Source organism: Harpia harpyja, chromosome 21 (assembly GCF_026419915.1).
Source record: "Harpia harpyja isolate bHarHar1 chromosome 21, bHarHar1 primary haplotype, whole genome shotgun sequence".
Classification (NCBI taxonomy): Eukaryota; Metazoa; Chordata; class Aves; order Accipitriformes; family Accipitridae; genus Harpia; species Harpia harpyja.
In genome coordinates this window covers 13081366-13153454 of record NC_068960.1, presented here as the reverse complement: position 1 = coordinate 13153454, position 72089 = coordinate 13081366, and the positions used below count along the sequence as shown (strand labels likewise).

Here is a 72089-nt window from a genome sequence, read left to right as displayed (position 1 = left end):
ACTTAACATTTAAAGTTTACTTTCTTTCTCCATCTTCCTCCCTCCAAGAGGTAAGAAGGAAAAATCAAATACATTTTCTTATCAAAGATTCACAGTACACTGAACTGGACTTTTGCAGTTAGTGCAATTTGTTACAGTTAAGGAGAACAGCTTTTTATTAATACTTCAAATGTCTCCTAATTTTAGAACAAGACTATATTCCCAAATAAATCTTCATATATTTGTCTTATATCTGCCAGCTCTTTATCTGGAAAGTATATTTTTGCAGTTTGGGCAGATTCACAATTATTAGTCATATTTAAGCATCCACTTTTGCTCTGACATATAGATGCTGGCAGACATATAGACTCTTCCTATAGACACTACATAGTAAAGTGCTAAAAAATACAAGCCATAAGTGGATGTGGTCAATCTGATTTGTGTCTCATCCACACTTATGCAGCTCATATGGTAGCACTCAGAATCAATGGCTGATCACCCTCTCTACTACTATACCAAAGTCATGACAGTTAAAAACAGAAGTGCATGTCATACCCTCCCTTAGAGATGTGGAGTTGAGAGAAAGAAGGGTTCTCAGATTTTCTGCATGAAAAGCTTTTATTTTCCCTTGGTTGCTTATTGCCCTATGCTGTAGGGAAACAAGTTTTTCTCTAGCTCTTAGGAATATTTTACTTAGCTCCGTGGGTTATTTAAATCTTTTGGACAACGACAAACTTTAGAACCTCTTAAGGAATTTTGAAAAAAGTCTCACATGATACTAGGCTATTTCATATATCCTTTTGCATGTCTTTTTTAAATAAAAGCTACACAAAATTATAACTTCTATAAAAAACTATTCCATTATCATTTTATCCCTTTCCTCCCACACAAGAAAATACCTCAGTACTTTTAATTTCAGCACAAGAATTGGGAAAAGTAAGATGTAAAGGTTCATCTGAGTGATTCTATTTCTTTCAGGATGCTGAATGCTGTCTTCAGTCCTGATATAGAGAGTACTTACTAGTACCTTCAATCTTTGAGCAATTCTGCTAGTTCATTCTTGACTGTTAAGATCATCTTTTGTTGTAAGTATTGTTTCAGAAATAGCACTCCTTATATGAGAGATTAAATTTATTTTATTTGTTGCAGGGTGGCATTTCTTTTGAGCTGTTTTTAAACAAAATAAGAGGATGACTCCATTTACTCCCTGCTCCCAGTCTTTGAAGAAAAATCCTGTATCCAGCCCATGCAGCAATTGCACCACCTGATGGAGCTATTAGTGGAATCCCAATTATCCTGCAGATTTTTCCCAACAGCAGGTCAGAACTTACCTCCAGTTATTAGCCTGGCTAAACATGGCTTCAGAAAATTTTGGAGCTGAACTCAATTTAAGAATAGAAGTATATATACAGAATAGCATGTAGTAGATATTGCTTATATTCTTGATGTCCTGCTTGTCATTACAGTTAGTAGTCAATAAACATGAATTTGAAGCACAGCACATATGTTCTGCCACATGAAAGATGCAGTGTGTGTTTATTAAGAAGCTCTGTGTGTTAAGGCATTCACAATACAATACAAGACAAGACAATACCACGACCTGCTTTTAAAAAGTAAAAGTCAAGAACACACATTCTATATCCTGATTCATGAATATAAAGTTCATGTGATTTAAAGCCAATTTTTCCAGATCTGTGTGTAAACCCCACATCACAGCACTACTCCATATATCTATACAGTGTTCATCTGCTCTTCCCTGGTGCAAACCAAGTCTGTTTCTGCTATCAAAGACAAAGAATGAAGAGCCGTAGAACTGAAGCCACAGTGGACAACCGCTCCTGGCTAGCTGTTTTGCTCTGTCCAAAAAGCATTAATATTTTGAAGTGCTATAGACCCAAGCGTATCAGACATATCTTGCTTGTCTATTTCCACAGTAAATTAAGCAAAATTAAATGAGGTCCTTGGACCATAAACTCACCACAAACTAAGATTTAAATCACCTATCCAATGTCAGCAGTAGTATTGCAAGCAACCTCCTGAATCTGAAGCAACTTAACTCAAAATCCAAGAGTGAGGAGGGGGGAGGATAAAAATTCCCGTTTTCTGACAAGAGCAAAGAACTTAATCCAAAAGTGGCAGTACCACAGCCAGAGTTAGTCAGCACATGACAGGACAGCCAAATTTGCAAGATCACAAGAAAAATTATTTACATCAGAAACTTTAGTTATTTTGCCTAAGTCATTTAGGAGCCTTCCATAACACTGTTATCAGTGGCCATTCAGATTCACCCACTGTCAGACACCACAGCTGTCAAAGATTGGGAGCAAGAATCTGATTCTTTCCTTCTACCTAAATCTGTTTGTTCTACAGGCAACCTGCAAGTGCCTTTCTGGATGAAAAGTAATTGAATATGACCTTGAGTACAACTTCATTTTTTTAATACTGATTTGGAAAATGTTAAGAACTACCTGTGACTACTGTTGTAAAATTAATTTTCTTTGCTTCAGGATTTTTTTTTTCAGCACAGGTCACTTACAGTAGCATTCAGGAACTGCATTCAATTTTATTTAAAATGTTCTTTTCATCAAATTCATATACTAAGAATTGACCTTGTTATTGTTTCTATTTTTCCCTATAGAGCAAGGCAGACCATTATAAATGTGTCAGAATTCTGGAATGAACTGCTGGTGTTGAGGCCTCTGAAGATAAGCTTAACTTCATAAATATGACTTTAAATCCTAATTTCAGGCATCGTGGTTTAACCCCAGCTGGCAACTAAGCACCATGCAGCTGCTCACTCACCTCCCTCACAGTAGGATGGGGGAGAGAACCAGAAAAGTGAGAAAACTCATGGGTTGAGATAAAGACAGTTTAATAGGTAAAGCAAAAGCCATGCATGCAAGGAAAGCAAAACAAGGAATTCATTCACCACTTCCCATGGGCAGGCAGGTGTTCAGCCATCTCCAGGAAAGCCGGGCTCCATCACGCCTAACGGTTACTTGGGAAGACAAACGCCATCACTCTGAACGTCACCCCAGCCTCCTTCTTCTTCCCCAGCTTTATATGCTGAGTATGACATCATATGGCCTGGAATATCCCTTGGGTCAGTTGGGGTCAGCTGTCCCGGCTGTGTCCCCTCCCAACTCCTTGTGCCCCCCCAGCCTCCTCACTGGTGGGTTGGGGTGAGAAGCAGAAAAGGCCTTGGCTCTGTGTGAGCACTGCTCAGGAACAGCTAAAACATCCCTGTGTTATCAACACTGTTTTCAGCACAAATCCAAAACATAGCCCTGTACTAGCTATTATGAAGAAAATTAACTCTATCCCAGCCAAAAGCAGCACAAGGAACTAGGTTTGAAATGTCATTAGAGCTGAAATTTTCACTACAAAAATGGTAAAAACTTTGGGATTTGGTCCCTGAAGCTGGAGAGAGCGGTAACACTGACCCATTAATTGACAGCCTACGCCCATGTTTTTAGGTATGCTTATTTTGTCTTTATATCATTCTTCCTATTTCACATTTTGTGACTGGTTGAACTTACTGGAAACTGACAAACATCTGCTTTCTTACTAATGCAAATTCAAAACTCCCTGGCACTTTTTTAAAACCTTGCAGTCACTAAACCACTTGGCTAGAAAGATGATGTAAAGGAAAAAAATTCCATTGCTATTTTTAAAGACATGTCTAAAAAAACAAACAAACAAACAAACAAAATTGTTTGGCTAATGAGGATCAAAAAAACATGTATAGTAGGAAAGGAGGCAAGACAATGTGGATTACTGGTAAACCAATTTCTCAATAGAAACCCTCTAAGAACATGTTCAATAGGACTCATAATTTTGGATAAATAGAGAGGAGAAGCCAATGAGACATTCTAAGCCTGTTAAATGTCACCTCTTCTCCAGAAGATGGAGCATCATGCTAAATATTACAACCCAAAAAGTAAGTGAACTTCAGAAAGTATAATGTTATCCCACAGATCTTTGCCTGTTTCACTTCTGCTGAAGTGAACATGGCCTACAGGGCAAACACAACACCTCAATGCGCTGGGAGAAGAGGGCCTGGCAGTGCTTGGGCTGGTCCCAGCCTGCTGTCACACCTTGTCCTTCCAGCCAACTTCTGGCACTGTGGAGTGGGCAGAGTGCTGGGCCAAACTTCCTTCTTTTCCGATTCCTTCTACAGCTGCTTTTACCTCCCTCCAGAGGACAAAGAAGAGGAAATGACTGCGTAACAGATTAAGATGAGAAGCCAACCCAACTTCAACTGATACGTGCTTATAAAACTTCTATCTGATTTTTCAAAAATCTTTAAAACAGCCACTCAAATAACATATTCAATGTAATACAGTGAATTACACAAGTTTATCATGCATTGGGCACAACACAAATGTAATAAAGCATATGAGGCTGCTAGTATATAAGCTTGTACACTTAAAAAGAAACAAGTTCTGAAAGCACCAACTTGAATATTCTTCCCTGTTCTATTAATTTGTAAATCAAAATAGCAAGTAAAAGGGTACTGTAGTTCAATCCAGGAGGAAAAAAAAAACAGCACAGACTGTGCCTTGCAAAACAAATTTTAGCAAGACAAAGTTTATTTTGCAAGGCTAGTAGTAATATCGAAAACTGGCAAGTGTTCAAAGCCTAGCCTGTTTCTTAGAGACTTTGATTCCCTAGGCAGTCTATCATATACCTAAACTGGACAAGTCCAAACACTGGCTCGTCAGCTTAGCAAGCAGTGTTACACTTCTGCTGCTTAAAAATTCCTTTCTAAAGACATTTTCTTCTTAGGCAGAGTTAAAACAGCTCTCTCTGGTCTATTCCAGTGTTCATTCTCTGTTTGCTAAAAATGCCAACCTCCCAGCTTCGCTTCCTAGAGAAAAGCTGTAAATCACATTAAGAATTATTAGGCCGAATTGGTTTAGGTTTCACTGATACAACTTTTTTCTTTTTATTTTTAAGTTCCAGCAATGTAAATCACATAGCAATATAGCTTTTGAGCAACTTTTCTATAAACAAATTTCCTTCTAACAGAAGTTATACGCTGAAAAAAATCAAATAGACCTAGATGGCCTTGGTCCACAGAAACACACTTTGGTATGTGAGCCTGGTAAGGCTCAAGACCATATGTAACAATGCTGATGCTAACTGTTTGCTATATAATCCTAGTAAGAAACAGGCATTGAGTGAAAAGAACAAGCCTATTTAATTATTTTATTTATTTTACACTTAGCATGAAAGTAAAAACTAGTGTTTAAATTCAAACAACTTGATGAAGAAGGAAGAGATTACAGGAATAGAAAGAAACTGTGGGATGAATACTAAATATATTTTAAGCTAAAATCCAGACAGCCTGAAAATAATTTCTTTTATTGCCTGGAGATATCAGGCCACCCCAGATACATGTAGTTCTCTAATCATTTGCTCATCCAGCCTACCGATAACCGATTTGTCTAAGGAATTTCTAGACCTCTACTATACCTATCAGATCAGAAACAATGCACTTTTTTGTAGTTATTTTTATTTTGTAGTTATTTTTCACACAGGAATAGCCAAGCTCAAGTCACATGGGTTTCTCTGTATGTGGGGGGGTTTGTTGAAGTCACTGAGGAAAAATACATGACATTTTACGCTCTAAATACACTTCCCTGGGAAATGAGAATTGCTGTGTAAGACTAGTCTGAGCAATGATGGAGCAACTAGAGAAACTGGAAACATAATAAATCATTTTGATTAATGAAAATCATGCATGTTATAGACCTTTCAGAGAAAAATAAAAATAAACCCCAACCTCCTCTGTATTTTAAACTGCCAGTTTGTAACCAAACCCATCAAGGCAAAAGATTGTAACTTAACAAAGGTCATCCATCATTCCTCTGTGCTGCTACTTTTCACCTAAGGATAAAATAACAAAAAAACTCTGAATGCAAAATATTACATTTTTAAGTGTCCAAACAGTTTCACCCCAGCTGTATTCATCAATGCTACTCACAGCAGACTGCATGAGAATCTCAAATCACTTTCCTTCCAAAAAAGCTTCACAAGCTGCTTGTGAGCTAATAAAATACTATGCATAGTTATGAATGGAAGACAAATATGTCCTCAGACTTACATAGTCTCTAAATTACCATTCTAATGTTCATTAGTAGCTTTATATATATGTATGTGTGTGTGAAAAGATGTATAAAATTAATGCTGCTATTGAAAATGAATGGCATTTTAGAAAATGAAACATTCTTAAAATTTTAAAACAGCAACAAACTCTTAACTCTTGACATTCAAAAGGCAGCATCAAGTGACATCATGTTCTTCTGAAACTCAACCCCTGTCCCTCCTCCTCCCTGCAAAAAAAGCACAACAGCAAAGCTTGGCCTGTAAGAGTAAGTTTCTCAAAGTCCTGCTTCTCATGGAGTTCTAAGGAAAATGAGCCAGACCTCCTGATCTTGGTTCTCCCAATTCTTCTACAATGCCATCAACACAAAAACATTCAAATTAAAAGTTTAATTCAAATTAAAAGTGACAATACACTAACATCAAAAGAGCTTAATGCTAGCAGAAACTCCTCTAAATTTAGTCATGTTTTTCCTCATCTTTGGAACCAGAACGATCAGGATGAACAACTTTAACAAACCAATGCTTAGGTTCACAATGTGAATTCCAGTGCGTTCAGTTCTTGTTTGTCTGCACTGCTAAACATTATCATGATCAAAAAGAAATCTGTTGTCAGCCAGAAAAAGATTAACTATCAATTAGAGTTAAAATGCTGTTCTTCTAGATCTTTTCTATTACTGGGTGGGCCTCTTGTCTTTAAGCAGCATTTTAGAGAGGTTAGTGCTAGTGCTCTTATTTACTCTCAGCTCCTCACGCACAGATATGCAAAGGGGCATCCTCTGAAGCCTGAACAAAATCAGGGCAGAATCTTTTCTCATACATAGATAAAAACAATAGTCCTCTTTCTTGATGCAGATTTGAAACAGCCATCATCCTCGTTTATTATGAAGACTCAGACTGCACACAGAGGACCATCTGAAAAATTGCCATAGAGATAACAAATGCACTCAAAATATTCTTGTTTCCAAATCAATTATTGGTCTAACACATTAGTGCATTACAAGTTTTAATGAACTACTACACCATTAATAAAATACGTCAGAGTTCACAGTTTTAGACTACTCTGTTATGCAAACAAATCTACTAAAACTAGCCATCTCAGGAGACTGTTTTCTTACTGCAATATCAAATTGCTTCAACATAAGCAATAAATCATAAAATGTTCACTGGGTTTAACAGAGCAACAAAATTTTTATAATAAGTACTAGATATCCTTTAGCTATTAGTCACCATTATTACCCTAATTTATAAAATTAAATACCTACTATATTGCAGTGATCAGTGACACAGTAACATTTAACCAGTATTTCATGTATTGATAATGCTAAAATCTAACTTTAAGAGTGGAAAAGCTAAAATGATTGTTACAGAAAAAAGTGGCAGAGGATGATACATGATAGCCTAATCAGATTTGAAACACACGAGAGAGCCCAAAGCAAAGGCTGAAGAAGAAGCCCTTGGTCAATCATCTCAAACATTTGTTGACCTTGACACAGAAAAACTGTTCTAAAATTGAACTTCACTCCTATAAGAAAAACAAACTGATGGGTTTTATATGGTATGGGCAAGGACTAACATAGGAAAGAGACCCCTGCTTCTCTATTTTTTCAGATCTAGCCTACAATATTAATCATTCTTCTTTCAGTCACTAAATTTCATCTCAGAAAAAAAGTAAGAAAAAACCCATGAGTTCTAGATTCCTTTCACCAATGGTCTTTCTGTCCTGTACCAGGAGGTCTCTGATTTTTCCTGTATTCTAAATGGTAAAAGCTTGAGGCTATACTCTGAGGAACACCTAACCTGCATACACTGGCACTGCTGCTGAAAGAAACAGTTCTGTATGTCCTGTCATCCATGGAAACAAACAAATACCAGCAATACTAGGAGTAAACAAATGGGGTTTTATTTGTAAACATTGACAAAGCAACAGATTTTAAAATTCAGGTTTTATGAAAAAATGATTGTTTGTCTTTTCATATTTTTAACTATATTTCATAGTATTTTCTGCTTGTTGAATACACCTTCATGTAATGAAGGTAGCAGTACATTACAGACATGGGCTGTCTTAACTTGTAATTTCACACAGAGGAATTTTCCATGCCTGGAACGAACCAGCTTAGGACAGCTGGAGCTTTGCCACTGATATTCATCTTCTCCTGAGAGAGGCACTCTGGGTCTGAGATCCCAAGGCTTGCACTCACTCAAGCAGACAGCAAGGAGCTACAAGTCTGTTAAAACTTACAGGACTTTCTCTTCCCTGAGCCAACCAGCAAATCCTTTCACCCTGTACCCATGGGGACTTTATCTTCCAAGTCCTGAACAAGCCCTCCCCAAAGTTTCCTCTTCTGCACCCCTTCTAACATGGTCTGGCTCGCAACTTGTCAAGACATGGAAGCACAGAATCAGAGGCATGAAATTACTTGGGTTGGGAAGAACCCCTGTTTGAGTGGGAACCCCCACTCAAAGTGGGTCCAGCTAAGTCAGCTTGCTCAGGGCTGTGTCAAACCAACCCATTTTCCTCAGCCTCTCCTCGTACATCGTGTGCTCCAGCCCTGTAATCATCTCAGTAGCCGTTTGTAGGACTCCGTTATGTCAATGTGGCAGTACACTCCCCCCCATCCCGCCAGCAGGAAACAAAACTTCTCCAGGCAGGGAGAAGGGGAAGGAAACCCTGGAGGCCGCAGGTTGAAATTTGAACTGGGCAGTCGGGACGTGCCAGGTACACCGAGGTGACCCTCCTGGCCAATAGAATTAAACGACCACCGGTCAGATTCGACAGGGGGATAAATGGGGTCCCGCCGGAGGACACGTGGGAATCAGTCCTCCTGGGAGCAGCGGGTCTGCAGTCGGGGACTCCCCCTCGGGCCGGGGCACCGCCCGAGGTAACTCCTCGAGGGAGAGAGCTCTCAGCTTTTAGGCGAGTGATACGCGCATTTTGGAGCCATCGCTTTAAATCTTGGGGATTCTTAAGTCGGCCGTGTAGTATTAATTCTCTTTACATCATTGAGCCTGTGGTTTTAGAAGATGTTACCAGACTTCTAACTAACTTTTGCTGAAGAATAAATCTGAGTTTTAACACCTATTGGATTTGGTTAGTTGTGCACCCGTGACGGTTAATCTCTTTCTTGCACTGGCAAGCCCCAACTGGACATGGTACTCCAGATGCAGTACAGAAGTGTCTAACAGAAGACAAGAATCACTTCCCTCAGTCTGCTGGCTACTTTCTTGCTAACACAGCCCAACATTTGATAAACCTTCTTTGCTGCAAGGGCACACTGCTGACTTCTGTTCAGCTTGTCCACCACAACCCCAAGGTCCTTTTCCGCAAAGTTTCTAAGCCTTGGAAGTTATTGCATCTTTGTATGACTCTGGACTCTTCCTCACTGTGAAAAACATATGAAATACTACTTGAAGTCCAAACCTTGAAAGCTAATGCATGCTGCCTCTTAAAAGAACAGCAGATAAATCAAAACTAACATGAAATGACTCTGAATATCAAGGGCAAGGCTGAAGCAATGAGAAGATTGGGCAGCCTTAATTTTTCAGGTGGGGAGGTGAGTGTCTTAAAAACGAGACTCTCCTGCATGCAAGGGAAGAGCTATACTTACTATACTGAGCTGCACAGGACAAACCGTTACACCTGTGTTTGTTATAGGAGTTTGTTTATGGGATAGGATTTGCCAATTTGCTGCACTAGAATAAATAAATGCCCAACTTGAACTGAAAAACAGTATATAACAACTGCATATATTTATTTCCAAGGAGCAATAAACATTATTTTAAAAAGAAAACATAGGAAGTATATGAAAAAACGTATTCTGACTTGTCACATGCAGCAAGAAAAACTATCTTTCTTATCCACTTGAGCCTTTTAGTAACACTCATTTCTAGTAGGACAACTACTGAGGAAAGAAATCGTTCCCACCACTGGGATTTGTCATAAGTAAGTTATATTCCCCTAATTCCTCCTCTAGTGCGCAAGTATTTTGGAAAACTTCCTTCCAAGTGCTCGGTGCCTGTTCCCAGCTCACACAGCTGGGGCAGAAACCATGACATTGGGCTGAGCTTGGCCCCGCACACAGGTGAACGGCCATCCCACGCCCCCCACTCCCCCCCACAGGCGAGCACAGCGAGGGCTGGCCTGGCTCGGGGTGAGCCTCCACCATACACGCGTCGCTGACCACAAGTGACAGAAAGCAGGTGCAAGGAGACTCCGTTTTGCTTCCAGTCTGTGACACGGCGGAGCAGGCGTTCACCTTTCAGCGATTAAGCCAGCTCACAATCAGTCATCACCGTGGAAGCGCCGCTATTTTAATGATTAATTTTTGCAGGTAAGAAGTAACGTCTGTGGCGACAGTAGAGCTCGAATGCGCAACCAACCGCTCATGAGGCTGCCTGGGGAAATCGGGGCAGTCGCGACATGGCCTGGGCGCCGGTGGCCATGAGGTGCCCGGCCGCAGCCGCGCCGCGGGGCCGGGGGTTGCGGCGGGAAGCGCCAGGCCGAGCGGGCGGGGGCGGCACCGGGCCGAGCGCGGCTCCTCACGCCGCAACGGTCGCTCGGGGCCGGGCTGGCGCCTCACCGCTTCGCGCGGGACCCGGCGGGATCCCTTCCCGCAAGCGAAGGGGAAGGCCCGGGGCAGAGCCCTCCGGCTGGCAGGTGCGTTCCTCGCCGACTTTCCCCTCCTCCTGCCCTGCGGAAGGCGCCGGTGAGCGCGGCGGGGGGGAGCGGCCGCCCGGCAGCGCCGGTTCTCCCGCGGGGCGGCTGCCGGGGCGGCGCGGGCCTGAGGCAGCAGCTCGGGGCAGCAGCTCGGGGCAGCAGCTCGGGGCAGCAGCTCGGGGCAGCAGCTCGGGGCAGCAGCTCGGGGCAGCAGCTCGGGGCAGCTTTGCTTCTGCCCGCTGGTGAGTGGTCGGGGCGGCCCGGCCCGGCCCCAGCGGGCTTCCTCGGGCGGTCGAGGGCGGGGGGAGCGGAGAGTGAGCCCGCGGTTTCGTGTCACACACCCGGAGGCTGGCGCTGTCCCCAGCGCCATGGGGCGAGGCTTGCAGCCGGCTCCGGGCTCGGCCCTTCCTCCCCCGCCCGCCGCCCCGCCGGGGCTGGGCCGGTTCTCCTGCCCCAGCCCTGCCTCCCGTTTGCCGCCCGGGCAAAGGGGAAGAGGAGAAGCATCTCCGGGGCTGGCCGCCTCGCCTGGGCCAAGGAGGGATTTTGGCAGCTGTAGGGTCCTGCCGAGACACTGGGGCAGGGGGCTCTGAGGGCAGTGAGATGGGGAGCACTGGCAGGGAGCAGAAGCATGGTTTGCTGCTTTATGGTGAGCTACGACCCATGCTGTCAAAAAAGGTTATGGCACGGGATCTAATTTATACCAGTAAGCTTTTGTGAATACCCAGAAGTTCTGTTGTAACTGACTTGTAACAAACTCCCAAAGTGGATGTGGTCGCATCAGCATGAGGACGCATAGCTATTTCTGTATGGAAAGTGAATAATGTACTAGTATGTAAGTGTTATGTGTGATTTTCATAAAAAATAAAACACCCGTGACTGAAATAGGTATCTTTAAATGTGAATTTCAGATGCAGGTTGAGATGACAAGAGTCTCTGACCACTGGAAAACTGGTGAGATGGTGACAGCAGGGTGGGGAAAAAGTTGTCAAATGGAAAAGCATGCAGTCCGCTTATTTTGCTTTTCTTTGTCAGAAGCTATGGTACTTGCATCAGAGACTGAACAAGCACTGTTCAGATGATTTTAGTAAAATCTTGCTGGCTACATAGCAGAAAGGAAATGAATGAAGGAGTGCAGGGACAGCAAGGCTAGGGAGGGTGCTTGGCTGAAATGCTGTGATATTAGTTGCAGTTGTAGAAAAATTGTGTTAACATGATTAGTTCGGCTTGTCTGTCTTCATTCCCATTCCCAAACCCTGATTTACTTTGCATTGTTCACTTTGAACACGTAATGGTTTCTTCACAGGCCTGGTCTAAACAGTATGGATACAGACTGTATAGAATAGGACTTAAGCATACAGAATAGAATCATAGAATAATTCAGACAGGAGTGGCCTCAGGAGGTCACCTAGTCCAACATCCTCCTTGTATCCCCTCAGCATGGGACATGCAAACCTTCTGACACATTGACTCCACCTTGCCATTTCTGTAAGGCCCCAAGTGGACTGATCTTCCCCCAAAATGCACTGCAGGGGGTCTAGAAAAGAGCTCAATCAACTTGTTTTGCAGTGTAGGTGTGGTCTGCTTCAGAAACTGCTAGCCCTGAGGCCAAAAGACAATCCATTTTTGTTGTCTGAGGAGGCTGGGATCTCTACTTCTGTGCAATTTGCAAAGACAGTGTCGGTATAGCATGCGATGGAAAATCTGATGACTGTAGAAGTAATAGAGGAAAATCTTCAATTTTTTCAGTTGCTAAGATGTTACCTTGCACAGTGTGTTCACTGCATTTCAAGAGGATGTGCTACAAGTGACACACATGCAGAAGAGAAAAGGAGAATATTTAGAAGTGTCTGGAAAATATGATCTACAAGTAAATACTGAATACATTGGAAAATGGAAGACTGGATGAAACATTAATCCTCAGTTATATAAGGGGGCTTCTGTGCAGATGGAGGGAATAACTTGATGGTCCTGGAGGATAGGGTGAGAAGTAATAGCCTTAAATTGCCAGTTACTGGTGAAGCGTAAACTTGTGAAGACTGAAACTGTTGGTGTGGTTATGGAATTTCAGCCGGTGTTGAGATTTTTGACAAATGCTTGCCAGGGATCATACAGGTATCACTTATCATACCGTGGGCTGGGGAATGAGTAAGTGACCTAGCGAACACCAAGCAGCTCTGAATGCTTATCTTTGTCTTCCTAACTTCTCAGTCATCTTGTGTTGAATCACGTGGAAAATAGAATTGAATCTAGCTGGACCGCAGAGGTAGGGGCTTCAGAAGATGAGAAACAGGTGCCTATTTACCTTTGAAAGTGAGATGGTAGATAAACCCTGTTAAGAGTATTTTTAACTGGCTGAAGTTAAATGGAAGGAATGGAACCAATACAGCCTTAAGTTTCTATCAATCACGTATTTATCTTTGCTATGAACAACGGTTTTCCAGCACAACTAATGAGTGTTCTATGCTGACCTGACTATGACTGAGAAGTCTGAAAAAACAGCATTGGGTGCTGTTAGTGCTAGCTCTTTCATTTTGTTTAGTGTTCTATCCATTGTCATTTCTAAATCTAATGTGGGAAACACTCTTACTTTCTTAGGGATGACAATTTGATGACGGTGTTTTCCTGCTCTGAAACAAGAAGAGATATTTAAAATGGGATTTAATAAACTGCCATAATAAATGCTTTATAAAATATTGTGCATTTGCAAACCCATAAAAAATAAAGACTTCTGATAAGAGTTACTCCGTGTATTTGGTTTTAAAATCCAGTTATTTGTTGTAGGGCACGAAAGATGGAGTATTCGCGTAAATGTTTGAGAGCAAAAAAATCCACGGCTCTAAGTAATCAAAAGCAAGTAGAAAAGTGGAATGAAGTAAAGAATACTTCAACGGAGGAGGAGATTTTATATGGCTTGCAAACTAAAGATCATTCTCTTCAGCCAAGTACCTTAGGTATAATCTGCAAAAGTAAGGATTATGTCAAAAGAAAAGTGTTTTCTGAATCAAATGTGCCTTCAGTGCTAACTGAAAGACACCACCAGTGTCCTGACCAACAGTTGGAACAGTGGCTAACGCAGAATGTTGTTTTGGTGTAAGTGCTGCTCAAAATATTACTCAAGAAGAATGTCAGAATCCTATGCCTGAGATAATTTGCAACAAAAATGCAAATACAAACCAACTTTTAAATGCTGGATGTTTAAAATATATACTTCATAAAAGATGTAATGATGTAAAGGGCATTTTTGCTTGAGTCTGAGGTGACTGCCCACTGATCACATGAGAGAGAGTGCTTCTGTGGAGGCTGCAATTGACAGGGATAGTAAGGGTAAGAAAACTAACAATGCCATTACCATCCTACAAAAGGTGAGCATAAAACGTGGAACAAAATCTGGAATGAAAAATTTGTTCCAGTGTTAAAAAAAAAAATACATTAGATAGATACCTGAAAAAAGGAAAAAGAAGATTTTGCTGGCTTAGTTGCTACCATAAAGACTACAAGAGACAGAAAGATGGGGTGGGGGGTGGGGGGGTGGGGAGAGGGGGGGTAAGGTGTTGGGTGGAAATGACTGTAAACATATTTTGAAAAATGATGAAATGCTGCTGGATACATTGTGTGAGTCTACTAAGTCAAGAAAAATACAGTTATAAACTAGTTCCAGAATGATTATTTTTCACTTTTTTTTTTCCCCTAGAGAAATACAAGATTAGAAAGTCCACTCTTCCAAAAATATGCCTTTTAAGTGAACGCTTTCTCTGCTGAAGAAATTATTGTAGTTTATTATTTGAAAGTCTCTGCCCTTTAACCAACCTATGCTATGGAAATATTTGTAGCATTTTGTTAATAATAATTTTACCTAACATCGTGAAATATCTTGACCTATTCTGAATGCATAGGGCAGGATAAATTGTGTTCAAGCATCAGCAGCTAACTTACCAAGTCAGGTTTAGGGTTTCCTAGGCAGAAGGAGTTGCAGTTAACTTGCAGTTAAAAGAACTATATTGAATTGATACCTTTATTCACATCTGTGATAGAACGTTAACCCTAACAGGGCTTAACAGATATTTCACATTGTCAGTTGTTAACAACTTTGCATAAAATAAATCAAAGCAAATCTGAAACAACAGAGTGAATAAAATGGTTACAGATTCGTTTGGAGGTTTGAGGCAAAACCAAAGCAGTTTTCTCAACTTTGCTTTTATTTTGTATTGTAATCGGCTGTAAGCTTTGTTTCTAATTCATGTTTCAGTAATACCGCATTTATGCGTAAGGGAATAGATCTAAACAAACCACCTCTTTTCAAAGATGCCAGCGATGACTTTGGTCTCTTAATTATTAAGCTTAAAAGCTTAATAGTTAATTTTAAAAAAGCTTTAATAGTAACTTTAAATTTGGAATGATTACTAGTTCATTATTTTTGTCCACATACAACTAATCTTGACTCTTCTTAAGAGCCTCTGAAAACATTGTTGTGAACCATGGCATTAAAATGCATATTATTAGGAAATGATCAGTGGAGAGTTATTTCATTCACCATTAGGATAAAAGCCAGATATTGGGGGGTGAGGGGGACACAAGGCAGGTGGTAAAGACCAAAATGCTCCTCCATTCATTTCTCTCCCCCTGGAAAAAATTTTTGTTAAAACTGACTCCTTCAGATGTTCTGGCTTATGCAAATCTCTATTTCCTAACTAGGGTAAATGTTTAAAAAGTAACCATGATTTATGCTTAGCTGTGCACCAAGTAGCATAGTGGGGGAATTGTTGCTCCAGTATGGAGACATTAATTAGCTGAAATAATGGTGTACTTGTAGAATGTGTGGAAACATCCTTAATTGTCCAGTTCCTGGATGTTTACAATTAGGAGAAAGTGTTCCTTTTTCTTGTTCAGGTTTACAAGTAGAGAGGCTCTCTCCTGTCTCATATAGACAAGAGAGTTTTCTTTCTGCAAACTGCCTGAAATAAGTGACAATGAAGAACGAAGTATTACTGTAAAAGACAATCGTACAAGCCTAGCTGTTAGAGGTGGAACAGGCAAGGTTTTGTTGGTCTTTTTGGAGTGGGGAAGAGGAAAGCGGTTTCAAACCACTGACGGCCTAGAGAATGAAGATATTCTTAATCATTGCTTTGTTTAACTTCTCGTTGTCTTAAGAAAATCACACTTCATAACTTTAAAAGTGCAGTTCAATAAGAACTGCAATAAACATGCTTCCTGCAAACTCACATGGATTTTGAGTTGAAATAAATAAATGCCATTTTGTCATACATTTTAGTTAACTGTTTTATAAATTCAGAATAGTTTTTTTCTCTTGAATCTTTGAAATGCTTATGAAGTATCTTTTAGCACTTTGTACTGTGTTGAGTAGTTTGTATTTCATGGATACGAAAAACTGTATGCTTGCTTTAAGGGGAAACTTGCTAGGATGGAGTAGACACTGAATTTCATATTTACCCTGTTCTGAGTGCTTTGAAAGTTACTGTTCAAAGAAAATTAAAGTATAGGTAACTAAGTCAATTGTTTTCTCAATCATTTGAAAGGTATTTGTTATATGCAGCCCTAATTACCTTGTTTTGATTGTGTTTGACGGCTTAATAGTACTCTTTATCTTAATATTCTATTTAGAAAAAGATAAGTGAGTTTTTCACCTTTTGCATTGTAATGGTAGCTCAGTTACATTTCTAAATGAGTAGAAATTCAAACTTTCTTGGAGGCCGGTGTCCTTACTAGCCTATTCATATTCAGCTCATTGGCTTTTACATTGTTCAGGGGTGGGAAGTTAGTTCCAGCCCTATCGGTTACTTCAATAACTGCATCTACTGCTGGTGCTACTGCTTGAGTGATGATCAGTGGAGTAAAACAGAAATACCCTGTTCTCCTCGGTTGTGGTGCAAAACACCTGTTGTACAGTCATAAAATACTTGATAAATTTATATAGCATCATGGTGAAGTGATGAGCCAGGAATACTGTTCTTTTTGGCAAAGTAAGTACAAACTTTAAGTTGCAGGTGCAAGATTATTCCTTGACTACAAAGTATTACCTCATTAGATCCCCTAGAGAATAATTTCTTCTATGTCATTTTTCATTTTAATAAAAAGAGGAGTAGGAGGAGAGCCATTTCATTTGCTGGTAGTAAGAAAGAGTGTTTCTAAAATGATGATGGTTCTGACATGCCTCTGAGACTGGCTTCTCAGCTGATAACACTTAAAAAATCCCTAATCCCAGGAAGGGGCTTTCTATGATATGTCAAAAAGCTCTTAGGTAAAAGAGAGATGAGAGGCACCGGCCCAGAATAGGGTAGGAAAAGCCTTCAGGCATATCTCAGTGTTATTTCAGCAGAAGCGGCGTTGTCTTCTTTTATTTGCTTGTCTAAAGGTAGAGATCATGTTGTCACTGGAAAAAAAAAGGAAGAGGGTAAAATAGCTCTCAGTAAGTACCTCTAATAAAGTTTAGTAGCAAGAAAATTAATAGCAGCAAACTGATCTTGTTTCTGTCCCCCCCTTCCCTCTCTCCATGCTTTTGCCTGAGGTTTTGGTTTCTGTTTCTTTTTGCACAAAATACTATGTCCCCACTCTATTTCAAGATCAAACGGCTGCAGCATAAGCAGGAACATCAGTGACTTGAATGATACAACTCCTCCCTCTACTGCCCTCAGCTGCAATTATTTATATTGTAATGTAGAAAGAAGTTTGAAAGGTTGATGGTGGTTTTTTTTTTTCCTCAGGGAGCACTCAAAGGAAGAGGGTAAGCTCAGTAAGCAAAGAAAATACCCAGCATAAACATATTAAGATTTCTGATGAAATAAAGGAAAAGAGTATTTCTACAATGTCAGAAAAGGAAGAAAGTCTTTTGGGAAAGGTAACCTGCAGTCATTTGAATGTTTGAATTGTTGTATATGTGTTTTAAAACACATAGGATTACTCTGTTTATCACTTAAGGTATATTTGTGGGGAGGACTGATGATTTAGATTAGCAATGTTGGTAACTGTCAATAGGGAGATTACAAATGGGTGTTTGGAGGGGAGAAGATACTGGAGTTGTTTTGAATGTGTTCTCTGCTTATCCAAAATTTAAAATATTTTGATTGCTATATAAGACAAAATTTACATATGAATGCATCCAATTCTGGTATGTTTTAGGTGAAGTAATGTTTGCTTTGTGAGTGGATCTGATTATAACTTTTTGAAAGTGTGTCAGACTGCAACTGTGCTCCTGCATTTGATAATTTGCTTTAGACAATATGGATTTACGGTCCTTCCAGAAGATAGAAACAGGAGGAATTACTCAGAGGGATAATGATTTCCTTTTCCATTTGTGGAGAATATCTGAAAATTCTCCTTTAGTTCCTTTCCACTTTAAGGGAATATTTCTTTATCAGCTGCTACTGTTTGAGACCTAGAATAAGGAGCACAGTGTCTAAGATGGATTGGAGAACTCTGAACCCTTTATGCAGCTTCAGTTAAGGGAAAAACTGCCACTTATATTCAGTTGGTCCTGAAAAAATTTCTAAGTCAAAGAACTAGCAATTAAATACTGATCAACTGTCTTGAAATTGCTGTAATACTCCCACTGTGTTCATTGGGAAACATGATTTTATTATTTTCTGGGGATTTTCGTGAAACATATTGTCACATGGAAAAAAATTACAATGTATGACTTTAACTCCAGTAGTTCAACTATGTTATATTGCTTAGAGCATTGTTATGACTGCTGCATGTCACTGAAGCATTTGAATTCCAGCACATTTTTCCACGAAAATGAAATTGAACTTTCAGTCTGGTGAATCCCAAATTGTGTTACCCCTGTGATTCCAGTAGTCCCCAATGACGCAGAGGTACTTCTGGGTAAAAAGGTGGGAGGAAAGTCCTGAGGGGCTGTGGACAGAGAACTTAGGTAATGCTTGGTGCTAGTATGAAGGGATGAGGAGCCAGACTTGGGTGAAAAATGAGAAGTTCTGGCAATCAGCAGGATTGGAAAGAAGTGTTTGTACACACACGAGAGAATGCAGGTGCTACTGAATTCATTGATTAGATGCCAGAAGTCCTTGGGAGAAGGGGAATTTAAGACATACTTAGTCCTTCACTTGACAGCAATTTCTACTAGTACAAAGCTTTCTCCTGTCTGCATTGGAACTGAAGAGGAAAGACTGACAAATGTAGGAGGATATCTGAAGGAGGGAAAAGAGGGACAAAGAAGGCTGCGTAGGAAAACTATAGTTAGTTCTCAACTTATGGCTGCAGTGAATGACCATCAAGAGTGAAAAATCTGGTCTTACCAGTGTCATCAACATAAGTATCTTTCATATTTAGCAGTATTGTAGCACGTCAGTATCTATTGTTCATTAGTATCTGTCTTGGAGACAGAGATTTCTCTTTCAAGCTAGGACCCAAGACAATGCTTTGTTCAAGGCATGAAGATTGAGAGTGTTTTAAAACCCTCAACATTTTAGCAATTATCAGGTATAATAGGAAATAAATATTTTAATTAAAAGAAATAAAGACACTAAACAATTTCTTTGCTCTTTTGCTTTTTGTAAAGAAGAGAGAACTATTGTTGCAAGAAAGCAGAAGCAATTCAGTAAAATCCTTGAATGAAAGGAATAAGTTTAGCAATTTCTTTTTATCACAGAGGCTGAAAACAAGTACTCCATGTAGCGAATAATCATGGGGAATTTCTATGGTTTTTAATGGAAACTTTTTTTTTTTCCCTAGGAAATCCATTACTTGATTACAAAATCTTTGTTTTCCTGACGTTAAGCTATACTCTCAGTCCTGCTTATATAGACCTTTTTTCCTGGTAGTTGGTATCAAGGAGACCTGTCCTGATGTGTAAAATCAACAAATAATTTTAATAGGAATAATTAAAATTATTTATAATTTATTTAAAATTTAAATATTCATGTTTATTGTCATTAAGAATAGTTTTATTTCTCAGGATAACAAGCTTCACTTGCACATGAGTACTCTCTGCTTGAAAGCAGAGATCTTGCCTCTCAGCAATTTTTCATCATCAGTCCTGTTGAAAGTAAAATCTTAAATTTTGTACTTAGAGAAATAATAAACATTTTAAAAAAATGTTTAAAGCTGTACTAGTGTGCTGATAGTGATTAATATAAACATACTAATTTCACCTCTTTAAATTTTAGAAGGTAGGTATGTTTTGACACCTCCTTTATGCAAAGTGAGTTAAATCCAATGGAGAGTGCCAAGGTACAAAATTCTATGTTTTGTACCTGCCAGAAATTCCATATAAAGAATAGAAAGAAAATAACCCTACTTTCCTGAAAGTTAGCTAAATTTTAAGTTTAGCACTGTGTTTGTATAATCATTTAAATGTTTTTAGATTTAAAACACAGCTTTTCTTTATTATAGATCAGACTTGTGATTGGTGAGCAGATGGATATTTTAAATAATGACTTTAATCAAAAACTAGAAAGTTTAAATAGAAGAGTTGAACAAGCACAATGCAAAAAAACACACGAAGAAATAGCTAGAACGTTCCTAGTAAGTTTCTTTGCATAACTGTGAATATTTTGGATGTGTATCACATATGACTATTATGGTCCCTTAGACAAAGACTCCAAAAGTATGCAATCTTTCCATCTTGTGTGATGTAAAGATAAGTTAAAAATAGTTCCATTTTTAGCCTTTGTTCACTGCAATTTTTTTCACTGTCTGCTCTTCATATGATAATAATGTATAGCTTCCTTATTTCAAGTAAACTCTTAAGTGTTTCTTAACCCATGCTGTGTTTCTTTTCTGTTGCAGAAGAAAGTATCAAAACTTGAGAGACGTATTAATGCTGTGGTAGCATCTCAGGAGGAAGTGTTCTCAAAAGTGGCTGTTCATCAGGTATGATGCATAAGCTAATATAGGCATTAATGCCTATTTGTAAACTAATAGATGACTGTGGATGTTTACACTGAAACCTGGTGACTTTGACAGCTGTGTTGCTGTTGCTTGCATTAAGAACAGAAAAAAATCTATGTAGAGCTCTGAAATCGGTTGATCTTTTGAGAATTTGTTTTCAGTTTTGGACTACAACATAGTTCTTTTCAGTCATCATGATTAAACAAACTGAAAACAGGGCATAAACACGACATGTGTTGACAATTTTTGGTTTGATGCTGTCCTATTGGAGAGCCATTGGAATTTTTTGTAGTGAAGGGTCAGAGCTCTTCATTACAAAGTTACAGCTTCTTACAGCATCCTTGCGTCTTTGAGTTACCTTTCATTAGCCATTTAGTCCACCAGGTGCACAGGGGCCGTGAACTGCAAGTCAAAAGCCACTTCCTTAAGCAATGAAATTGAAAATATGATAGAGTAAATGAAAATGTTAGTAACATAGCTATTAATACATGAGCATTTTTCATGGGAGGTATTGATGCATTAGTACTAAAATGATAAGATTACAACTGGGGGGCGACGGGGACGACAACATTTGATTCTTATGAAGAACAGGAATTTCTCATGTCCTTAGCATGATTGTATTTCGTTGTGCTGAAATTCTTTTAGTTACTCTTATGGGAGAAGGAGTTCTGTGAACTGTCAGCCTCCTGTTTCATGATGACTGTATATTTCATGAAGAAATCTCACTTACTTTTACAGAAATGTGTTTATTTAAAAGAACTCTTTGGAGTCTAAGTCTTTTTGTTCTTTCACATCTAAAAGTATAAAAGAATTGCACGTGACAAATATGCAATCTTGTCTTTTTGTTAAAGGCTTTCACATGTTTTACAAAATTAGTTTCATATCTTCTTGGCCTTTTCCCAAAAACTTTAAACAAAGCATAAACCAGGATAAGGACAAGTAAGATGCTTACAAGCCTCAAAATTTAAATAAATGTTTGGGGTTTTCAAAAACAAGTTAAGCTTCAAGAAAAAAAAAAAGTGTTTTGTTATTACTGTGTATTTAATGTGATTTTCTTTTGTTGTTGGGTTTAAGTACACCTTGATTATTTTAGCACTTTTTGCAAATATGACCAGGTTTATATTGTAGGTCTTATGACAATGCAGTATTCTTTTCATCCTTTGCCAGACAATGCTTCCAAGTGCAGACTATCAAAATACAGTATTAAGCCAGCTTGGATCCTCTGCTTTCTGTCCCGATATAAATATACCAACAAGGTCCTCAAATACACTTTTGCTATCACCTTGCACTGGTTTCACTGCAGCACATGTTTCAGAATATGTAAGGTATGTGTCTAGAGTTGAGTAGTAAAATGTAGTTAATGTCCTTATATTGCTTTAAAGCATTTATGAGAAAATTTACTCCTTCTCTCAACTTTTTTATTGGCAGTTAAATTCTAATAGTTGGATTTAAACTCAATTGTTGTTAGGTGTCCAGTGTTATTGCTGGTATCTTCAGCTTATCCATTGCAGCTGAAACTAGATGATCAATTCTTAAAGTGCTTCAAGGTCTCTTAGGGCACTGATTTCTTACTGAATGACAGGCAAAAAAAAAAAATACCTCTGTAAAGGTATTTGAGTGGTTGTGGAAGAAAAAACCTTCCAGGTAACTTCTTAATAAAAAATGTAAAAAGAAGAACATCACAAATGCTATTTCCATTATTAGGACACTTCTAGAATGAGAGAAATCCAGATTCCAGAGAAATAATTTTATTTATTACAAAATTTTAAGTCAGTATATAGTAAATAACATTAAATGGAATTCTAAACAATGTTTTCTTTAATAAATAATTCCCTAAAGTATTTTAATTTGATGTTCCTGTCAGCGTTTCACCAGTTACAATACTTTTCACATGTACATGTGTTGTGTGCAACCTGCAAAAGCTCACCCCAAGTCCTCAGGCTGAAGCCATGAACATATGCAGGCAAAAAAAGAAGAAAGATTCAGATGCTCCCTCACAGAGCTGGCAAAGAGTTTGCGTTTATTTCTGTCCTGAGACTGAGGTTTGCACCCATCTTCTGGCACTGGTTGCATATTTCAGTGTCACCTCTGGAGCAATACTTCTCATCCACCACTTGCCGGGTCTTCCTCCTGTATGGAGGAAGCAGTGGAAAGGTTGGAGACCAAATGTCCACCATGGTCCACCAGGACCACGCATGGCTGACATTTGCATGGCTGACACCAGGTTTCTTTCTTCAGCCTTTGGGTTTTGTTGTGAAGTCAAATTTACATTGCTGAAAGCATGCACAAGATTTCTTAGCTTGCTCTGGAAGGTAGTAATCAGCATTATTTTCCAGTATGTTTACTTCAAGTTGTGGGTTTGTTTTCTTTTATTTTACAGAAAAATGTATTAATTTGTTTTTTGCTTTCTGAATATCCAAATTAATCTTTGCTTATGGCAGAAATGAAATCAGCAAAGAAAATTTGTTGGCTTATAATGGAATACAAATAAGATCCAAAACGTTAATTTGACACAGCTCAAGTAGTTTGGTTATATGTTTCTTAATCATAACCCTTAATCAACAACAGGATATCCAGAGGAAAGAAGATAAGGGCTGGCATTTGTATGGTTGCAACTATCACAAAATGTGGCTAGGATTCCCTTGTTTCTTTTTGGGAAATCTTCTACAGTGAGTCTACTGTGTTAAATTGCTGTTCTTTTGATCAAAACAGATGCAGTAGATCTGATGCATCCTGGGTCCTTAAAATTTCCTCTACTTACACAATATCCTGATGGCAGGCATCAGGAAAACCTAGACAAGTGTACCACAAATACAGTGGAAATTTGCAGTGCAAATGTCAAACAAATGTCCCCTTAGTTGATCTTATCTTTTTCTCTGAGTACAATTATGCTTCATGTTTCTAGTCCCTGTAATCTTAGACAGATGTTTTATACCTCAGATCAACTGGATTAGCTTAGCCATTAATAAATATATAAATTCTGCAGGAATTAATTTACCATCCACAGTATAAAAATCGCCCTATTAGCATGTATACATTTCAGTATACCTAATGGCATCTATTGATATTTTTGACTATTAAGTGACCCTGGTTCTGAGGTAAAAAAATCTACCTCAGTAGATCTCAAAATGTACCTCAATAGTGCCATTTGATTTGCAGTCTGAGATCATGAAATTGCTGGGGTTTGGGTAATGTGAATAATTGATGGTTTAGAGATCATGGAAATGTAGTACAATTAACGTGTGCCCGTGTTTTCATGAAGCAAACAGAGTAACTTTGTTGTTTTACTAAGATGGAAGCAAATAGGCTTTATTTCTGTAAAAGATACCTAGAATATGAATGTTCCTGATGGATAGCATATTCTACTGTTAAACAGTAAAATGTAGCAATGCACAAGTTAGTAAGTTGAATGGATTTAAAATTTTTTCTCAGTGCTGTAATTTATTAAGTGGTTTATTAAAGTTTGTTTACTGTGCCATTATTTTGTTGTTTTAATTATGTGTTAATCAACGAATGCAACTTGGAATGGTTGATGTATTTTCGTAGCTATTTTTAATGCTTTTTTTTGGAAAATAATTCATTCTTCTATATCTCCAAACAAGATTTATCTAATTTTTGTTTTATCAGTTCTGATGAAGTCATACTGGTCTCCGTGGAAGACCAAAATTCAGCAACTTCAAATACTTCAGGTATTGAAATTTAATGTTGAATCAATGCATGCTAATGAATTTACTACAGAGTATACAAAGTACATCTAGAATATTGCCAACTACTCATGTCTCTTCCTTTTCAAAATGTCATTAAAATCCAGTTGTGATTCTGAAATGCTTACAGATGTGCCAGATTTTTGTGTGGTTTTTTTTAATTGAAACATGAGCATGCTTCCACTTTATCAAGATGTCTATCGGTAGGCTTGCATTATTTTTAAAATGTTTAAATTAAAACAATTAAAAGTCTAGTATGAGGTACACTAATGAAAACTTTTATACATCCAACCCACTGTTTTATTATTACAACATTCTTTTCAGGGAATAACATAGAAAGAGGAGAGGATGAATTTAATTTTTTTTTAAATCAAATTATTGTAACTTAACAGGCATTTTAAAATGGTAGAAACACTACATTTTTTTACCAAGCTTGACTCTGTCATACAAATAATGTAGTGACAAAGGGAGCATTCTGAGCAGCTCTCTCCTCATTCCAATAGCAGTTGCTGCTTAAAGGAAATAAGTATCGCCCTTTAATCAAGAGTAATACACAGTAGCCTGGCTGTCCTCTCTATCCACATATTTTCTTCATTGCAATTGGACTAATTTACTGGGGAAGAAACTTCTAGAGAAACGCTAGCCCACAAAATCTTGAATAGCATCTCAGAATGCACACTTTCTCACACTGCTTCCTTACAGAGGTGTCTTTGATATTTAGAGCCCCTCTAAGACACTTCTGGGCAGGTTGAGTTGACTTGCTAGATAGTTGCTTCTTAGAGGCAATACTGAGCATTCTTGGTGAGTCTGTCATTTCCATAAGACTATTGTCCCATGTGTTTTGGGAGGGGAGATTGGTAATACTCTGCTGCTCTGACAAGGATTAAAAAGTATTCTTGTCACAGTATAAATGAAGACTTTTAGATAAAACACATTTACATATTTTAAACTTATGTGCAAATTATGTTACAGCTATTCCAAATAACCAAATGTCTACACAAGCAGAAACGTCAGCAACAGTTCAGGTAAAAAATAAACTATGGCTATTTTTCATGTTTTCTTCAAATAAAACCAATTGTTGTTGATGGTACATACACTGCTTCAATACCCTGGATTTTGAGTTACTATTATAGGTGCTTCAATTTGGGGCAAACATAAGAACACAGAATGTAGGTATGCAGGCTGTCATACCTCTTGCTTTTATTACTGTTCTATCACCTTCTTAAAGGTGAATTTACAGGGAAAAGACTGATGTGAAAAGTGATGATGAAATGTCATGCTGCTTTTCCTCTTGGAAATGGAGACCTTGTCTCCTGGATGATTGTACTGCATGGAAAGCTACAGAAACAATTAGGTTGCAGGGCACAAAAAGTTGAGCAAATGAGAGGGGAAGAGATGATAGTGAATCTTGAACTGTGTTAGTTTTGTAAGCACTTATTCAGCTTGCTTTATTCTTCATTTTGGATAGAAGGTGAATGTTTAAAGAAAAAAAATAGGTCTGTCTCTCCCAGCATTGACAGCTTAGTCAAGCTTGCTTTTTGATCCCTTAAACAAAACTAAGCTGAGCTAATGCTTTCCCATTTGAAAGGACACGTTTGTGTTAGTATGTGTTCAGAATGCTTTTTGAGCAGTTTTGTTTCTGAGTAGTCCGTCTCTGAAATTTTTTGATTGCTTGGGGAAAATAATCATAGGTAAGTGCAAAAATCCAAGTCCTGAGGAGCATGTCTTTTATCATGGTAATTTATGCATCCTCAGAGAAATCTAGAGATCACGATGGGACTGAAGTGTTTTTCATAAAATCTTTCTTCCCAGTGTATTAATTGAGTGCAATTACATTAGTGACAGCAGCTCAGTCAATGGGAAAAAGTTAACTGTGGGGTTTTGTCGACGGGAGGGGGGAGTAGTCAAAGCTTTGTTGGTCTAAATTTGTGTAACTGCTACAAAAACATGGTGTTTAATGGTTTAAGTTGATCAATTAAGTAGCTATTTTCCATAAGAATATCAAAGAAAAAAATTATTTTTGGTGTATCTGGTACTAGGTCTGATTGTACTAGAAAGTGTCCTCAAACAGTTAGATGACGTTCTAAATGGTTTTGTATTGCTTTTACTTGCTTGAATTTCTGTATATATACTGTGCCTGGCTCTATAACTTTGCCTTTTTACAAGAATTTTCTTTTGTTGTAAGAAATCTAAGCTAACAGATAGTGTTCCATTCTGCTAATTCTTAAGTAGTCTTGGAGATACTTGATAAAGAGAAGCCTTCCAGTGAAATTCTGTATTGTTTTATCAGAGTGAAATGAAGGAAAGAAAACTCAAAGTGATCGATCTAACAGAAGAACCCCGCAATTGTAGCCAAGGTAGAAGAGAAAAATATTTTAATTTACTTTTCAGCATCTCCCTAAACTTAATGCCTGAGGTGTGACTATGTGACTTAATGTAGGTAACTTTAAGGAGAAGATAATTCTGTGGAATCGTAAAACTGTATTCATTGCTGTATTGGGTTTACTGGCCAAGATTTTGGTAGCGGGGGGCTGCAGGGGTGGTTTCTGTGAGAAGGGATCAGGAGTTGGATCAGATGGATCAGTTGGATCATGTTGGACAGAGCCATTTCTAGCCACCTTCAAAATGGACCTTCCTCTGGCCAAAGCTGAGTCAATCAGTAACGCTGGTGGCACCTCTGTGATAAACTATTTAAGAAAGGGTAAAAAATGCTGCACATCAGCTGTGAGAGGGAGGAGTGAGAGAAATGTGAGAGAAACAACCCTGCAGACACCAAGGTCAGTGAAGAAGGAGAGGGAGGAGGTGCTCCAGGAGCCAGAGCAGAGATTCCCCTGCAGCCTGTGAAGACGACCATGGTGAAGCAGGTTGTCCCCCTGCAGCCCATGGAGGTCCACGGTGGAGCAGATATCCACCTGCAGCCTGAGGAGGACCCCACCCTGGAGCTGGTAGATATGCCCTGAAGGAAGCTGCACCCCATGGAGAACCGACACTTGAAGCAGGCTCCTTGGCAGGAGCTGTGGCCCATGGAGAGCAGCCCATGCAGGAGCAGGTTTCCTGGCGAGACCTGTGGCCTGTGGGGGACCCACACTGGAGCAATCTGCTCCTCATGGACTGTATGTGGAGAAGACCCATGCTGGAGTAGTCTGTGAAGGAATGTATCCCGTGGGAGAGACCCCATGCTGGATCAGGGGAGCAGCGTGAGGAGGAAGGACCAGCAAGGATGAAGTGTTACGGACTGACCACAGCCCCCAGTCACCATATCCCCGTGCTGCTTGGCAGGGGAGAGGAGGTAGAAGAGTCAGGAGTGAAGTTGAGCCTGGGGAAAAAGGGAGGGTAGGGGGAAGGTGGTTTTACTTTTGTTTTTATTTCTCACTATCCTACTCTATTTTTAGTTGGCAATAAGTTAAATTAATCTTCCCCAAGTCAAGTCTGTTTTGCCCATGATGGTAATTGCTGAGTGATCTCGCTGTCCTTATCTTGACCCACAAGCTTTTTCATCTTTTCTTCCCCTGTCTTGCTCATGAGGGGGAGTGAGAGAGCATCTTGGTAGGCACCTGAAAGCCAGCCAAGGTTAACCCACCACAGTTTCTCAAAAGAAAAACACTCCTGTAAACCCACCACAAGTTCCCAAAAGAAAAACACCCTTGTCAATAGCAGCTGCTTACGCATATCTCCATGATAACAGCAAATTGGTTTTGGCAATCAAAAGCAGTATTTAAAGAATTTGTCTTCTCATAAGGGACGTGTGTTTATTGACTACAAATTCTGTCGATTGCTGTCACAACCCCTACTCCTACAAGGAAAAGTTATCAGTTTATAATTTGTCACTAAAACAAGCTGTTACACTGAACAGTCTTGTTAACTGCCTGGTAATAAAGCTAGTCACACTATGTGCTTGCAAAGGGTAGTGTTGAATACAAACAAAAGGGACTCCTTCATCTAATGAAGTGGAGACTTGTTCTCAGGATGGTAGGAGCTGTCCAGATGTGTCTTACTCATACTAAAAAGAGGCATTGCCTTCTCAGTTCCTCAGAGGTTCATGCTGAGGTAAGAGACAGGATTCTAGAGGTTTGGGAGAATCAGATTACAGAATTTTGCAATAGAAGTATTAAGATTGGCATGAAAGAAACATGAATGGCAATTCATGCATGCAGAAGTACCAGAAGAAAGAGCAAGAGAAAGAAAGAAACAGAAAAGTTCAAAAGATAGCATGTGTTCTTAGCAGAGCTTAGCATTTCATGGACCACTACCTCTGTGTATGCATTTATGTGTGCAATTTCATTCAGTGACCAGATAGCAACAAGACAAAGAACAAACTGAAGCCATAAGATAAGATGGCAGGAAGACAAAGAACAAGGAGAGCCATAGGTAACCTAGAAAAGGAAAAGGGGGAACAGTATCTGACTCTGCAGGGTTTTTTTGAAGACTCACAAAGGGTGAAATAAGGTACAGAAGCAAAAGATGACATTAACTGTCCATTTTTAAAGGGCTATAAAAGACCAGTTCACTGTTACCAGCAAAAGGATCCCAGGAGCTACACTGAGGACGTGATCGCTGCTGTTCCCTCATCCTCTGTTGTGCACAAGTAATACTGACTGGACTATTTGGATTCCTATCTCAGTGGTTGTGTTTACATGAGTGCGAGTGGGCAGAGTCAGCTTTTGTAGGAAGATAAATAAAGTATCACCTCTGCCTTCTGTATGGTCCGGCACTGAGTTTTCTTACACTGAGTGCTACAAAAGGATAAAGTTAAATTATACTTTATGAAAAAGAAGATGCTGTTAAAAGGTTACAAAAGCATGTATTAGGTGGACCTTTTGGGATTAATGTAAAACCACAGTCTTTGTCAGGTATGTCAGAGAAGTTCTAAATTTGATTTTTGCTTAATGAATTTCACATAAATAATCACTGTGTCCCTATTTTGATTTGCCTTTGTTTTGTTTGTTTTACCTTTGGAGATGGCGTAATTTAGAAGTTCTGTCTATGAGCTTTCCTCCTTGAAGATGATTATGCATTTTAATTTTTGTCAGGGACAATTTAAAGAAACAGATCAGTAATGATGAAATCGGATGATAATTATAAGAATTCCCTCTATTTCATGTGTTCTTTATAGCATTTACAGGGTGCTTTTACTGATTAAACTGAATTGGAAAACACTTGAAGGAAAAGTGCAAACCAGGGTGGGAGGATCCTAAGCCATTTTAGGAATAGCGGATGTATGGGTTGTGATGTCTAGACCCCTAATAATTACACAGATTAAGAATGGCTTTAGGATTAAGAGGAAATACTTGCAATCTCTATAACTACCCTTCTTTGCAAGCATGTTGGAAGAACTTCTGTTGTACACTAGTAGTCTGACAAAAAAAATTGTTTAAAGACTCCTTGGCTGCAGTAATCTACATTGTACCTAAATGCAAAGGGAAAAAGAGAAAATTTGGCATCTTCCTCTACACTGTTTGCAGGTACTTAGCTAGGTTCTCATTCTCGCTCTGAACGTGTATCAAATAAGTACTTCTGGTGAAGCTAGGCCTAGGTTTTGTGTTTTATGCTAATCTTAAAATTGAGTCCTTATTCTTTGTAATCATTACTGGTTGCAAATCTTATTAGAATATTTTTTAAATCCAGTAATGTGAAAAATCTGATTTGAACAAATGTGTTACTAAATCCATTTGATAATTACTGTACTACTTGAAATTTATTATAATTTTTGTAAACTGCCCCATTGGTATTGTGCCATTCAGTTGGTTTCACGGTTTTGGTAACAGGTATATAGCATTGAGAGAAATTTGAAAGCTCTTTTGTCAGTGGAAGAAACTTGCTCCTAATTCTGTGTGGGATGAATTAATATACTTTTAGTGTCTATATGACTGAAAGATGAAAATCAGTGGTTACAAAGATTCAAGATGGACTCATTCTGTTCAAGTTTCACTTAATGATAATCTAACTGGACTCAACTGAAGCAATCTTCCAGTTTCAAGAAATTCTCACTTGGTGGATTGTTCTGTAAAGGTAAGAGTCTTAGCCTGAAATTAATACATCTCACAATAGGGAAAAACCCACAGCATGTAGAAAAAAATCATTTATATATGAAGTAAGGATTTTAACAAAGCTGTCTTTTGATAGGTAGAAAAATAATATTTAAAGCTTGCATCTTGTTTGCAGGCAGAACAGAAAAAGATCAGAAGTATTTAACGAACAAACAATTCGAAGCCAGTGTGCCTCAATTAAGGCTTCCTAAAGCTGAGAGAAGAAACATCAAATGAGGTACTCCTTTTATTCAACTTTTGTACGGTAATAATTTTTAAATTGTGGATTTGTATATTGCAGGATGGTTTAGAACTTGATGGAAAGTTAGACTTTTTAAAGACCTTTTCAAATGGGAAAGGAACAGTGTGTAAACAGTTGGGCTTTGAAGGAGTAGACTTCTCTTTCGCCACGAGGAGGCTCTATTGTAACGATATTGGAAGAGTAAAAAATTTTCTATACAAGTAAGCAACTAAGTAATGCCAGGAGATACTTACTGTCTGTAGAAATAAACACACAAAAACCCCTAACCCCCAAACCTGTTACAGTTGTCCTTTCCCCTTTATCTTCTTTTTCCTCTACTTAGCCTTTTTCCTTCCTTTCCCTTCCTCCCCCTCCAAATTTGTCATGCCTATAAATGTGTGAGAACATTGTTTGCCAACAGATTTAAACTTTTACCCTATGAACTTTTAGGTTCCAAAACAGTTTAATTCTTCAGTACAGACACTTTAAGCATAAGAAAGATTTTTTTTTTTCTGCTGAAAATATTTTACTAAGAAATAAATAAAAATAGCTAAAGTAATATAAAAAAACACCCTCTCAAGAAAAAGAGAATATGGCACCTTTTTTACTTCTTGCTGATAATATATTAAGAAGGTTGAGTCTGTGCAGCAGTGCACATGTGTTGTATTCCTGCCCTTTCTTTTATAGTAGTGTGTGCATATTTGGTTTAAATGAAGTTTTCTGAACTTCAGCATTTATGACAGCAACAAACACAACTGACTTTTTCAGAAATAGTTTCACTTTTTTGGTTTGTTTTAGAGAGAAACAGGACATGAGCTTTCTTCTCCAAGAAGCAGCAGTAAAATAGACAAAATCTGCACCACATCATATAGTTCAGATATCATCAGGATCGTTTCGTATCTGTTGAAATTTATTATAGCAGTTGAATTTCCTGAAGGCATGTGCAATGTACACCTGTTTTAAAACTAAGTAACTAAGTACATGCCCAGGTTATGTGTCCTTTTGGCTAAATTTATTAAGGAAAAAAAAAAAGAAAAAAGAATACAACCCCCGCACCCCATCTAGAAATTCAGTTAGTGCAGTAATGATCCAAAGTAAACAAATATTCCTCTAGATGTACTGGTAACCTCTTCAGCACTCCTTTTGATAGCACACAAGTTGTTGTTCTAAGTTGTTATTACTAGCATGTAAGGAGTGTTTTCTACTTTGGGGAAACTTACTGGACAGATAGAAACCAAATGTCAGCAACATGCTGAATAATACTACATGAACATCAGGTAATCTGTGACACTTCTGTTAGTTTGGAAACTATACAGACAGTAACAATTCAGAAGTTTATATATGTACATGAAGCTTAGTTAGTATGAATAAAAAGTAGTGTAACTGGCTTATTGTTATTGTTGTTTAAATAACAACTGGTTTTGTCTTGATGCTTAGACTTTCAAGCAATTTCCACATCTTCTTCCACTGCCAAGGATCCCTCTTTGTCCAGAGCTTGCTGAAGAATTCAGAGACCCTTCTCAGAATCCTGGAAGTAAAACTGGCTTATGTGCAAAATCCAAAGGGGCTTGCACTGTCATGGACCCTTACAGAAATTAATCCTAAGTGTGCTTCCCTACACAGTTATGACTTGTATCTGTTCCATGAAAACTCAGTAACAATTCTGCATCACATTGGAATAAAATAGGCAAAGTAAGGGCTTTGCCGCTTTCGGTGGCCTGCTGTTTATCACAGGTTATCATCCCAAAGAAGTACTACTTTGTCATTCAATGAAAAGATATATGTGGACATTACAGACCATTTTGTGATATACAATCTATAACTCCTTAAAAAACTCTTTAGGAGTCCCAGACTACCTTAACAAGTGGTCTACTATTGTTCCACTATTAAGTACTATGTTGTTACTTGCAGTGAGTTCTGAGCCAAAGCATTATTTGTACTGCAGACAGTATTAATTTCCTTGTTTCCTACTTGTTACAGTCTGTTATGAACTTTATTCCATTAATTCTGTAAGCTTGTTTCTACATCCTTGAAAACTAAGTCTTGTTTTTAAAACTGATTTACTTCCACACTTTCATCTTATTACTTCAGAGGGGATTATTACACCTATGAAAAATGAAAAATATAATAAAATTTTAAGCTTTATTATTTTCTTTATTTCAGTGGCATTGATGAACCATGATTTTAGGGAACTTAGCTCTCTTCAGTGTTTGGAAAGGTAGTGGCTCATCTTACTCCTATTTTTAGAAATTATAGGAAGGATTCTTTTGTTTTGTCTGTTTAGCTAAATGGTGCAAGCTTCCACAATGTTCAAGACAACAGTGCTGTAGTCCCTCCGTTATTTTGAGGCCATTAAGAACCATGTAAAATGAATTGTTGATGTAGCTGGGGTAATAAAATAGTTAGTGCCTAAGCAGCACAGTTCCTATCACCTACAATGCTGGGTTGTTTTTTTTTTTTTTAAAGGTATCTCATAGCAAAGTAGTGCAGAACTTCATTTTCTCTTGTCCTGGATGGAACACATTAAAAAAATACTTTTTTTTTTTTTTAAAGTATATTGACATAAATATTCTAGATTTGTTTTCCAAGATTGTTTCCTGTACTTCCTTTCAGATGCTTACTTGCCGTGTAAAAAATGTCAAGACAGATTCACAGCTGCTAGTGAATATTTTAATAGCTTGGACTTTTCACTTTTGTTCACTATGATTAGAAGGCAGAAATTTTGTGGGGTTTGGGAAATTGTTTCTGGGGAGTTGGGGGCCAGTGTTTTGGATCAATCTGTACAAACCAATCTGTGTTGTTACCATCTCAGTGCAAACCTGAAGCTTAGACCAGAGCAGATACAGATGTAACTGGCCTGTTTCTAACATTATTTTTGCACATGGTCAAGGCACTCAACCTCATCTTAAATACCCAGCTGTTTCTGCAAATGATGAAAAAAATCCCCTTACAAGTAAACTACTTATCAGAGCATCTGTGGATCTTGCGTTACTTGGTAGCTATTCTTCTGACACCATACACTTAAATGTTCAATACACTAATATTTTCTCTGCTTGCCCTGGAAGGTCTTCAACAAAGGACAAAAATAACCAGCTTGCGGTTCTAGTACAGGCAGGAAGAATTTAATTTTACCTGTTCACACAAATACTCAACTACTTCTCATCCAACATTGTGTAAATATATCCCAAGCTTAAAGACAAGGTCAGATTGCTAAATGTATTGAGCTTGCTATTACAGTACAAGAATTTGTTTTATTTTCATGTACAGTTTCAGAATATATAGAGCATAGAAAATGGTATATCTTAAAGGCATATCAGGTAGAAAGAATATCCTAAAATGTGTTTGTCCTGTTAAAACTCTAGTTAAAACTGGTTTGGCATTTGTTTTTTTGGTATACAGAATGTTCCCATCCATTCTATGTGGCATCATGTATATGCTGCTGTTTGTACACCATGGTGTGCGTGCTTTTCAATTCTCATTAAAGGGACAGAGCTTTTACTGTGGAATTAAGCTGTGTGTTCATGTATATATACATCTTTATTTTAAGTATTTGCTCTATAAATGACCCGAGCGTTATCAAGGCAAGAAACTGAAGACGCATCACTTCCAAGTCAGTGGCATAACAGCTTAACGTACAGTTTTACAGGTCTGTCTTCTAGACATGTTTCAATCTGTATTTGCTTAATTTCTCTTACTATTTCATGTTTGAATAAAACTAGCAAAATGCCTAGACTAGCTCTAATAGTCTATCTACTTTCAACCTTAAACCTGCATCTGTTTATTTAAGTCAGATTCTGCTTGCTAGCGAAATTCAAGTTTTGAATCTGAAATGTATTCAGCAAACTGTAGACACACTTTTTTAAAAAAGTAGGGTAATAATTCTTGAAATTGAGGGCATTCCCAGTAAGAGAAAAAAGAAAACTGACAAAATACTAGCATCATGTTAGACTGGTGAGAATGCATTTTGCTCAGACTGATTTGGGTTTTTTACTATTATTACTACTTTTAATGTGTTGTCCTGCTTGCTCATCTGATTTCTTGACAGTCTTGTTGGGCTTTCTTTGCTCCCAAAAGACAAGTAGTACATGCCGAAGCATTTTAGGATGTTCAGGGAACAGAGATGGAACTATACGACCTATTACTCATGTTGGAGTCAGTTTGTATACAGTTATGCACCTGAATTTTTACTTTGTGAGAAACCAAGGATGAATTATCTGAAGGAATGGGTCAGACCATCAGTTGATAGATAATGCAGTAAGTATCGACGCTACTTCATGATAACGAATTTGTTCTACATTAAGTGCAAGACCTCATTCAAAACCTATTTACTTTTTTACTGCCTGTGTATTGGGCCAGCTGTAGTGAATATACTGAAATAAATAAATGGTTAGTGCTTTTACAAGGTCAAATCTATATTTAAGCATCGAAGCTGTGACTAACCAGAAAAAGCCACTTCATTCATTCTCCACACTGATCTCCCAATTCCAAAATCACCATCGGGCAAAGCCAGTATTAGACTGCTGAGCAGTTAAGCCTGGTATTACAGTACAGATTTCTCTCACAAAACTATTGAAAAATAAAAATCACCAAGTCATTTTATCTTGAAAAACTATCCTGGGATTAATAAGCATAGTAATTTCACTCTGATTTATTTAGGAGGAGTGTTTAGTTCAAGTAAAATCTACAAAGGAATTTAGAACGAATTTTTTAAAGGCCAATTTCCTAATGGGCAGACTCAGGGAATGCTTTTGTACATGATATATTAGCCGTGAAATCAATCTCTATCTAATAAAAGCCCGGTGTAATAAACATGTTGAGTTTGGCTGTAAAAACCTAGATTTGGCATTGCTTGATCACCAATTTGCTTAGAAATTTGCAGATGTAGGCAAGGTAATGCTTTTTTTTTTTCCCTTTTCTTCCTTCCAGAAAGACTATGCACAATGCAAAAATAAAAATAAAAGGATCTAGGACTTGAGTGGGGTATTTCTTACTTCTCAGACTATTCTGGTCCGAAGTTGCGCAGTGAATTTGCTGGTAAATTCTCCCACGAAAGGCTCTGTATGTTTAAATTAAATGTGAAAGAGAATCAAGAGAATCGTTTGCTGGATTACAAAAAGGAGTTTTTTACTTTCGCAAAGCAAGTGGTTTTAATAAAAGCTTGATGACACTTACTGCGCGTTATAAATAGCAGAACACTAGTCCTCTGCCAGAACAGACGCACCAAGTGCAGCTTTGGGCTTTTATATTTGCTTTTTCACTGTGATCTGGGCCTTATTTTGTACTCCCCCTGTATTTAACCCATTCCAAAGGGATACATCTGGTCCAGGAACATAGTTAGCATATTGCTTACAAATTAATTTGCACAGGCTTTATTTGTAATCTCCTAGAGGCCAGGAACAAACTGTTAATGTCTAGTAAAGGGAAAACCATTTATGATGATGAAATATGTAAAAGAAGCAACTTGGCTCTGTCCTGCTCAGACCCCTGACCTGTAGGTGCCAGACATTCCATTAAACCTGCCATTTTTTAAATTCTGTTTCATATCAAGAACACAGTACATTTTTAGAGAAACAATACCTTTACTACAAAACCATGTAAATGATTATATACAAAATGGTTACTAGAATTTGGTTTTGTACTGTAGTGACAGAAATAACTAGCTGCTGACATTTATTTACGCTTCCTTAATACTAGGTACATAACCCCACTGATCAGAGTAAAGGCAAATGCAATCCAGGCTAAGACGAAGGAATAGCCATATTGGCCTTTAGAAACTTCAGTGCCATAACCATTGCTCTTGTGTAGTTCTTCGTGCCTATCTGTATAAATGGAAGCTGCAATCATAACACACAGACCTGGAAGAGGAAAAAAATAGTAATGTTTAGCACCTTAAAATATTATCAGTATGCGTAACAACTGTTCACTGCCTCTCTTCTGTCAGCTGTTCTCACCAATGTCCTTTTCTTGTAGGCACTCATTTTTCCATCCTCAAACTAAACTGGGAGCATTTCAGGACACATTTTCAGGGTTTTTGGCATGGATTAAATTTGAAGTGCTGTTGTGTATTTATGTCATTTGCAGTGAATACAAAGTGATTCTAAACATCTGGACAGTTTTAAAGAGTAACAAAAAATTAAAGGAATACCTGCCTGTAACAATTAGAGTTACTTAATTTGTTCAAGTCGTCCAGAATCTCAGATTCCTTCCCTTCAAAGTTTAAATTACTTCATTCTGAGCAGTGATGTTATCCATGTTTTAACTGCCTAAATAGTACAGAATGGAGCAGTTCACTGTTTAAACAAACATGAAGGATAAGCTATGGCCTCAAAAGCCCTACAAATTTCTCATGCAGCTCATTCTTTTTGAAACCTTTTTCCTCTTCCCTTTCCTACTTTAATGTAAATATCATTAAAGTCACAAGTGTTGAAAAATCACTCACATGACAGGAGCTGGATAATAGAGGTTAACACAAATCTTTCTCCTTGTTTTAGACGGAAGAGTTGAAGAATGAAAACCAGAAATGCCACACAACAGAAAATAGTAGATAGGATCATGGTGGCCTGAACAGCCTGAATTGATTGATATTCTGCAAAAACAAAAGCAGCCTTGATTAAAAATACAGTTTCTCTCTTTGCCTACTCCTGCAATGAGTAGAGAAGCAGAGCTATGTTCTGTAAGCAGGAGTTCAGCAGATAGAGCAAACCAGTTGTACATGCATTGCCTAGGGTGGTTCTTCTCTGCTTCCCTGGTATTAATACAGCCAGTGGTTTAAGGACTTTTAAAAGCGTTTCATAAAGCTGAATAAAAATACCAAAGAGACTATTTCTCCCACACCACATCCTTTGCTACCATCAACGTACTAAAAGCACAGTGAAACTGCCAGGTGTCTCAAATAGCTTACAAATGCAGACCCGAGCCTCTCACCAGACCTGGAGACAGCTCTGTCCAGTAAGATGTAACCAGACAGGATATCCACGCTTGGCACAGGAGATTCCTTTGATTCAGGTTTTCTGTCCTGTCAATTACTTCCCCATAACTAGGAGCTAAAGTAACCAATAAATGTGTAACTACATGTAGCTGCTTTGTGTAACTTTGCTGCAACAATACAAACAAGCTAAGCTATATAGATAAGGTCCTCTCCTCTAGCATAGCTACACTGCAGTTAGTAGGTCTGTGAACAGCAGACATACCTGGGCTACTTACAATCTAGCTACTTTGGGTACCTGATTTCAATGAATGCATAGTAATACAAACATCAAATGCAAATTTGTTAAATTCGTGTTAGCTTAGATAATGCCTGTGTGTAATGGATCATCTCATCTCACTGCAGCATAGATATGCCCTAAACCAACTTGATGCTCGGAAAGCAAAGTTACTTTATGTGTACATGGCTCTTCAAATCACCTACCTCTTTAATATACACAAAAATTGAAAGTGTAGAAATAAAGTAAATGTAACATTTTACAATTTTTTTTATTTTTTGTAAAGCAGGATATTGGGCTGTGCTATATACTAAGTCCTGTCTGTTAAAGCTCCAGCCTGTGTTCTGACTTTCTTCCACTTTTTCCCCCATGCCTGTAGGCAGCTCAGTTCAATTCTGAGGCAAATTCTATCACTTCAGCCACACTTTCAGATGACTTCACTGTTTTTACCTGATCTAATTTTTTAAGAACTCTTTAGCACTCATTGTTAGCTGTTTGTGTTTACTCTTGCACTGGGCTTTCAAGTGCACCTGACAGTTCCCTCTGTTTTCCTCTTAGATAAACTGTTGGAACAGTTTTTAGAAGACCTGAGTAGTTAGACCGTGCAGATTTTTTAACAAATATATTATTGGCCCTGCACATTTCATAGCGATTTCACCAGATCTCCTGCTAAAGGAACTGACATAGGCATGGAGAGACACTCACCTCTGAACTGATCAGTAATAGCCACACAGGTGCTAGTATTCGTGGCACATATTCTCCAGACATCTGTAGAAAAATTATCTCCTACCCACCAGGCCTGCAAAATAAAAGTAAAGGGCTCTTCCAGGAAAAAAAAACCAACAAAAAAAAACCACAAAACCCCCTAGTTGTCCAAGTGTCTCCTGATCATATACATCAGCTGGAACTAATTTCTGTTCATTTTTTGTATTTAACTGCTCAAACTAAAATTGAGGTCTAATGGCATTTTGGAATAAAGGGTACATCATTATTCACATGTCATTTTCATTTTAGACCTGTGTAAAATAGAAAGGGAATGGCAATCTTAAACATCCCATTTTCCACTGTTTGGGCAGAAATTTTGGATAGTCAGTGATTGCTCACTCCTTAAGATACCTACACAAGATCTGCTTTGTTTATCCGGACCCTATTTAGGATGCACAACTCTTTAAAAGCACAGCATTTTTTAATTTGCAGGAAATAGCAGGGTATACATCTATGAAACAGAAGCCCTTTATAAATTTTCTGGTTCCTAATACTGAATTGAATTAATCTCAACGTAGCTGTGCTGTCAATGTGCAAATGCAGTATGTAGATTATGGCATCTGACTGGAAGTGGCTAGCGACAAATTAAGATCATCCTGTGGTATTTCTACTTTGATGTTTTAACATTGAATGCAAAATGGTACTACAGTGACTGAACAGATTTTTACGGTAGCCTGGGAAATGCCAAGCACTCCACACAAGTGGAATTTCCTCAGGAAACCCATTCCCGTTCTGATAGCTACCCAGGCCTTTGTTTTGACCAGAGTTGGAAAAATATGACTTTTAAATATGACTCCTGGTAGCATCTGCTGCTTAAATAGATGTTCCAGAAACCTCACAACTTACTGTGCAGCTTTGCAAACAATACTGCAATAAAAACTAATATATTATGATTGTAGGCATATGTGTAATAGTAACACTGTGTTTTAAGGAAAAACATTACTTTCTCAGGATGACATTCATTTGGATTTTGCAGTCCAAGTTCAATGTATTATTTTTCAGCTCTGAGCACTATATAATCCTTTCAGAGTTATGTTTATGACTATAAAAAGCCTCTGAGGATGATAAAATCTAATAGAAGGTGGTTACACAGTTTAAGTTTGTAATTGTTTAAAAGTAGCTAATGACAAAAAGCAGAGTGCATAGGATTTCTATAATAATTTGATTTGTATGTAGCAGATCTGAACTAAGAATAAGTTGTTTTGTCCACTGTCCTAGCTTTCTAAATATTCAAAGGAGCAGGGTAAGAGAGCAGGGTAAGACAACCTGCTTTAGTGCTCAATTAATGACCTACTTCAGTGGAACAAATTAACTAGCTGACTGAAAGGTAACATCTGAGTTTGTACATTTTTGCAATAAAAAGTTGTGGGTAATACATCATGTCACTTGGAGCATAGTCTTGGAAAAGACTATGGGATTCAAACCAGCTTCACTGACTACGGTATTTTCAGCAGACAATTTTTTAATCCTAAAAGCCTGTACATACACCGAACCTCTTAGAGAAAGAAAGACTCTAGTGCACAGTTAAGAGTACCAATCAGGATAGCGGGCTGTTTTGGAAAGAGGAAAATTCAATTAAGAGCTAGATGTAAATATTGGAACGTAAATTCTTTCTGGTCACAAAAATAAAAAGGAAATTTGAAAAGAATGCAAGCTAAATTATTCTAAAACTTTGTGCTGAAACTGCTTCAACTGAATGGAAACAGATAAACTCATGGTGTCTCTTTCATGCTTTAATTGGGTATCTTGGACAACCACTTCTGAGGCAAAGCATACCTTGCCTGAAATTATCCCCACGCATTAATCATGAGCTGTTTGATTTCATGTACTTGACACACAAGGACGAAAGATTTCCCCCCACACACTTCCCCTCATGTCTAGCTGAATGAAGTCCCATAGCTCTACCTTGCAATTTGTAAATATACTCCCTGGCCAAGTATGTCACAGGCGAGAAGATTAGCTGCATAACACGGGCTTATAACATGATGCCATACAAATGCATGGCATGTACTTGTATAGTCTTATCCATGTATACCAGCAACGTGCGTATTCAAGGCATTTTTGTTATGAAAAGGTATAAGGAGTGCCTAACAAAGTTCTGTGCTTTCAATAAGCAAGTTGAAGACAACTAGAGAAGAGTAACTTCATTTTTATGAAGCAAAGAAATACTTGTGTGTTTGAAAGAAAAAAAGAAATGACACTTACATTGTCAATAGTTGAGATGAACAGCAGTGCTGCTGAGGTTATGTGAAACACAATAATGAAAGCCAGAAGAATCAACATCCTTGATCTGTGGAGGCTTTAGTCTGAGATAAATCTGTTAAAAATAAAAGCATATATGAACAGTCTTTAAAAGCTGTCAACGGATCAACCTGTCATTACGCTATCTCACTGTGGCTGTGAGTAGTCAAGCTCAGCGTGAGCGTATTTCAGAGCGAGGTGCTGTTAGAGTCAGGAACATCGTATGCACTGTGAGTCCACAGCACGCGTTCTTTCTCCAGAGATAAAAGATTTCACTTAATCAGACTTTACATCAGCATAACAGCTTTCTGTTTGTTACATGTGATACGTAACTAGCATCGCTGGTGTTAAAATGAATCACAACTTGAAATGAAGCCAAGAGGTGCATTTTGCAACCTGCCAGTGGGATGGCTGCAGTGAGTAAACACAGAGAGAAGCTTCTTTCTGTGTGCTTCTCCAGCCAGGATATAAAACTCCTTCATGTTGACTTTTAGAGAAGTACTTTTCAAATTACAGCCTCCTTTGCATGTGATGCTAGAATTTCCACTGGCTATAGTAAGGTCTTGTTTCAACCATGCTTTCAAAGTAGGAAGAAACGCAGGTTTCGAAAGGATGCTTGTAGAACAAAATTAAGTGCATCAGGAACTACCTCCTAGATTTAGTAACAGCTTCGTTGTACCTTAGGTCCCATATAGGTTGCCCTTTCTTTATATAGTTACACGTTTTATCCATTGATGAATGACTCGGGGCTACCATTTTCTCCAATAAATTGCTCTGACTGGTAGGGTTGAATAAACCCATTAATCATGTAGTAATCCAGTTAGTTATTTTATGTTCAGTCATTTAATACTCTCTCTAGTCTACCTATTATCTTCATACCTTATCTAACCCATTTATTACATTTCACATCTCAAATGAAAAAAAAAAAATTCTTATGTACAAAGGAACTGCAAACTTTATTTGAACTGGAATCCCCAAGAAATCTGTGGGCATATAACAAATAGGTTAGGGAAAACTACCGTTACTAATACATAGAAATGTACAATTGCTTGGTGTATCTATTATCTTTTTCTTCTTGTTGTGTAAAAATGCTTGCCAATTAATATATGCTATATTCTGTAAGGCATCTGCAGTCTTGCAGATATTTTCGTTGCATTTAACATGCACCATTCTGTAGCATTTATCTGCATGTTATCACTCATCAGTACATTAATGCATGTTTCTCCACTTCCTTTGCTTTGGACACATTCTCTTATGTCAAATGATCCCATTCACGTAACACAGCAAATATCTAGAAGAAAAGGCAGTTATGATTTTTTTCAAGACTTCCATGATTTTTTTCATGTCTAACCCTCTCTCCCTTACTGCCATTTATTAGAATCACAAACCACATGCAGAATTTAACCAAATGAAAGGACTACTTTGACAGCATTTTTAAAGCAGCTCCACTGGCATTTTGATGAGGCCAAAATACAATTACTCTGCAAAACTTTAACAAAAAGATAACAGACAGCATATAAACACGCTGAATAGAGACTAGAAGTTCCAGACTAATCCTTTACGTCTACACTGCAGTATAGCGTTACACTGCAGTACACCGTTATAACAAGCACAAAGCCAAACAGTATTAAAGTGCTTTTGAGAAAATGAAAATTGATTGGATAACCTTATATCCAAATCTAATTGGAATGACTGTATGGGAAAACTAAGTCAAACCCTAAAATAAGGAAAGCAGCTACTCAAGTTTTTATTCCTTCCCATTTTCTCACTGTTAAACTTTGCCTTCTCAGCCACAACAAAGAACAGAAGTGGTAATTTCCTCCAAAGAGCCAATTCTGCTGTATGACTCAGGATCCTCTGAATCTAGTTCTGCTTCTAGAAATGTCATTCATGGCTCTCTATCGAGCCTTTCTTGAATGAAAGAAAGGAAGAAGGAAAAGAAGATATTTTGTGGTTTTGTATAATGCCACATCAAAATATTTTCATTGTGAAATGTACCAGCATTCACACAGGACTCTCTTGTCTTGTGGTTGGGTTTTTTTCTGAGTTTCATTTGTTGCACTGATGGTATCTAAGCAGACAATAACGCAACAGTCATCTGCCATATAAGGAGAGAGAATCATATTGTACTCAGTATTATTTTAAGAATAACAATACAATTTCATCTTATTACATGAAGCATCATAAAGTAAGAGAGTCAGAAAAATGTAACCTAATTAAAAACAATCTTGCAAAATCAGGACTTGCCAGCACTGAAAAATCCACTTAATCCTTAATCAAGTGAATGTTTTTGTTTTACTGCTTTCAGCCATAAACAGAAGTGTTTCAAACAGGATGGATAAACACGTATGGCTGATGAGAAGAAGACATTTTATGTTTTACTCAAATAAAGCCAAGATTGAATGAAAGAGCTTTCTGTTTTGTCTTTACAAAAAAAATAAAGGACAGTAGGAATAGTTTCATGTTTCTGTTCTGAAGAACCTTCGTAACAGCCATTTTTAGGTACTTCCTCCTGACTTGCTGGTAATGGCTCCCTTCACGAGCTGCTACAACTTCTGTGCACACAGTGCTACAACTATACACAGATACGGGAATTAAATACACTGGGGGAAAGGAAGGAGACAGACCAATTCCAAGTAATTAATACCAGGAAAAGACAAGAAGAACTTGTTATTCAGTCTGTCGTGCCTGAGCAGGGATCCCAGAGGTGCACAGAAAGATCTGTGGACTTCAATCACTCCTAGCAACTTTCTCTTCCCATGGAGACCAAGGCTGGTTCATCACAGCCTGCACAAGGAGTAATGAAGGGAAGAGGGTCTTCCAGCTGAACTCTGTAATCTGTGCACAGGAAGCAAAGAGCAGCTCCCTTCTTCTAAGATGCAGCCAGTAACAATGCAGAAGCTCCTACAGTAGCTGCGTGCCTCTCAAGGCAGAAATTCTGGACTTCATCTCTCAGGGGGGACTGTTAGCTACCAGTCCTCTTCCACTCCAGACAACGCTGGAATTTAAAAGTTTCTTTTGGAGACTCAAGACCCTCCCACTCCTTCAGCAAGAAGCTCTTCCTTCCCTGGTCCTCTGAGGACAGCCTGCCTGGGTACCCCTCCTAGCAGCTGGCAGCTCCCTTCCTCTCTCTATGAGCAAGGGAAGGACACAGTTGTTTTCACAGAGAGAATTTCTGAAAACACTGTTTGCATTAACATTCAGAATGCTTGCTTTAATAATTCATTACTAACCAAACACTTTGGTAACATCCTATTCTGCATACTAGCTGTAGTCGTCTCTGTTTCTTATTCACCATTAACTGTTTCTCAAGGGCTCTCTTCAGGTTCACAATTGTCCCCGGTTCATTTAGCAGCAACTGAAACTCCTGCGGAAGCTTGCCAAACCAACAGCATGCCACCTGGCAGTGGCTTTTGCTTTGCTCTTTCAAAACGGAGGGTACGTGCAAGAACAAATAAGCTAGCACTACTGTTTAACCTGGCTGAACTAATTCTGCTCAACAGAACAACCAGCAATTTGGGTTAGATTAAAATCCTATCATCTCTTACATTTAATTTGTGCAGCCACAAGAAAGTATTGCTTAAAAGGGGTTGTTAATAAGAACAGAAAATACATTTTTAAATCACATAAATTTGGGAATCTAGTACTTTGTACTATTGCACTGAACAAGAATCTGCAAACAACTATATTAAGAAGATGTATAAAAATGATCAGACTCTTCAAGTAAAACTTTGGTATCAATATGTAATGTGATAGGGGATCCTGTAGTATTTTTTTCTGTAGCTGTTTTGCAGCTTTGGAAGCACTGGCCTATTATCAGTGCTAATACATGCTACTATGAAAAAGTTTCTTGCTCTTACAGGAGTCTTCCTCTTAAATGAACCATTGCTCAACTCTTCTGTTTCAGTCTCTTGATCATAAATAAGCATATTTCTATGGATCAAAAAAACTTCCTGGGCGGAGTAATTTTTTACTTTCTATCATCTGAAGTAATACGCACTATGGTCTCAAGTCAAGTGATTTTCAAGTACACTGCCTTTACAAGTACACTGCCTTTCAAGTACACTGGATGAAGACTGGGATGATGCAACAGATATCGTTCATCATTCCCCAAAGTGGTTTGAATTCTTTTAATAGTTTTTACACACACACACACACATGCAAGAAAAGCTTTTTGGACACACTATAGTTGTCTTAATAGAGATGATGGAGCCACTCTTCTCAGAAGTACATGATGAAAAGACTAGAGGCAACAGTCACAAGTTGCAACAAGGAATATTCCAATTGTGAAAAATGTATTAATTATATTCAATGCGCATGATTAAGTACTGGAACAGGGCCTAAGAGGCTGTGGGATCTCCATTCTTGGACATCTTCATAACTTGACTGAAGCAAGGCCCAGAGCATCCTGAACTAACTCCCTGCTTGGAGCAGAAGCCTGGACTAGAGACCTCCAAAGGTCCCTTCCAGCTCTGCTCTCCTGTCAATCCATAGCTATTTCAGGAACCTCCCTGTACTGATCTCCAGCAAAGCTCTGACAAAAGAGAACATAAAATTTGACTTAGCTCATCACAAGTGACATAAAAAACGATTATGGGGTTATAGTAAGAATGACATTGGATGTCAACATGAATTCTTCAATTGCAAGCCTCAGCATTTAATACCGCTTGTATGTTTTAAGGCAGAAATGTGCAGGTACAGCTGAGTTAGAAGTGCAGACTGCCACTGAATCCAAAACGAGTAAGTTATGAGAATCCTACTGAACACATCCAGATTTGCTGTGGTAATAAGGTTTCCCACAAATGCTGTTAAGTTGCAGGATACTTACACAAAACACATTGAAAACAAAAGGCCAGTTATATTAACAACAAATATTTTTTCAATTAGTGCAGAAGAACTGTTTTTGGGTAATACTACAGTGCTACCTTATTTTGCACAGGGAGGATAAATGCAGCAGTCACACTTATCTTTAATCTTTTCAGTAATGCAGACTACTGGAAGCAGTAATTTGCACTTTTGTTATGAGAGCCTGATGTGCTTTACAAGAGGTGGCTAAGAAGGGCCTCTGCTATAATCTTCCAGACATGCAAAGGCAAGTACCTTTTTACAAGATAAAACAGTACAACGATCACAGAACTGCACAGTAAAAAAAAAAGCATCCAGCCCAGGGTTCCCAACTTTTCTGTATTGTAAAGCAAACACATCACAAAACTGGATTGCCACCTATGTCAAACTCCACACCACCACCCAAAAAAAGCCTCAGTTTATCTTCAAGATAACGTTTATCTTCAACGTCCAGCAGTACAAAGAAACATGCCTATTTGAATTTTTTCTGCTGTTCTGTACAGCAAGCAAGCAAAAAGGAAAACTCTGTTTCTGACAGTTCTTAGCAGAAGGTTTATCACTACTTTCCAGTCCAGATGTCATCTCCGCAACCCATGCTTTCATTTCTTCCCATGCAGTTAGATTCTGCTGCCAGGCTATTTCTCATGTTTGTGCATACGTGATTTTTGCAACCAGAGAAACGTGCATAGTACAGTATGTTTATCCTGTGCTCATCTGCATTGAGAAGGCTAAAGCTTATCCTACAACATTGTCTGCTGCCCTCACTTCCTAAAGATCCAATCAGTTTTTTGTATCATCTTCATCTGAGTCCATGTATGAAGAAAATCTCAACACAGACAATCCTGGGTTATACTCCTAGAACCATGGTGAAAACACTGCAGAACAGCTCCTGCTCTGTACAGACCAAGGCTGGAGGTGTGCAAACTGTTCATCACCTACATTTAGTGTGCTGAAAAGACACACCCAAAAGAAGGGGTAGAGGATCCTGCTAAACAAGTTACCATACCTGCAGCTTTCTGCACTGACATTTTTCGCTGCAACTAGAACAGCAGGTCTTTGGGCCATCAATAAGCATTTGATTCAGCTGAACTTTCTTGAGGTCACTGGTGTAAAACTGAATCAAAGCAAGCTGCCTTAACTATCAATTCTTCTGCCCCTCGGTGCTATAATTAAGTCTGTATATGTGAAATTAGAAGAAAAAGCTTGTATCCTGGTGGCATGAGAAGTCTGTCATCTTGTGATGCATCATAAGATGTTTGGATTTACATGATAATCACTTTGTTTTGCTGAGTGTTCTTGTGCCACATCTCATGGTGTCTCATGACAGAGAACTCAGGAGTTGGCTCATGTTTTGCCTGTACCACTGTCTCTAAACTTGCATAAAATTCCCTGGTTTATAAGGAACAGAGTGATACTGTTAACTTTTTTCTTTTTTTTTTTTTCTTTTACCAGATATGAAGGGTTCTGTTTTTCTTCTGTGATTCCCAGAACTGGAACCAAAAGTGAAGTAAGTTCAGACAGCAGATTCTCCCAAACTAGCAAGAACTTTGAGGATTTCAACAATCCTCTAATGCCTAAATATCAAACAACATAAAGGACAAGAAAATCAGGAAATTTAACACCAAGGGAATAATTATACCAGTTGAAAGAACTTACTCCAATTTCATTATTCTTTCTGCCTGAGTTAATTTAACAGTTGGGAACACCAACATTACAAGATATAATTTACTGAGTGATATTCCTTAAAACAAAGCAGATAATATCCAAACTCTTACACTTTCTTTCTACACTTTTCCCTTTCAGTGTTCTCCCAGCTGACTATTGCTCTGACCCTATTCACAGTCTGTGGTATCTGTACATTAATCCATCATTTCAGTAATTTCCATTGGATCACCTGTCTGTCATTTTTTGTTGCTGCAGTGTTAACCTGGCCACATGCCCGAGCTGCAAGGCTGGTCTGACACAGGTGCCCAGCACAGCAGCCTGTCCTCACTGTCCTCAGGGTTTCTGCGCACCCCTGGGTGTTGCTGTGCACACACCCCAGCTGTGACACATTTGGATCCTTTCCATGTCAGCTACAGAAGAATCCTTCTATCATGCAAGAAGTCTGGAAAGGATAAGCACATCCTTGTACCTTTCTTTCTTATTTTTTTCTTGTGTCATCAATGCATATTGGAAAAGAAAAGAAAATACAACTAAAGCAATCTAGTTCTATTTTAGATGATGACTTGGAGCCTTACTTTAAGGAACCAGCCTTTTAAACATTTCATAGGACAGGAGTGCTTATCTTGAAGCTAACATTGCATGCAGATTTATAAATAGCATGCAAAAGTTTTGCTGCCAATAATCCCTGAAAAACGTATTGATAGTTCTCTGGTGCATGAAGTGAGCTGCTACTGTTAGAGCTCACAGGTGTACAAACTACAGAGAAAATGAGCTTTCTTTTTTATTAGCCTTATTTACAAGTGTCATTTGGTAATTAAAAATATAGATCTACCAACAGATGTGGAAGTCTCTGTATTTCTGCTCACACATTCTCTGTTTTCAGGGAATCAAACATATTGTTGAACTGGACCCTAGCCGACCTATTCTTCATGTTCAGGTGTACACTCAAATTATGATCTGTTTTCACACTCAGGTATTACAGAGCTAACAGTCAATACAGAAACAGTATGTCCTCTTTCAGCCAGTGATCTCTTTAGCCAGCTAGCAAACCTCCGAGAAGTGCTCGTGGGCTCTGACTAGACATCTACAATATTGAATGGGAACCCGGGAGGGAAGAGCAAAATAAGAGTAACAGTCTATGCAGCAGGCAGGCTCCCACCCCATTTTTTCCTGGTATAAGGCTAAGCATGAAGAACAACATATGCTCTTCAAGAAATAAAATTTCAGGCCCCTGCTTGATGCTGGACTTGGAATCAAGAGGGCCAAGTGTCCCGTCAGCCCCTAGATGGCACAGACACCATCAGCTCTTTTTGCTTATAAGCAATTTGTTAATTGAGAACACACTCAAGCCCGTAGCTGTTTGTGCTGCCTATTTTATGTGGAAGGAAGAGAGCTTCTCACACTTCCAGCTGCTTTTCAAAGTCCATCACAAAGCAAGGAAATCAGAAGGAAATGAAACAATGTTCCCTGCACACAATCCCTGTATGTAGGCAAAAAAAAATCAATACAGCAAAAATTAATTCACACCATTTTCTAGAGCTCTATTTGAATTACGTTTATGCTTTTTTAACTCAATGGCAGAAAATGAAAGTAGGGTCATTCTGCCAGATCTCGATTTGTTGGTGCCCTTGCAGCAGGCTGTGTTAAGACCCAGCAACCTCCAGCACAATTAAAGCAGTTGGCTGCTTGTATTTTGATAATGAAATACAGGGGCTTGGAGACAAACTGGCAAGATATGGTATGACCTAGTTTTTATCTAGCTTCTTTCAGAAAATCTTGCCTTGCAACCAAACCCCTGAGGTCTGCTTTTTCTGTGCACCAAGATTAATATAAATGTGCACCATAGCTTAATAAAGCCTTTTGTTATTACGGTGGTTGGGTGTTTGTCCATCCTGTTGGTACTGTGTGGGACTGCTTGAACAATAGTAAACTTAGAGTGAATAAGCTCATGTTCTTGGCCTACCTATCACCTATGTGTGAGGGGATACTGAAGCACCCTTTCAGCTCTTTCTGAATCTATTTCATAAACACTAAATCTTAGCTCCTCCTCAAAAACCCTACCTAGTTACCAAAAGACCATGCTTACAGTTAGGCTGGGCAGATTTTCCCTGGATTCCTCTGTTCCTTCTTACCCTGTCCTCCTCATTAGATCTATGCTATTAAGCCAGAACTCCAAAGATTGGGAAATTGTAACCCTGCTATCCCATATGTTTCCAAACAAAAACAAGAAAAAAATTGCAGCAAAAACGCAAAGTGCTAGCTTTGAGTACTGAGACCCAAAGAAGCTGATGTTTCTAATTTCTTAGGAATGCTTTTAATAAAGTTTTGACCTAGGGATGCCAGCATTGCTGCCACTTCTGTAACTGTGTCGGTCATTTATTTGCAAACAAGTTTGGACTTGGTTTAGACTTGCCCTACCACTCCTTTCACTATGGCCCTACTGTGTGCACTGCAGAGGGAAGTCACTCTGCCATGAAGCCTTTGTGGGCAGACTGAGCAGAAGAAAACAGGCAGGACCTATGGGAAAACACAAACACAATGCCCTGTTGCAGGGTGGGGAAGTGGCACTTACAGGGAAAATGAGCATCTTGTGACATCTTACCTGAAAATCCTAAAAAATAGCCTCAAGCTTAAAAGATTCAAGAGAGATGTGTTCAAATACTCCAGCAAAACCTGGAAGAGAAATGTAACAGCCACTATATGCTGAGAAGACAATTTAGCAGGTACAGAAGCCAGCTACCTGCACTGACAGACCCTCGACTACAGGCATATTTGAATAATAGTCTTTAAGCCTTCATCTTTTCAAAACTGCTCTTTAGAGGTTTTTGTGTGTTCAGCAGAAACAGAATGTTTGTCCTCCTCTAGCAGCACAAACCAGCATATTCCTCAGAAGTAAATCTTTCATATATTCTTCTTTTTCTCTAAAGCACTGTTTCTTGTAACTGCACTTTTACACTAGATAATTATTATCTCAGATTTAACCTGTTCTATGTCTGCTTTAAATCCCAACACAACCCACAGTGGTTTAAGGTAGGCTGCCTTATTACTAAATAACACCTGAAATGGTTACAATTCATCTCTAATTCCCATCATAGCCCTTGCTTGTGCCCTCCACCGTCTGCTCGTCCACCTTCAGCTTATGCTGAGAGTCACATGCCTTTGGAAAAATGCTAACAAAAACTGGTCTTTAATGAAAGATACCCCATGGAAGCAATCTGTTCAAGAGATCAGTTCTCAAAGGGCACATATTGTTCAAATTACCCAGCAGTAATCTGAAAGAAGGAACTGCTTGTATACTGTAGTTTCTGGTTTCTTGCAAAACATAAATGTATTCTCTCAGCTTTCACAGAGGCATCAGCAAAACATGTTACAAAATGTTTGTAACTTTGGAAGTATGTATGGGTAGAGCTTAATTGTATGCTTAGAAATTGAAAAAAAGCATACATCATTTCAGGTGTTCAATGCATCCTCTTTGTTCAGCCAGTTTGCTTTAACTTGTGCACCAGATATCACTTCAGTATAAACAAAGTTGTGGTATACATTAAAACGTTCTGAACAATCAAGCTGGTCTAAAAGTACTATAAGCTTGTTTTCCTAAGCTAAACAAGGCAAGAACTTCTCGTTCTGACTTGTTCATTTTCAAAGATGAAGACAGACTGGCGATACACTTGCTTGCAGGTCAAGGCACACACATGGAAGGAAAAAGAACTGTTTAACCTAAAGATGAAAATAAATGGCTATAAATCAGGTGTGAGCTCATTTAGGATGGAAATTATAACTCTCAGAGCTGTCAGGTTCTGGAACAACCTTACAATCACCACAGCATGGGAAAAAAAGACCCGCCTCCACAAAAAGGGATTATCCAGTGATTATGCTAGCCGGGCAGCAGACCTGGTGACCCGAGAGGTCACTCCAGTTCTGCACTCCTGTGAAGGCTATCCCAACAGTTTCTTTGAGGTCTCCGTATGTTTTGCAACATGCTTTTGCATGATACCCATGCCCTCGGCACTCTACTGAATTCTGTCCTGCCTTTCAAAGACTTCAGGTAATGCTGAGAGCAATGCTGACTGTTGATCTGTACAGTGGAGTAATACAAGTGGTGATCATGGGACTGATGACACACAATCAGCTTTAAGGGAGGATTCATTTCTCAGGTGGGCGGTAAACCCACAAAGAGTGAGCGAGGCCTGTCCCCCTTTTCTGAGGGTGACCCAAGGGCCACCGTTGCCTCCCAACACTCAAGAGCAGTGGTCAGGAACCAGAGAGCTCTCTGCAGCCTGCTGGCACAGCCCTGCCTCTGGCTGGGGGAACCAGACAGCCGTTGCGTGGAGCTGGGACGATGACATGGGGGTGTACCAATAAGCTATTTGAGCTATGAGAAGCCTCCTGGGAACCTGCTTCTGAAGCAAACAACTGAACTGAGGTGTGGCCTGGCCTCACCCCTGCTCAATCACTGCGTGGCTAGATTTTGGTGTCGAGGTTGTCCCTGTTCAATAACTCGGCAGGGCAGGGAGGGACAGACCAAGTATAATACCGCACCTTTTCATCAGGTTGACAAATTAAATGTGTCCTCAGTCTGATCCGATGAGAAGCAAAAAAAAAAGCACACCTGCAGCCTTAACTCTAGACATTAATATAGTTCTGAGAGCAAATCTCAGACCCTGAGCTCTACTGACTACAGACTGCTGCTTATCCAGAGATTATTCCAGATACACCAGAACAGCTAGAGTGATTTATGTTGTTCCACCTAATTAACCAACAAACAAAGGCAGAAAAGGTCTGTCTTTCCAGATTGAAAGCAATGCGTTTAATTCAGTAGAAACGAAAGCTGATATTGTTTTAACTTTGGCAGATGCTCTATGGAAATTGCTAGCAATTAAATGTGTTACATTCACTGTTGTAAAATTTTCAAACGGCTTGTTTTGATTTGGCTTTGACTAGCTCTGTATTGAGAAATTTTGGTTTTGGTTATTTCAGAGTTTACACATCATCTATCAAGAGTGTGAAAATACATCTCTATTGACAGTACAACAGTTGGCTATAAAATAAAAAGAGCAAACTCTTCCACAACTACTACTATTTTGTTTCACAGCAATACTGTAGCATATGATTGGATTTAATACTCAGCCTACCTTCAGAATGTCATTTTTACATTCTAATTTGTAATTGGCACAATTAAAGTAAAACTTAAAGGTTGCCATGTGAACTTTACCAGTTCAGGCAGAAGGATTTCTAACACTTCTTTCATTGCACAGTTGAGCACACTAGTTGCACTGCTCTTCTACACTCTGGCTGCTCTATGGAAACAGAGCCCAGTCACCCCATGCTACTACCTGTGTCAACTTTGCTCTACCCTACAGCTCCACCTCGACCAGGCTGGCTGCCCGTATAGTGCTTGGGTCACTGCAGAGCCACATCTCTTCGTACCAGCCACAGTGCCAGGTAAAGGCTCGGCCAAGCATGCTGACACGTGATAAACGGGCAGGCTCAGCCAGCTCTCTTCAGCTCTACATTAGACTCTCCTTGCAGTCGCTCGACTTCAGCTTGTTTCTGTGTTTGAATTAAGCGGCTGGGTTGTTGCTTCCGTGGATTGAGAACTGTCAGCCTTAGAGACCAGATGAGTCTGCAGACTGACTGCAGAGACCACCATCAGCATATGCCACTCAACAAGGATATCTGGAGACTTCCAAAGTCACTTTCTGCCTGGAAGAAGGCCATAATTTTGATGTATTTCAGGATACTTAACAGCTGCATTAAACACCTGGGGGAGAGTTCATACTGCCCACCTTGGCTGTTTGCAGCCTGTGCAATTCCAAACACAGTGTGGTGTTTAAGAATCAGTGAAGTAAACCATAAATATATATCCTATAGCCATCTCTAAGGTGTGTTTGAGTCAGTCCACTTTCTGCCCCACCTACAGACTCCTGTGAACATCTCTACACAGCCAGAGGGTTGTATTTTAAGGTCACACCCAAATTATGAGGCTTCACCTGGCATGCACATACCATCATTAAACCTGCCCATGAAACTTCATAGGCAAAACAAAAAGGTGTAATTACATTTTCCCTATTCAGTGAAGAAATAATAATTCCTTTGATGGATGTATTCAGGCCATCAGGCTTTCTCTTGAATCCCACCCAGCAAGATCTGTTTTCTAAAAATTAAGATGCTTATCTTTCTAATGAAGTTATGAGCATCACCTGACATATTGAGATATATTTTACAAAATTATCTTCTCTCCAAAATAGTAAAGCTTTCAACAAAAATAGTGAACACTGAGACCCCACCACAAAGACCACTGGTTTGCTTTGAGCATCCAAAACAAACCAACGCTAACAAATGTTGAACAGCTCCATGAATGGAATTCCTTAGTGCTATGCTTTGTTTCCCTTGCTTTCCCTCTGACACCAATTTGATCTCAGTAAGAGCTGTGCATTCCTTTCTACTTTCAAATTCGGCTGTGCTGAAGTATTGCATGGATTTTATATGAAGTGTTTGGTACAATTCAGAGTAAATCTCTTTCTTATCAGTTCCTGTATAACACAGCGCCTCATTCTGCTGGGTCGTCTTCCAATAAGAACATGGCAGTAGGACCTGGAAAGTACATCTTCTGCCAGCTAGCAATAGAAAAGATCTTGTCCCCAGAGACCTGCTTATCTCTTTAATTAAACATATTCTTGCACTGATTTATGTGGTGGTGTCATGTCTTACATGATGCTCAAGACACAAATAGAACATGAAGTATAAGCGGAAAACCAAAATATACACAAACCACTCAGGTGAAAAGGGAAGAGTCTCCTTGTGCTGCCATCCATCTCATTTTTAAATGGACAGGGAAACAGCATTATGAAAGGAGATAGGCTATGACTAATATACTTAGCAAAAGTGGAGAAAGGTCTTGCTCCTCTAAATATCCATGTGGGACTCATCAGTACAACATTCTTCTAATCATTGTAGGAACATCAAACCCAAGATGGGAAACAACCTTGAGACAAACAAGACAACAAAAGAAAAGCCATGACAATGGAAGTAAGAGAAACATATAAGGCAACTGTGAAGTGAGTGATGCTAATAAATCAAGGGTAAAAAGTGCATTAACTGAAAGCAGGTATAAGATGAAGGTAGAGATGTTAATTTCTTTTAAGCAATGTTGGCCAGAAACAATAACTACAGCATCTAAGAATTGAGACAGAACCCTGGTCTAAGATAATAACATTGCAGCAGCCTTCAGTCTTGACCTGCTCAGTCTGTTGAATAACTTCCTTTATTAACAAGGTTTTAAATCTGCATAAGCAAGTCGAATACACTGTTTTTCCTCATTGGCAGATCCACAGCATAATCATCACTGTTCAGGTGCTTTTGACAGAAGTCTTTCCAGTGACCACAAATAAAGAATACACCACCAGTAGTGTCTTGTCTACTGATAGTATGTTTTTATTTTAAATGATATTAACAGACCATTTTCCTTCCCAAATGAGCATACTAACAAGAAACTGATCACCTCCTAAGGGTTTTCATGGTATTACTGCATTTCACCTTGAGTTAATGTTGATGGCTATCAGCAGAATAATTCCTGGTTTCCTGGCTGGGCAGGCAGCTGACCTGGTAACATCCATATCAGCCATGCAGCTGACATGATAAAATCTGTACACATCTTTATTCAGCATGGAGGATGAATATTCCCCCAGGTATCCCAACAGTCTAGTCTCCAACTTTATTCTACAAGTTCATAAAGGGATGCAGAGGATAGCAAGAGTTCTTTTTTTCAATGTCTTTGAAGCAAAGGTCAAGTCTTTACATCTTATACTGAATAAACTCACATCAGCTTCTGCTGAACATGTTTTCCATACACCTTTGTTTCCAGTCCCACTTTGATTTTACCAGCTGTGGTAAGTACCTATAACCCAGCTGCACTCCTTAGCATGGCATTTAATTTATCACCCACTCTCTTACTAAAAAGTAGCTGGACTCTCCAGTAAACCGCAATTCACATTTCTCCCCTCACTGAAACTCATGCCCAGTACTCCCCCACCACTTGTGTGGGTTCCTGCCTGTCCATGTCTGCAGCCACCTGCCATCTCAGTCCTGGCAGTCCAGCCTCACAGCTCTTTTCCCGAACTACTCTACCCTGCCTGGACAGCAAAGCCTTCAAAATCAGCATCAGAGAGCAGGTCTGGATGGAAGAGTCATTACAGACTATTTTATTTGACAGAAAAAACATCTGCTCAGGCAGGCGAGACAGCTTATTTTACATAGTTAACATACCAGCACTGTATGTACAGAATCTGAAAGTAAATGAAGAGAAAGCGCTACTTTTTCTTTTTGATGGAGATCAGCCAACCATAGCTGTTTACTTCCAAAGTTCCTAAAGAAAACTCTGAGAAAATCTAGTGTGTATTTTACAGCTATTCGGTGGGTTTCTTCACAGCCCTATATCAAGTCAGAAGATACTTCTAAGATGCTCAACTGCAATAATTAGTGATCATTTACATATTATCGCCAGGTGCTGGGGAAAAAAAGACCTTCCTGCACCAAGTGAACAATGTATTTCTGCCAAGAAATTAACAGAGAGGCCGAACTCTAGGTTTCTTGGTGGCAGCGTTCTGTGAGTAGGAGCAAGCCCTGGGTATGTCTGCTGAGGAAAGGACAGCAGTGCACTATTCTTCCTAGAGATGCCCAAACAAGGAGCTGAACTCTAAAATTCAATACTCAGTATTACAAGCAACCCATGTTACTGAAAGCTGCCTGTCTGGTATCTGGCACATAACCTCCCGGGTGTAAGTTGGACATTACAGATAATAAAAAAACACCAGTGAGAAAGACAGACTGGCTAATTGAAACTGTAGTTTGACTCAAGTGGAAAAACGTTTAACTCTGGCAAAAACTTCACAAACCGAGATCTGCACTGAATTATGTATGAGTGTATTTTCCTTCCACTAGGGGGGGGTCAGCTGCCAAAAACAATCAAACGTTACTGTAGTACACGCAAACGCCACTTAGAGTACATTAAAAAAAAACAAAACAAAACAAAACCCAAACCAAACCACCAGAAACTATCCTGTGGGGACAGCGAACTCTCCGCTGGTTTGGCCCGGCCTTTGAGTCACTTGCGATGCGCCCAGTTTTCCCGCCCCGTCCCGCCGCCCCGCTGCCGACCCGACTGCGCGGCTCCCGCGGCCGGAGCGCCCCGGGGCGGCCGGGCCGAGGCAGCGGGGCCGGGGCCGGGGCCGGGGCCGCGGCTCGCCCGGGGGCGGCGGCAGCGGCCCTCCCCGGCCGGCGTCAGAGCGAGCCCGCCAGCGCCGGGAAACGGCTCGGCACGGCGGCCGCCGACGTGCCGACATAAAGTTTGTTTTGCAGTAAACAAAACCCTTAGATTTATTCTTTTCCCCTTTTTCCTGCGGTTTCTTCCTCCCCTGGCGGGCAAAGCCTCCCCCTTCCCGCCGGCCCCCGCCCGCTCACCCCCGCGCCCCCCGCCCGGCCGAGGCTACTCACGGGCGCGGGGCGGGCGCGGCGCGGGGCCGGCGGGCAGCACTCCGCGCGGGCTGCGACCGTCTGGCGGCGGCGGCGGCTACCTCCCGCCCGCCCTCCTGCAGAAATGATGTCAGAAGCGAACTGGGTGTGGAAAGAAAATAATTTTCGAAAGTGCCCCTCAGCCGCCTGCGAAGGCGGGGGGAGTGAGTGTGAGTGTGTGCGCGGCAGGGAGGGAGGGAGGGACGGGGCGAGCACGGGAGAAACTTTTCCCCGCCCGTTTCCACTCCGCGGCGCGCCGCCACCCGGCCCTCCCCGGGGGCGCCCGGGGCCGGTCCCCTGAGCGCTGCCCCGGCGGCGCCCCCGGGTCGCGGCGCCTGGGCAGGGCGGGCTGAGCCCCGGCCGGCCAGGATGCCAGCGGGCGGGCGGGCGCTCGTCCCGCTCCCCGGGCGGCCCCCGCCCTCCGCCTCTGCGGCGTTGGCTGAGGCGGGAGCGGGCCGAGCGCTGGCCCTCTCAGAGGAGCGACCGCTCCGCTGCCGGCAGCGGAGCGTGCGAGGCGGCGGGGGCTCGTCCCGCCTCGGCACGCCCGTCCCGGGGAGCCGCGCACGGCGAGGGGCGGCGGTGCCCCGCCAGCCGCCTGCCAGCCTCCCGTCGCCGAGGGCAAGGGAAGGGGCAGGAGGGACGGTGCCTGCCCGGCGGCGGGGCGAGGGCTTTCCCCGGCGAGGACGGGGGCAAGGCCCAGGGCGGAGCGCCCGCAGGAGCCATCTGCGAGGAAGGGAGCCCCGCTTCCCAACGCGGCCGGGGGCGCCTTCCCCGGGCCGGCGGCCGAGCCCCGCGGGGGCCCCGTCCAGGCACCGCAGGCCCGGAGAGGCCGGGCGGGAGGAGGGCGGCGCGCTGTTGCCGGGCGGGCGGGGGGTGGCGGAGGGAAGGCGCCATTTCGAGCTGCCGGTGCGGGGCGGCCGCGCTGCTGCCGCCGGCCCCGCCAGGGCGTTGCGTAACGCCGCCCGCCGCGGGCGGCAACGCGCTTCTCCGCGCCTCCTCCCGCCCCTCAGGGCCGGGGTCGGCCGCCCGCGGGGGAGCGGCGGTTTCCCCCCCCCTCGGTGGGACGGTGTGAACGGCTCCGGCCCCCGGCCGCGCCGCTGAGGGACGAGGCCGGGGCCGCCTCGAGCGGCAGCCAGTGCCATGGGAAGGGGAGCGTAGGAGCGCCGAGACTCGGCTCACAGGAGTCCTGTCTTTTTCGTCAAGGAGAAAAACTTGTGTGTGGAGAGCTGAGCAAAGCTGTGTTTATAAAGCCATCTCCGGGCAGCTCAGGTGAGCCCCAGGGGTAACTGCTCGCACCTCACGAACCTCCTTTCTCTTGAAGGGGTTCGCTAACCACCATTGCCGCGAGCAAGTGTCAGTAAGAAGCTGTGTCCCTTTTCAGCATAGTTTTCGCAAAATCCACGACAAAGTAGATAAAATGATGACCATCACCAACTGGGTGATGCTGTTTGCTCCTACTCGCAAGCAGAATGAAAACTATAATTCAGCTTTTTGGCAGCCTTGCAGGTTTTAGTGTTGCTACAGCTTCTTTGCTTGCTCAGAGGGCCAAAACCTACTGTTCAGGAGTAGCTCTTAGCAATCCATAAAGTTGGCGAGGAAATCTGGCTATTCCAGTGTGACTGTAAGGCTGTCTGGTTTATGTTTGTGTTCTCTTGTGTCTTACCTTCTGTTACAGTCCTGCACAAGTTGCTGTTAACGTTTGTTTTGGATGTTACCTAAAAGTCAACTAAGACCATGACTCTTCGGATTCAGACTGTACATGCTAGTTTATGGGCAAGGTTTCCCAATCCCGGAGATCACCTGTTCTGTAAGAACTGTAGTGAATTCCAGCAATACCACCCCTATTCCTGAAGTCTTCACACAGTAGCAGCTGTTACGTTAAGCAAAACACTGTGTTGGTTACTACTCAAAAACTAGTAGCATGACCTTAGTTCATTGCACCACAGCATAAGTGGCCATGTACACCTGTTAGGAATCTCATGTGCTGCTAAAAAGCAAAGTTACAGAAACACTGTTAAAGAGTTGCTTCAGCAGTCTAAGCGCCACCAACTCCACCAAACACCACAAGCAATTCAGCTGGTGTAAATGGCATTTGGTGGCATGGTAATCCCTCTTACAGTGTCATTTTCATTCTGTTTGATACTAGCTTTAGGTCTGTTACAACTACCAAACGTCAAAAAAATCTTGTGTTCATAAGTCATTTTGGAATTATACACAAGAATATCCAATGCCATAAACAGTCCCTGCTGTTCACTAAAACTTTAGGTTTCTATATGCTCATATATTGGAAGTTTCTGGGTAGGAGGGACTGGCAAAGACCTTTAGTGGCTGCTTCCTTTGTACATCACCTATTTTCTGGTAATTGCCTTGTGGTTAGATGGGAATAGCAATTCAAAGTGGCTCTCAGGGGAGATGCTCATAGCTTTAGGGCTGAAGGAACAGAAGTGAGAAGCTTGGGAGTATTGGTGGAGGAGGCAGCCCTGCTTGTCAGTTCCCAGGGATTTCAGGCAAGAAGGTGGTACCTCAGGCTGAGCCAACCACTGTAAGTGTAAGCAGCCTGACATCCACTGGGCTGAAGCATTAGAGCTGAAGTCACTTAAAACATTCCCCTCATACAGAGCTAAGTTTGCCAGTGGAATCGTGGTATGAAACAGAACACTTGATTTTTAAACAAAAGATGTTGTTGCTTACAACTTAAGTGACTAGAAAGAGGAAAATTGACTGTTCTACTTCATCATGTATTGCATTAAAGGCACTGCTTGCTAATAAGTGTATAATATTGTCCCTGAAAGAAAACATTCACTGGTAAAAATAGACTCCTTTCTTCTCCCTCAATTTCTCTTACTTGTGTTTTTAATTGTATAGTTGTCATCTATATTTTATCTTAGCTAGAAGCTACGAATAAGTATTTTTAAAGCAATATCAGCACACTGCCAGATGACTTCAGGGTTTTCCTGAAAAAAAATTATCCAGGTTCTACTTTTCAGACTTGTGTTGAACTGATGTGCTTTGAGTTAATTTTTTTTTTAATGCAGTTCTAAGTATCTGAAAGTGGTGTTGACCTTTTTCCTGCCTTCTCCTTCCCTCATTTGCCTGAAGGATGATGGTGTGAAGGAAAAGGTGGCATATCCAAGTACCTCCTTCTACCTTGGTAAGCTTATCTTGAGAGATAAGCTATGTGAAAGCAAAGTTACTGACAACAGAATTCATAGTGGGCAAACACAAGACAACCGTTCCATGCCAGTTCTTCCTGCTTGTCTTGCTGTATCCTAGACTGCATCTTTGAAACCAGACTGAATTCATAAAGGAACAGATGTATCTCTCCCACTTCCCACTACCACCTGTCATACAGTGAACACAATTTGCCTGTATATTTGAGATAAGCCTGTTTTCCAGTAGTTATAATTCCCTTTTATACATGAGAAGCTTTCAGAGCAACGTCTGAAAGTGCAGGCTGAGTAGCCATCATGACCAAGAGAGACTGTATAATGGAAATACAGGCTCAAATGTTGATCTTACTGGCATATGTGGGTGCATTGAATGTTGAAACTTCGATCCGAAACAGCTTAAAGACAATTTGCAGATATGTAAAATGGGTCAGTGGTGTAAGTGTTGGTCTCATTAATTTATAATGTAAGGAGGGGAATAATAATTACATAGCTACAATTTATCCCTTATCATGTATCTGTCAAAATTAGCAAACAAGTTCAGTATTTATGTAGCTAGAAGGGATCAGGGCATACCTTCTGCTGTGCAATAAGAGGTTGTAAGTAAAAACGCAGGCTAACAAGATCTTTGGATTTATCTGAACAGGAATAGGAGGGAACCTGCAAGAAAGCAACCTCATGATTGCCAATGACTCCAGGAAAGAGAAGCCTTCAGACTGAGGGAGCTGCTGATCAGTAGGGTAACTGAGTAATGACTTGTCCAAATCTTAAAGAGCTTCTAATAAAAATATCTCTGCCTAGAGAGGCTGTAATCTGACCTCTCTTGAAGTGGACATACTATGCCAAAACTCCTACTAAGAGGAACATAAGGCAACATCCTATAGGCTTCCTTGTAATACCAATCTGTTAGTTTGTCGCAATGAAAACCAGTGTATCAATGAAAGACTTCTAGCACAATAACAAAACTAACACTGTATTTTTCTTCAAGAATTTGTGTAAGAATCATCTAGATTATTGATTCAGAGTATACAACACTACCAGACCCTTTTCATGCTTGCTTTTCAAAAAGAAGTTACATTTAGTGCCAATATTCAGCCATGTAGATATAAGTAATACTGATAAGCTACTGCTGAATAGTAAGAGGTTTGTTTCATCAATGAAACTGAGTTCAAATGTAGGCTTGTATGGCTGTGCTGCCATTTTTATTATTGAATAAACTGTTCTTAATCTTCTAGGAAGACAGATACGGATGTATGTATTCTGTAAGCAAGACTGAAAGTTGGAGCCTTGATTTTCTTCATTGCCACTGATCAGGAAATGAGGCTTGCAAGCTGAAAGCCCCAAAACTATCTATTTATGAAAAACAAAACAAAACAAAACAGGCTGATTTCAATCTAAGGATCTGAATAAGGGTATAGAAGCCTTAATTTAGCATTCAGATAGGAAGCTGAAGACTCTTAACTTCCATAAGGTCTTTCAGACATAAGGTATCATTAGTAAAATAAAAGGGAGTAGAAGTTTAAATCACTCAGTTTTCCATTATAATAAAATAGCAATGTTATTTTGCTTTAAAAATGGCTTGTCTTTTTCATCAGTTTAGGGAAAAATTTCCTTAATTATTTAAGGGCAGTGTGAAGGGACAAATAATATACTTTCCATGATATATGTATGAACACTATTATGAATCTTATTCATTTTCACCCATTAGGTTTTTCTTAAGTGTTTGCACATACAGAATGATAGAAAAGTCTAGGCTGGAAGATACCTCTGGAGATCACCTGGGCCAACCTTCTATTGAAAGCAGGGCCTTAGAGTAGGTTATCCACGAGTCTGTCTAGCTGAGTCTTGAGTATTACCAGTAGGTAGGTTCCACCACTTCTTTGGGCAAACTCACAGTTGTTTCTCACAGTGGAGTTTTTTTTTTATATCGAGACAGAATTTCCCATGAAGCAACTTGGGTCTGTTGCTTCTTGTCTTGTCACCATGCATCACCATGCACCTTTGTGAAAGGAGTACCTCCGTCTTCTCTGTACCTTTCTTTTAGGTGTTGGAAGACCATGATTAGATCCTCCCTGAAACTTCTCTTCCCTAGGCTGAACAAACCCAATTCTTTCAAGCTTTCTTCAGAAGTCAAGTTCTCTGACCCTCTATTAATCTTAGTGGCCCTCTGCTTCACCCTCTCCAATTTTTCAATGTTTCTTTTGAACTGGGAGGATGAAAACTGGACACAGTATTCCCTAGGTGGGCTAAAAAGTGCCAAGTAGAGTGGAATAACTATTTAGCAAGCTTAGACCTGTTTTTTCAGTACCAGCCGATGGCTTATATATTCCTCAAGATATTAGGTAAGTTAAAGTCCAATAAGACAGTGAACTCTCACTCATCTATTCTTCTCTAATGTCAAAAATTAGACCTATTTGAAACATCTGATATTTTCCTTTGGATATTTTTCCTGGTGATTTTTGTGTATAGACGAATGAGAGAATAACTTTTTCATTGCAATTTGCCTGTTATATTTTTTTTAAGTTGTTATCTAAAAAGTAGATTGCATGTTGTTAGATTTCTCATAGTTTCTGTCTTCCAGCAGGATGGATGCTGAATTACCCCAGTCATTGCTTCCTCTGGCTGCAAAAAAACCCCAATGTTTGAGAGTGAACATACTCCTGTTTGCAGTATGTTTATTCCATATTAGTTTTTCACATGAAGAGGCAGTAGTTGCCAAATATTTAGGGAGGAGTAGAATGGACTTCAAAGCATTCTTAAAAGAGCACTGATGGAAGAAACCTCATGTGTTTCTTCCATCAGTACCTACCAGGTACAGTAGCATGGCGAAAATTAGCATGCAGCTTTAGGTAACTGAAAGGTCAACTTATAAACGTGTCAGTTTAAAAAAAAAAAACAGTCATTTGTAATATTTTGTCTAGCAGTTCCTGTGAACAGTAAAATGTTGCCCACAATTCATAGAGCTGTCCACAGAGCTTCCCATGCTGCAGCTTTTATCGTTCCATTGTTTGTCACCTTTTCTTAACGTAAGGTCTGACAAGCAAAAAAGCTTTGCAGAAATACTGAAGTGAGATTCATATTTTGTTTATTTAGAGTTAAAAATTCTTACAGGAAATTCTATCAGATAGGGCATGGAGATTTCAAAGGTAACATGAAACATAACAGTAAATGCTCAGCATTGGAAATTTTGGAAATCTGGAGCTGAGATTCCTAAACTGCTTGCTTGGGAAGCATCCATGCCTTATCATGTGATGCAGATAGTATTAGGGATAGAGAGACAGGAATACCATTCAATTTACCATAAATACATATTATGTCTTTCAGAGCAAAATCACACTCTGCTAACGCTCAAAATCCAGATGAGTATGATTTCTTCCCCACTGTGGACCTTAGGAAGTATGTTGTAGAACAATTCCACCATTGGACAGCTCTGTGAAGGGAGGAATGGAGAAAACAATGAGAAAGTAGAGTGAAATAGACTTTTCCTCTCTCATGGTTCTTTAAAAGTCCATACAAAGGGAGCTGCCATGCCCAATGTAGAACATCATTTCATTAGTCACCTTAAAAACCACTGAGGCACGTCAAGGTTCTCACAGCTTTGTCTCCCTTTCCCTCTGCAGGTGTCAGAGGGCTCTTTGCTTTCATCCCTAAGAGCCCTGGTATCCTTAAAAAAAGTGTCTCATATCTTTACAAACCTTCATGTGTTGTTGGTAAACAACCTTACTTACATACCCCTTCCCACTACAGCCTTGGGAACATTTCCTCCTCCCCCTCAAAGGAACATGATGAGATTAAGAGCGAGCAGCAGCTTCCCAACAATCCTTAACTCCTTGAGAACGTAAGTCCTTGTTTAGGCTTGCTGAGCCTAGAACAAGGAGGTTAGAAGGAGTTCTGATAAACTTACGAAATCTTGAGGGATCTGAAGATATTCTTTTTCTCATTCCCTGCTCTTCCATCTCAGTTAGCATTCTTCTCCACTGCCTCTTACCCTGCTGTCGTCCTCCAAACCAAAAGATGCATGAGTCCAAAAATATTGCTGAAAATGAATGCCTTTAGTTAGCTGCAGTAAGGCTTTTCTGAAACAAGTGAAAGATTTGGGCATAAACAGCACAACATGCCAGGGAGCTGTGTTCCATGGTTTATAGAGCAAACATATATAGGATATATTAATTCAAATTTTTGTTTACCATGCTGATCTGCCCGATCTGCAAATCTGTGGAGATGACATTAAATGAAAAGGAAGAGCTTACTCTTCCTCTCTTCCCTACTCTCGTGTCTTCCCCACTCTTGTGGGTTCTCTTGGAAAATGTTCTTTTTGTATTAATGCTGCAAGTACTTTAAGAAAACCAATAAAAATTTCTGGCAAAAACTTGCCAAGACAAACTGTAGTCCTGCCCCTGGAAATGTTATTACTGAATCAGACAAAGCTGTTTGCCAGTGCAGTGATCTCATTATGAGAACTTTTTAAAAGCAGTGTTTCAGAAAATGGTTGTGGATGATGGTAGCAAAAGCATTGAGTCCAGGGGCCTTTACGTCAGGAGGGTATTTTGATGCTGTTGGCTAGTGGGTCATGTCTCTTTAGCCCATTTGCAGAGTTTTTGTATTTATTCAAAAGTTGTATGGACAATGGTAAATTAAAAATTAGCTCCGTAACTGGATCTAGCTATTAAAATTCTTTAAAGTCAGGATTTGACAACTCTAGCTTTGTCTGGAAAAGGAAAGGAAATAAATTGGCAAGGACTAAAGGCAAGCCACAACAAAAAATGAGTTGTGGAGCCTCTGAAGTACAGTACAGTATGTCAAGGACTTAATACATTACAAATAAACCTGTATGTTGCTTACCATCCTGCCAAAACAGTCGCAATAGCAACCCAACCCACTAAACATACAGCTTTACAAATCAAATACATAAGAAAACAACTTCTAACCAGTCACTCTGCTAGACATATGAATACAGGAGACTAAATCTTGTTATTAAAGAGGGGTAATAAGGACTTGGCCACAGAAAACTTACCATTGTTTGAAATCTGCAGGAGTGTGTGGTTAAAATGGCAGGACTAGATTTCATTGTACAAACAAAACCCAAAACAAGGTCAAAGTGCCCTACAAGAAGACACTATTTTGAAAAGTAGCAACTTGTACTGCTTAGAGGAAGAATATATTTTGTCACTTGTTATTGACCTTGTCATCCAAAAAAGCACAAATCTTTAATCACTCACAAATCATTAAGAGTTAATTACATTTGCTTCCCCAAGAGAACTGCTCACTCTCAGCACATTCCAAATAACATCAAATATTTAGAATTTAAGGAATTAATAAATCACATTTTAATCTGATCTGTAAAGTAAAATAAGCTACTTAGCATTTTTATTTCTTATTAGCATCCAAACACACAAGGAGACTTACGTATTTGCAGAAAAAGGTGAGTGACAAACAGCTCCACCAGTGAGGACGCTATCTTTCTGGATGAATCTGTTCTGCAAAAGACACATGTAAATTAACAGCTCTGGAGTGACCCATCTATAAGATGGTTCTGCTGCCCTCCCCATGGAGCAAACCACAGCATTCTTGCAGCTTTCTCACTTAAATAGCAAGCCTGCTGTGCAGATACACTTCTCTCCATATAAATTCGTGCACATATACACATGTACACTTCCAAATATGTACACATAAAAATTCAAATCCAGGAACTGGGTCATCTGAAAAGAATTTTTGGATTAGCGTATTTTCTGAGGACTAGCACATACTACAAAGGCTGTTATTCTGTACACCATTTGGAAATTCATCATCTTTGTTTATTATTATGGTATGTCTCCATGCATGTGTTAGCTCCTTCTAAGGCTGTCTATTAGAAAAACACAGTATTGTTATTCCTACTGAATTCTTATGTAAGTTTAAGTATTTTAATGATTGCTTAACTAAATTGCACAGGAAAAGCAGTACGGAAAAGGGAGAAAACTCAGCCTTTATAGATTTTAACACTTGCTGAAGTCAGTGGAATACGCATTTAACTCTTCATGGGAGCACTGGGGTGCTGCATGAGACGCAGACATGGCAATGAACCAGATTCTGCCTGCAGATATGCATTTTTTAATCTCATTGACTTAAGTGGATGTTGCCACAGGCAGGATTTGGACCTGTGTACTTTTAAAGTGGAAATGGTTTTCATAGCGATTGCAAGTATTAATACTAAATGGGCACAGCATGAGCCCTATCATTAATAAGAACTAAGTTTTTACTGAATTACAGGCAGTTGTAATAAAAAACTTATGTTTGATTCTTACAAATTTTACATTTTAACTCCTACTACGTAAACAGTGCATAAGGGTATCAGGAAACATCAGTGTGTTGTAACTCTTGCAACATTATTAGGAGTCTCAAGGCATTTAGTGTTTTCTCAAAGACGGTCATAGGAATATGAGAAAGCCTTTTACCCTCATATTAAAAAAAAAAGGAAGAAAATATATTTGTCATCTAAAGGAAGTCCAAAATTCATTTTTTGAAACCCATCATTTTTTAAGCCAATCATAAAATGTGTTGTGACCTGACTCATGGTTTTTGAATGTAGGTACTTGCCAATACCAAGATGTTATCATATGTGTCTTCATCCAAATAATAAAATATTAATAATTCCAGAAAGCAGGTGAAGCTGTATTGTAATAGCTGGGACCTGTATATGTATTCTGATTTTAAGTAAACTTTGGAAAGGAAGTAAATTTTACAGCATTGCAGCAGACTGTAAAAATCAGGTTGATATAAAGGGAATGGACAAGAGATACTGATTAGTTCAAACAAAAAGATTGTTAATGACTGGAAGAAGATTTGAAGCTGAGAAGGAAGTACTAATGAGAGAGTTAGGTCTGTCTGTACTGGGCTTGCAGACGTGGGTGTGTACAGCCCTCCTCCTTTTTCCCTCTGACCCACTCTCTGATTCCACAGGAAGGAAATACATATGCGTAAGACAAAAGGAAATCTAAGTGTGCTCCACCACGCTGGCCAGTTGTCGAGGACTGACATCTGCCCTTCATTATAGGTAATGAATTAGTTTGGCAATTTGAACAGCATCATTTGGAGTAAACTGGACAGTGGCAGCATTTAGATCAAGGAGCAGGACTTTGTTGAAGGCAGGAGTAGCATTATAAATTTTAAGTAGAAATTATTAAAGGTGTATTTTTATTTTTAATTTATAAGAGAGGGGATCGTTAGGATGTTAAGGAAGTGAGATGAGGCACAGTATGGGATCTGTTCAAATAAGTTTTAGATAACTGAAGGGCCATCAGGTACATGCCTACAAAAGAGGGGGAGAACAACAGTTAAGGGCATAATCTCATGTTTTGAGTAGAAGCAGAAAGATTTGAGTGAGATTGATTTGCGTGACTTGTGCGGTAGCTGTGTTCAGGACTTGGCTTTTCAACCTGATCTGCACATACTTGTGTTAAGAAAGAGGGAGATGTACTTGTCTAACAAAGAGGAGAGCAAACTTAGCTAAGCTGAATTTCCCCACTGATGGGAGGTGAATTCTCCTCTGGAACCAAGTGCACTTCTGGGAAAATTGTTTCTTTCTCCCTCCTGCCTCATTCCAGGACTTGAACACTTGTAACTGTTCCCTTGCCAGGCAAATGTCATCCACCACACAGTTGGATCCACTTCTTCGCTTCTTGTATTTATCCTGCGATCAGTCTAGACTTGTCTAGCATTGCTTTGCATTCCTGGCAATTTTAAGGAAACATATGTCTTGCTGGCTGCATGTGGGCTGCTTGGGTTGAACGAGCTGTGGCTAGAGTGCCCAGGCTGGCCTGTTTTCGGAAAACCACAGCAGCTTCATCTCTCTTCCTTTTAAGAATTCCATCTAAACTGTCTTGTGTTCTTTTCTCTGTGGTTAAAACGTCATGTAGGACGTTGTTTCCAATCTTATGTATGGAAAAGCATATTCTCATATAATATCTAGCCTTGCAGTTCTTCCTCTTTCACTTAAACTGAGTGGCTAATAGCTACTAAGATTCAAGGAGGGGCACTAAGTATTCAGAGAATCTGTGTATCATTCTTGTTCCTGTACAAAACTGTTTTGTAGGCATGCACTCATAAAGATTTAATGGCAGATAAAATCCAAAATATTTCAGAAGGAAAGGAATAACAGGAGTTCACATGAGGTTTTACAATTTATTTCCACATGAATTATGTAAATTACTTGGTCTGTTTAGCCTACAGAGTAACCAAAGGGATGAAGTGCATCTCTTGAACCTGTCCTGAGGGTGAAAATCTTGGTAAAAGGGCACTTGCAGCAACGATTAGAAGCCTCAAAATCAGATGATGATGATGGTTATTATTATTATTGTATTTTGAGATTGGGCAGGTAACCAGCTCTTGGGGAGCTCATTGAACACTGCAGGGGGTTTTGGAGGTTGCTTCTTTTCTGTGGTAAATTATTGTGTTGGCTAGAACAAGTTCAAGACTGCAGAGCCTTTGCTTGCTTTACTCTTCTCATAATGCTTAAGCTGGTGACTTCACTTCCTACCTATGAAATGGACTTATCTGCCATCCAGACTTGTTATGAAGCTTAATCAGCACGTGTATGAAGAATTCTATGAACCTTTCAAGAGAGTGGTTATGATTATTTCCACAGAGCTGGTATGGTTCTTATTGTAGTACTTTTGCATTACTTTCATGGTGATCTGAGATTCACATGCATCTGAAGAATGATAGAGTCAGAAAAATGTTGGTAGGAAGACTGAGAGAAGCTTGCCTAGCTAAGTATTATTTAAGCTGTCCAAGGACAGGAATCCCGCCGTCTGTCAGCCTCTCTCAGTGCTGCTGTACCCTCCTGGTAAAAAAGGTTTTCCTAATGTCCAATCTACACCCTCAGAGCTGCAATTTGTTGTCATTGCCTTTGCTGTATTGTTTAGCACTATGTAGGAGAGTTTGGCTCTTATGTCTTCACGAATCCCTTTCAAATAGTTGTAGGCAGTTATTAGAATTCCTGTTAGCCTCCTTTTTGCCAGCATAAACAAATACTCTCTTTGTAGGACATGTGCAAAATTTCCTGCACAGTACAGAATGAAACCAGCAGGAAGAGAATAAGCAGGAAAGCAAGATGAGAGCGTGGTGCCACAGCAGCTGCGTCTGGTGAGTAGCATTGCACCACCTGCAAGGGAGAGGTGCATGACACTATGCACGGTTCACCAGAGGGTATCAGGTATTGAGCCTGCCAAGAAGCTTCTTAGCACTGACTTTTTTTAATGATCTAAGGATATACTTCTGTCATTGGTTCCCCATTAATCAGGTTTTAGACACAGATCAGTGAATCATTATATACATATCAGGAAGCTGAAAATTCTAAAAATGACAGCTATTTATAAAATGTGAATAGTATGTGTCTAACCATTCCTTACTATTTCTACTTGAATATGTTCAAATGTGCACAGATTGCTCTAGCAATAAAGATCTGTGAGCCTGGAGGGCCCATGTTCTGGATACCTCTATGTGAAGAGAATATCCAATATAAAATCTATCAGTCAGGACATATGATAATTTACATTTTTGTATAACCTACAGTTTATCTTAGGAACGAAGAAACTATGGCCCTCAATAGCACAAGAGCAACAAGATTATCTTGCTCCCAGTTATGTACAAGTTCATCATTTAAAGCTCTGTGTTTCTTTATGTATGTAATAGTATGCATTTGGAAATTGTTCCCTGTGGCACAGGGCCATATGTTAGCATGAACACACTAGAAGAAAGTTACACGAGCTTGGTCTGTTTTTTAGCTGACAGTGTCACTGCATCAGGATGAGAGAATATTTCAGCTTTAGTAAAGTTTACAGGTTTTAATTGCTCTTATTTTGTCCCTATGCCAGTATGGTTGGCAATACATATAATTCAGTAATTGAAAGTGTCTACCCTAATATGAGAGGGTTTTGAGAGTAGAGCAAAATGATTTGTTTAAAGACAGCACAAAGCAAGGAGGGGCTAAGAATATAGGTGAGATAGATAGTATACTGGAATTGACCTGATGTCAAGGGATATATAATAATATAAACTAATATAAACTGTATGTTATTTTTCCAGTATGTTCTAGTGATAAATTTACAAAACCAGAAATACCTTTAATCATGATTTGGCATGGAACTGTTTTTACTCCTTGAATCTTGTAATATTCAATGTGAAAAAGTGCAATGGGATAAGTAGAGCTCATAAGTGCCAGCTGTTTTTGTTGAAAACACTGACAAATCTTTTCCTCTATGCTCTAATAAACTTTCATTTACCAAGAGCATAGTCCTAAATATCATTCAGTAGTTTTGCTTCTTGTACCTCCATCATTTTTGACTGAGAACTATCCACCTGCCATTTTGTTTAAAGAGCAAACAGCGGAGCAGTCTGCAATGTAGTATGTGTTTAGTTTAAATTCACAGGAAAGACATTGAACTCCTTTAGGGTCTCTCATGTTCAACCTTTGCTTGATAACAGTAATCCCTCTTTGAGGAGATTTACTGCTTAACAAACACGTTTCAGTACACTAATGATCTACAAAGTATGAAGTCACTAAATGCATAGACAATATCTCTAGCCACTCGCAGTGGGGCTTGTAAGAAATGGACTTTTAGATCAGTATAAAAGTAAGAATGCCTTTTGTAAAGAAACGTGTACAAATCTATGTTAAGTTTTTAATTGCTTGCGGTGCACTTCCATGGTAACCTTTGTCCACCAACAGGTGTGTTCAAGAAGCTCTTTAATTATTTATCTGGTGTATCTACTATATTAATAGATTTTTCTGCTCTTCATGATGGAGGGGTGCAAGGAAAGAAGTGCACCAAGATCACATCACAGAGCAGAATTTCTCTCTACATAGCAAGATTGCGTAATGCCTAGTCTGCTGTTGTGCCTGCCAACTGCTGTCAGACAGACTGCATTGTTGAGCAGAAGTTGGAAGGGATTAGACAATACAGGGAATAAATAATAACGTGGGACATGGAATAGTTTCTTTTTTTTCCCCCAGTAATTTCCACTTTCTGTCCTTGTGCTAGAGAAGTGAACATAGAGAATGTTATAGACATCTCACATTATCCATCTCCTTTATTCCACTCGAGATAAGGCTGGTCTGCATGCACAGACTGAAAGGAAAAGTACTGCTGGAAAATCAGACTGTATTGGCATTCAGTCTGGTCATTAATAGTGCAATAAATGTAAAAATTTAAAATATTTAGTTATCAGATGGTAAAATGCCTGATTTAGCAATGCTGTTATTGTACTTCCAGTTATACTACAGTTACTACTATGATAGTTCATATAACCTTCAAAAGGCCAAAGTTCTTCCCATTCCAAAGCTGAAGAGGTTATACCACTTTAAAAGCTCTGGCTATTTTGTAATACTTATTTTAGAACTGTGGATATTGCTATTAATAGAATCATTTCACCCATTTCTGAGTCCAGTGAAGCAATAAACATCAGTGATGTTTTGTGACAGTGAGTCAGCTATGCACTGCTGAAAGGTGTTACTTTTTCTGGCTCTGAATTTGTCACCTCTTCTAAAGTGAATATTCAGTACTTATAACACAATAAATGTTTCTGAAGTACATTAACTGTGTAATTCACTAGTTTGTTTACTTTTATTCTGTACTATCTTACTCATATTTCCATGACCTAAAGAGACTCATTCTTTTCAAGTGTCCTTATTCAAGATGTTTCCTGTGCCTTGATTTTTGTTACCTATCTCTACGTTTCTTCTTTCTAAGAGCTTTTACTTGGTAACGAAATCTGGAGTCAAATGATTGTGTAGAGTCTTTCAGTCTCAAAAAACCCAATAACCTTAAAAAGGGATGAGCTGTGTTTTTTTCATTTCTCCGGAACTAGCAGCAGATTTTCATGCAGATAAATGTATATCTGATTGAGAGACAGGCACTTAATTCAGATAGGGTTTTTTCTTTTTAAATCTTCTACCTGTTACTTAACCATTCTCTTCCTTCTAGTTTCCTTCTTAAAACCAACAAAAATGTTTTGCCTATAAACTCTGCATAGTAATGACCACTTTATATATACCTCTACCAGTTAGTGTTGTCTGTGAATCTGCATCTTCACAATGAACCTACAAGTTACTAACCTTTGTCAAAAATCTTTGGGC

General features: G+C 39.6%; 2 protein-coding genes across 2 annotated transcripts; both read right to left on the bottom strand.

Annotated features, from left to right (window-relative positions):
* Positions 1–10376: 10376 nt before the first annotated feature.
* Positions 10377–11114, bottom strand: LOC128134624 (transcriptional regulatory protein AlgP-like). The gene has a single exon (XM_052772557.1). The coding sequence runs from the start codon at positions 11112–11114 to the stop codon at positions 10377–10379; it is 738 nt and encodes a 245-aa protein (XP_052628517.1).
* A 22559-nt stretch (positions 11115–33673) lies between these two features.
* On the bottom strand, positions 33674–56954 carry EMP2 (epithelial membrane protein 2). Its single transcript, XM_052772914.1, has 5 exons — positions 56790–56954; positions 40752–40863; positions 38487–38580; positions 37019–37165; positions 33674–36434 (listed from the first exon to the last, which is right to left on the bottom strand). The coding sequence occupies exons 2-5, from the start codon at positions 40827–40829 to the stop codon at positions 36250–36252; spliced, it is 504 nt and encodes a 167-aa protein (XP_052628874.1). The 5' UTR covers positions 40830–40863; positions 56790–56954; the 3' UTR covers positions 33674–36249.
* Between the last annotated feature and the right edge of the window lie 15135 nt (positions 56955–72089).

What these genes read in the sequence shown, in the direction of transcription:
- LOC128134624 (XM_052772557.1), bottom strand. Translation starts at nt 11,114, where the DNA reads ATGGCGCTGGGGACAGCGCCAGCCTCCGGGTGTGTGACACGAAACCGC.
- EMP2 (XM_052772914.1), bottom strand. Translation starts at nt 40,829, where the DNA reads ATGTTGATTCTTCTGGCTTTCATTATTGTGTTTCACATAACCTCAGCA. An exon ending in TCATCTCAACTATTGACAAT is followed by an intron (nt 38,581 to 40,751) that starts GTAAGTGTCATT and finishes TTTATTTTGCAG; the next exon opens with GCCTGGTGGGTAGGAGATAA. An exon ending in TATTACTGATCAGTTCAGAG is followed by an intron (nt 37,166 to 38,486) that starts GTGAGTGTCTCT and finishes TTGTTTTTGCAG; the next exon opens with AATATCAATCAATTCAGGCT.